Here is a 72,089-nt window from a genome sequence, read left to right as displayed (position 1 = left end):
ACAAGTAAACAGGTGATCATGAAAGGCTATTTCAAATGTGCTATGTCAGTTGACGTGTGCATATTTTGTGTATTGACACACTGTATGCAATGGCTATACTACAATTTCATTGAACTATGAATGATCATTATAACAAAATCACTTACTTGGTGGACAGCTGACCATTAGGTTCACTCGGCATGGGGCGTTTCTTCCAGTTGATCTTGTCACAATGGGGGAAAAAAACGACAACTGCCGGGTGTTTTAGGGCAGAGAAATCTTCCGTGGTAGTGACGCAAATATTTTGATTGTCTTCAAGCCTTGACATTGATGGCAATACCCGATCCCATTCATTACAACAAAGGCACTCGGTTTCTGTCGGCATGTTCCACAGTTACACCACCAGTCCGTGTTCGTTCTGATTCTCCCTTCGACATCAATCTGTTCGGCATCTTGTCTTACAGCTTCCAAAGTTTGTAACTCCTCGTCTGTGTATTCTGGCTCAAAACTATATGGTTCTGGATCTTGGTTTGATACACAGTAAAATTCCTCTGACAATTCCTCAAAGTCAGCCATGATCACGAGTCACGTTCGCTACTAGCTAGTTAGTCACGTTTGTTTTGTTTACGGAACCATCAACAGGGCGTCTCGTGTGCTGCGCTAATCACTCCGCCCAAGTAACGTTAGCTGTGCTCCTACGCCTAGTGAGAATATAGTTCCCAGTATTTATACGGTTAAAAATGGTCTCTGTCTCATATAGCCTTGTTATTTGTACACACTGTGACTATACAGATCACAACATGTAAATAGGAAAATGTTTGCATTATTTTGTCACTTATTGGGATTAGTATGCTACCATTATCCATTTACATCCAGTCTTTGTGCTAAGCTAGGCTAGCGGTGGGTGCGTCAAATAACACTTACAGAACGCACAGAAATGAAAAAGGTATGTATGGATTTATCTAACTCTGGGGGATACTGTGAATAAGCTAAAGTCCCAAAAAGTCGGAGTGTTCCTTTAACAGCAACAACAGCTGTAAAGATGAAGTTGACGATCGCCATGTCCTTAGTGAACGCGCCTATAGAGAGAAATGCACATCATGGATTACATAATCAGAGAGTAGCCTATTTCTTTTCATTTTAAATTGTTAAAAAGACATTTCAAGCTTTCTTAAGATATATTTCATGTCTGTGAGGCCTACGCTGAGTTTCGTTAAATTAGGATGAGATGCGCTCCAGTTCACGAGCAATGCAAGTGACCACGCGGGCGCCTCCATGATTAGGCCTATCGTCTGTTTTATTTTGCTGCTTATTTATTAAATCCAGGCAATTGGTTGATAAAAATTTTTTTTTTTAAATTAAGATAAAATTTATACAAAACGAAATTCACTTCAAAAAAGTCATTCTACAAAACCAAACTTAATTAAGTAGTCAAAATCATGTCTGACCCGCTCCATGTCTCTCAATATTTCGCATCCTACTTGTGCGGTTCACTTTTCATAAACAACATAAATTAAAAAATAACATTATAATATTTTAACAAATATTAAACTAAATGAGCTTTTTTAATGGCTACAACACGTATAGTAGACATAGACTCTCTATTTGTACAAATTGCTGCACATTCATTTTATTCTGAATTGTGCACACATAAGTTGAAAGGCATTTGTTTGTGCATGCATAGCAAAACATATCTGCAACATTTATCAAGTTCACTGATAATTATGCTCGCATTTATTAATTATTATCTTAATGAATAATGAAACAAGGACGAACCATATAAACTGCGTTGTTTGTTTAGAATGGAATGGATCGCAAATAGATCCGAATGAAGAAACGTACAAAACCATAGTAGAAAATGGGTCTCGAGTGTTCCTGCAGAGAGGGGGTTCTCGCTGCAGAATCAGATCAAGACGAAGCAGCGAAGTCGCCTTGCGGAGAACAAGGTTACGCGGCTTATGCGCATTGCAAGTTGTGGAGAGAAACTGGGAAGTTCGCTTGAGTAAAAACATAGGCTTCAGATATTTTATGTGGGGAAGGGGGATTGGTTTGTTAAACTATGAATGTGAAACCATAGTAAAAACAATTGGCGTTGATTGACGCCAATCGAACGTTCATGTTTCTTTTCCGTTTTTTTATTTGAAAGTTAGGCTAATAAACATGTTGCATTCGGCCTGATTATGTCATTTTTTTAAGTTACATAGCCTTCCTCCAGTTTTCCTCAACTTGACTAATTAAGAGGCGATATTTGACCGGCATATCTTCAAAATGTCCGGAAAACGAAACCTCTGCCGGTCACTTTGACCGGCACCATTTTTTTCTAGCGGAAACTCTAGGTCATACATGATATATTGCATAAATCAGATGAATGTATTAAAGCCTAGTATGACCCATGTAGGAGGTCGGCTTTAGGAATTATAAGGCTTATGTCCTTCATTCAAGCTGAAGGTTTATTTGCAGAAGCTCAACTGTGTTTCACTCTCATATAAACCAGGAATAAATTATACAGCAACACAGTAATACAGTTATACAGTAATACAGTACAGTCTCTTCTCAACTACTGCCATTCTCCTCCTGACAGCTTGAGAGTGAAGTAAGAAGATAATAGATGACAGACTCGTGCACATATTCATCATTTCTGTGATGTGAAGCTCAAGTAATATGTGATGATGATGTTGTGTATATGTGGCATTATGTGTTGAACTGAACTAACAGACGTGATCCACAGATCCAGCTGATACAGCATCAGAAACTGAAGTCAGTGTGACTGCTGGATCATTATACAGAGGTACGACACGTTCATTTATACTGACAGCTTTATAACATTAAACTATCAGTCAGTCTGTAAATGCTTCATCAATAACTGTTGATAGTTGAATACCCTTGACTTCAGTTCTCAGTTTCTCTTCTTCCTCTCATGTTTCCTGCAGTGATTGTGATTATTGTTGAGATGGCAGTGTTTGCTGCTCCTACTGTGATTCTTCTTCAGATCATCTGTGCAAGAAGAGCTGGTGAGTTTTGAGCCGCACACAATCTGATGATTCACACTCATCTGATCTGGAACAATCTGCAATCATGATAAAAACACATACGAGAGGTCAGTCAATGCTTTTATTTTGCAGGGAGGAAGGACTCGAAGCACCCAGAGGAAATAGAGATGCCGACAATATTAGAATAAAATACTGATGAGTTTAGAGCCAATCTGCAGCAATATTTACAATAGCAGAAACTTACAGAGGATTGTTCATTGTTTTATTTTCTTCTTCTCAGAAAACAGAGAAAAAACTCTGAGCACTTATAGTGACATAATTAAGTTTAGATTAAAATGTTGTTGTTTTTTTACATATAAAAAGACAGATTTATTTTCATTTATATGGATTTTATGGATATATTTGCCTACAATGTTGAAAGTCATTTTCTTGCCCTTCATATGTAAACTGTTTTAAATATAATATTAATACAGTAATGGACAGACTCAGACTGTATAATCTCTCTCTGTTCTGTGTCGCATACGCGCGGGCGTGTTTTGCTGGATTTTCTTCACATTGTAGCACAATAAACTTAAATTACTCCGTCATTTATGGTCATACAGAAAAAAGAAATATAAAAAAAGAATCTGTGATATTTCTACTTTTGTATGTGTCCACTTACAATCAAATCAAACATTGTGCTTTTGAAAAATAAAGAAAATAAACAGGGTGTGCGTTCTGCCTCTCCGTCTCTGTGAACTTTTTTTCTTGAGCACGTCTATAAACTGAAACCAAACTCAGCGAATACTTGTCACACATTTATGAGCCATATACCTTTATAAACATTTAAGTGTGTACTTTTAAATCATCGGATTCAAACTGAAAACAAATATTCTCTGTTCAAGTAATTTGTATAAAACCAACAAGATGTCCAGCTTCTCAAACGCTTGCTCATTATTTTTAATGTGACCACGCCCACGCGCGCAAAAGAGATTGACATGCAAATCTCCACGCCTCACACGAACGCGCTCGTTACCTCAAACACATCACAAACTTCACCAAAGTCTCTGCTTTTCGTCGAGTTTGAAAGACGTGCCGTGAGCTTACATTGGCTTTACCTCAGAAGAAGAAGAACGCGATTTGAAGACAAGAAAGATGTAAGGTAAGAAATTCTTAATTATTAGTTCATGTTATTGTTGCATAAACTTCACATTGCAGTTGAACTGTTGCTAGATGTAAGGTGAATATTATAATATTTAGACTCGTGTTTACTGTTAAATACTGTTTGTGGTTATCTGCTCAAACGTAGGTATAATATGGTAACCATAATGTTTCATATTTTGGAGTGCGCTGTGCGTTTGAATTTTTCCTATTATATCATCATAACGAATGGAAACATTTGAAGTAACATATGATAATAATTTTTTTTTTTTTCTAGTAGTTGTTGTCTCAAAACTACAAACTTTTACATGCATGCTGCTGATATATTATTGTAGCAGAGTTTGTGCTGAATACAGTGTAATCAGACTTTAGCCATGAAAATGTCACAAGTAACAGAAATAAATGTCAGAGCATGTCAGAACACCTCCAGGCCCAGAAAACACCTCAGACCCCAGAGGGTTAATAACCCCATTGAGACAATGGTCCAGAAGTTCAGGGAGGCGAAAGTTAAATCAGTGGTGCTTGAGAAATACATCCCAGATCTATCTTCCAGAACATCTGTAGTGTTGAAAAAGGAGGCTGGATCTGATCTTTGTTCCTCAGAGTAAACAGCACATTTTTTTCAGGTTTTTTGATGGCCAATGCCTATACCGATATCTTCGAGTGCAGGGTGGGCGATGGCCGATATAAAGCCGATATTTTTATATATATATATACAGTGAGGAGAATAAGTATTTGAACACCCTGCTATTTTGCAAGTTCTCCCACTTAGAAATCATGGAGGGGTCTGAAATTGTCATCGTATGTGCATGTCCACTGTGAGAGACATAATCCAAAAAAAAAAATCCAGAAATCACAATGTATGATTTTTTTAACTATTTATTTGTATGATACAGCTGCAAATAAGTATTTGAACACCTGAGAAAATCAATGTTAATATTTGGTACAGTAGCCTTTGTTTGCAATTACAGAGGTCAAACGTTTCCTGTAGTTTTTCACCAGGTTTGCACACACTGCAGGAGGGATTTTGGCCCACTCCTCCACACAGATCTTCTCTAGATCAGTCAGGTTTCTGGGCTGTCGCTGAGAAACACGGAGTTTGAGCTCCCTCCAAAGATTCTCTATTGGGTTTAGGTCTGGAGACTGGCTAGGCCACGCCAGAACCTTGATATGCTTCTTACAGAGCCACTCCTTGGTTATCCTGGCTGTGTGCTTCGGGTCATTGTCATGTTGGAAGACCCAGCCTCGACCCATCTTCAGTGCTCTAACTGAGGGAAGGAGGTTGTTCCCCAAAATCTCGCAATACATGGCCCCGGTCATCCTCTCCTTAATACAGTGCAGTCGCCCTGTCCCATGTGCAGAAAAACACCCCCAAAGCATGACGCTACCACCCCCATGCTTCACAGTAGGGATGGTGTTCTTGGGATGGTACTCATCATTCTTCTTCCTCCAAACACGTTTAGTGGAATTATGACCAAAAAGTTATATTTTGGTCTCATCTGACCACATGACTTTCTCCCATGACTCCTCTGGATCATCCAAATGGTCATTGGCAAACTTAAGACGGGCCTTGACATGTGCTGGTTTAAGCAGGGGAACCTTCCGTGCCATGCATGATTTCAAACCATGACGTCTTCGTGTATTACCAACAGTAACCTTGGAAATGGTGGTCCCAGCTCTTTTCAGGTCATTGACCAGCTCCTCCCGTGTAGTTCTGGGCTGATTTCTCACCTTTCTTAGGATCATTGAGACCCCACGAGGTGAGATCTTGCATGGAGCCCCAGTCCGAGGGAGATTGACAGTCATGTTTAGCTTCTTCCATTTTCTAATGATTGCTCCAACAGTGGACCTTTTTTCACCAAGCTGCTTGGCAATTTCCCCGTAGCCCTTTCCAGCCTTGTGAAGGAGTACAATTTTGTCTCTAGTGTCTTTGGACAGCTCTTTGGTCTTGGCCATGTTAGTAGTTGGATTCTTACTGATTGTATGGGGTGGACAGGTGTCTTTATGCAGCTAACGACCTCAAACAGGTGCATCTAATTTAGGATAATAAATGGAGTGGAGGTGGACATTTTAAAGGCAGACTAACAGGTCTTTGAGGGTCAGAATTATAGCTGATAGACAGGTGTTCAAATACTTATTTGCAGCTGTATCATACAAATAAATAGTTAAAAAATCATATATTGTGATTTCTGGATTTTTTTTTTTAGATTATGTCTCTCACAGTGGACATGCACCTACGATGACAATTTCAGACCCCTCCATGATTTCCAAGTGGGAGAACTTGCAAAATAGCAGGGTGTTCAAATACTTATTTTCCTCACTGTATATATACTTTATATTTAATTTAATCAATATTTAATAAATTAGAAAACAAATCTTTAAAACAAACGTGCTTATACTTTAGATGGCAACTTCTTGAATCTGCAATCCTATTACACTATTTTTCACAAATAAAGTAATTGTTTAAAAACATGAATATGTGAATAAAAAGGAAGTAAACGCTGTAACATTGCACTCAGTAATCTAGTAATTTCGTGTGCACTGGTAATCTTATTTTTTCAAATAAAGACAAGGTAACGCTAATTTTACATACAGCACACAGTGAAAACGATGTGAATATGACAGTGGGCAACTGGATATAGCACAGGCACAGCATATTTTAAAATGAAGGATTTAAAGTTTTTCGATCACGTCTCCTGGGAAGCTGATCTTCTGTTCGCATTCACTCACTTCACACGGACCGACCGTCACTCGCAGTAATACGTTTATCAGGCTACAAATGCACACTTCACAAGATATCACAGCTGTATTCATTTGTGAAATTAAATGTTTATTAGATATTCAGAGATTTGTTTAAATGATGTAGATGAACATTTGCTGAATGTTGACGGCAAACGAGAAAGTATTGTAGCCTGATTGTTTACCTTTTTTGTTACAAATAATATAAAAGCAAACGCTTTACTTTTTCGCATTCCATTTACTTTCTTTGTTTACCAGTTCTGTCTAACAAAGTAGGCTATTAGAAATGACTGACAGAGATCGGAAACTACTGAAGATGGAGAATGTGAGTGAGTGCTGTGTGATCAGGCGCTGCCGTTCTCTTCTCAGGCGCTGGTGTTCTCAGCGCCGCCCGTCAAAATAAAAGTCCCACTTTAAACACATCGGCCAATCAGAAAAACTTATCGGCCGATGGCGATATTTTAAAAATGCCAAATATCGGCCTATATATCGGCCTTGGCGATAGGGGATGGATGTGCGGGGGATGGATGTGGTTTGTTTATTAACAATAAAAACGATGAATACAATGACAGAAGGGTACAAAAGGTATAACATACAAGATATAAAAAGCTTTCCATTTAAATGAGTGATACTAGAAAAGTATTAAAACACACTCGGAACACACGGAAAATAAGTCAAAACTCTGTTGTGAAAATACACAACAGTAGACTTGCTAAAGAATCAGAATCAGAAATACTTTAAACATACAATATGTAATTTTCTTCGCCGCTAGGGGTCGCTAACCCCTTACAACAACAGGCGTAGTTTGATGACGCAACATTTGCTAAGAATTATGGATCTTGTCGTCAAAGTCAAGCCGACCGATCTAATAATGTTTATGGATGAGTAAATACATCGCTGGTTTTTATCATGACTGTGATATGAAGCAGGTCGGGATTGCTAAGAGACAGCTATTAGCTCCACACGCGACGCGAGTCCCGCGGATATAAAAGGAATATGGACATTTCATTCTACCGAACTACACGCAAGTGCAGAATTACAACTCACAGGTCAGTTTATTAGACAAATTAAACTTGTGAGGTAACGCAGCGCTGTTTCACTTGGTCTAACATTACACTAGCACACTAAACTGCATTTGAATGTGTTGAAATTTATTTGTTATTCTATGTGTTAGTTTGTCTGTATGAGACTAGCAGTAAGCTAGATCAACATTAGAATAACATACAGATCATATTCTAACATTTTATCATTGTTGAACTATATAACATTGATTAGTTTTATGTAAATGTGCTCACCTGTTTAATAAAGTACATGTAGGAGCGGTCGAAGTCTCGGATGTGGAGCTCTAGGCATCTCGAAAACACCGCGCTGATATTGATTCTCGTTTTAGTTCTCCTTTTTTATCCAAAGTCTGCTTGCCATGGTCCATAATGTTTGAACGAAACAACAACAGCGTGCAGATAGACATTACGAACTACACAGTGGTCCACGTCTGTCGCCTTGGTTACTATCAGAGGGCTCTGGTTACTATGGCAGTACGAGCGGAAACCAGGGAGAACACGGATATGACGCCAGTGACGGCGAACAAAATGGAAATAAAGAAACGTGATGTGTCTTCGAATTAAATTACAAATTTCTCCTGGTTTGAAAGTAGTTGGAAACAGTCGGGATAATGTAAGTACACAACTGAAAAATATATATAACATAGATATAGTGATTTTTGCTATTTTTAAAGCAAAAAAAATACATATTGTACCTTTAATAATCCCAGGGGGAAATTATTTTTGTTACAAACTCCAGATATACAAACAACATATATTAAAGGGATACTCCACTTTTTTTGGAAATATGCTCATTTTACAACTCCCCCAGAGTTAAACAGTTGAGTTTTACCGTTTTAGAATCCATTCAGCCGAACTCCGGGTCTGACGGTACCACTTTTAGCATAGCTTAGCACAGATCATTGATTCTGACGAGTCCAGTAGCATTTCTTTCAAAATGACCAAAGAGTTTCAATATTTTTCCTATTTAAAACTTGACTCTTCTGTAGTTAAACCGTGTACCAAGATCGACGGAAAATGAAAAGTTGCGATTTTCTAAGCCTATATGGCTAGGAACTACTCTCATTCCGGCGTAATAATCAAGGAACTGTGCGGCCGTACCATGGGTGCAGCAGGCGTAATGATATGACGCAGCGCCTGAAAATAGTCCCCAGCTCGGTAACTTCTTCCAACGTGACCGGGACTAAGTTTGTCTAACCTATTAGACCTATTTTCAGGCGCTGCGTCATATCATTACGCCTGCTGCACTTATGGTACAGCCGCACAGTTCCTTGATTATTACGCCGGAATGAGAGTAGTTCCTAGTCATATAGGCTTAGAAAATCGCAACTTTTCATTTTCCGTCGATCTTGGTACACGGTTTAACTACAGAAGAGTCAAGTTTTAAATAGGAAAAATTTTGAAACTCTTTGGTCATTTTGAAAGAAATGCTACTGGACTCGTCAGAATCAATGATCTATGCTAAGCTATGCTAAAAGTGGTACCGTCAGACCCGGAGATCGGCTGAATGGATTCTAAAACGGTAAAACTCAACTGTTTACCTCTGGGGGAGTTGTAAAATGAGCATATTTCCGATAAAAGTGGAGTATCCCTTTAAGAACAAACAAACAAAACAAGAAAAACAAAAAAAAATGATATATATATACACAGTATATATGGGTGATTCTTCAATTAGGGGAACTTTTAAGTCCCCAGGTTATACATTCATGTTAAAAATACTATATTATAAAATAAATAGTTTAGTTATTTCAAATAATATTTATTGCACCACCAAAAAAATGTATACACTAAAATCAGTATGATTTCCATTTTTAAAAATGTTTTCATCACTAATATTTGGCTACTCAGGCCTTGTCCCCAACCCAGACTTTAAAACTTTTCTGCTCTGAAAAAGTGATAAAATGTTATCAGTTCATTAAAAAATCACAATATATGTTTAAACAGTACCTTAAAAAGGCACTTGATGCATAATTCGGGTTCATATCTGTGCAATTTGTGAATATTTTTAACAATTTAGTCTTGTCCACAACAATACTGTCATTACCGCGACAGTCTATGATTACAACAAGGATATTTTTGAGGGTAAGACTTGTTTATGCCGTAACCATGGAAATGAAGACTAGCAGGGGAGCACATGTCAGCCATGAAAGAACAGTGATTTTTGATGTCTGAAAAAGTAAGTAATTTAATCATGAGTTCCTTCTGATCATGGAGTAGACTTATTCAGCGTCATTACCATAAATGCTGTAGCAGCAATATTTTGATAAATATATATATATATATATATATATATATATATATATATATATATATATATATTAACATGATTTATGTGTATTTAAAGTTCTTTTTGTACTAGCTGTTGAGTGATGTTAGCAAATCCAGAAGTCATTATTTAAGCCTTTAAATTTGCTTTATGTATCAATGCACTTTTCATTTATGTCATTACCAAAACACTATGTCATTACCAGAACAGTATGTCATTACCGCCACGTTGCTTAATTTACAGCAAACATGCCTTTAAAACTGTTTTATGTTCAATCTTGAGGTGCTACATGAAAAGCCTAATGAAATACTCATCCACTTATTCAAAGAAAAAACATCTAAAATTAATTTTCCAGAAATTAAACAAAAGTGTGCTTTGATGAACACAGAAAAACACATTTTGATGGTAAGAACAAGAAAATATATGTAATTTGCTGAATGGAAACATTTTGTTTTTTATACATATTGTTGAAGGTTAACAATGTTTGCAAGATAAATGAGTTTAAATGATCTCCTTGATACATTCTTTGCATTATGAGACTTTTTGATGTTGTGACGGGAATGACGTTTTGCAGTGCCAGTTGGCAAATAGATATAAAATACTCAAATTATATTTAAGCTCAGTCGTGGCCATTATTATATCTTAACATCAAAGCATGTAAACATTATCTTGACATAATTCTAACAAAATTCAACCAAATTTCATTAATCAAAATGTAAGATGGCAAAATATCCCCCAATTGAAGAATCACCCATATATAAATGCAACCAACAACAACAACCAACTGACCAATGAACATATGACCAACTACCTCTCATTTAAAATAACCAACAGTGCTCTTTCTGCCCTCCTTACAGGAGACAAACTGTTCAGCAATCTTTTCTCTGTTTACCCTGTCCAGCTTGTCTTTATGTACATGGCACACAGCAACACTGTTGAGGCGGGTTTGGGTCATGGTGCTGCGTAGCCATGTGTTCAGCCTCCGGAGGCTGCTGAAACTCCTTTCTGACTCTGCTGATGACACAGGCACAACTAGGAGGAGTCGGGCAACTGTTTCCACTTGGTCAAAGAGACCACAGACCTCTGGGGTCATCCCTTGAAGAACAGCAACAATTTCAGTACTAGACTGGAAGCTGTACTTCATTCTGAACAATGCAAGCTGAACTAATTACCATTAGTCTAAAAGACGAAATATAATACCGAAATTCTCAACATGTCAAAAAAACATAAACAGAATATCTTCCCAAACACATATCAAGCTGATGTAAATAACCATAGCCATAAGTTCCCGCCTCCTCAGCACGAGCTGACCGATAAATCTAACACACCAAGAAGGGCGGGACTTAAGGCAGAACAGCCAATCATCAGCCGGTCACACTCAAAGCCGGTGTCATGTTTGAGAGGGAGGGGGAGAGGAGGCAGCCGCAGCGAGCGCAGACACAGAGCGGCCAGAGAAGCGGAGGAGCGACTGTAGTCAGGTGTTTGTGCAAAACTGCAGGAAAACTGCAGAAAAAGTGCGGGTGTTGAACCCTCTCACCGGGAAAAGTGTGTGTGTTCAAACACCCACATCCCCCATGGGTGCGACGCCCCTGCATGTGTAGAAACACTCCCTGAGACAGATTAATCTCTTCTTTAGAGACGCTCATGTAGTGTGTGCATATACTTTCTGTTTGACCAAACTGGAACTGATGCTAATAATTACTTTTAAAATACTTTAAAAACTGTTTCATAATTCAGGAGTCATGGATAGTGGATAACTTTTAAGTAACAAAACAATTTTATCATTAATAATGTAATGATTTTATTTCTAGAATTTAACGGCATGCAGGAAACTGCTAAAATAAGGAAGTGAAACTAACAGTAATGCTCTCGTGTGCAAAAGAATATCCTTGTGTTCAGAGTAGATGTGTGTTGAGCCAGTGCGGTTCACAATATGCACTTCTCAGACATGTTTCACACACATGTAAAGACACTTAACTGTGGTATAGTGTCAATAAATATCAACTCTAGCATGATTTACACACTCAGATTGTCAGGAGTGTGACAGCGCCAACATGTGTATTACATGGTTCATGATACTTTAACATCTACACATGTAGCGCCCTCTCCCTTAGATTTAAGCGGGAGGGGTCCTGGGTTAGTTTATTATTAGATCTCTCTAAGTAGCCTCTGAATATTATTAACTTTATTTCAATAAACCCTTATCTCAATATTGGTGTGCTTATGAACAGACTAAAATAACCACAAAGTCTTGTAAAGCCCCTTTCACACAGAGATTCCGGAAAATACACGGATAAAGTGACCCGGGATTTGACCCGGGTTCATTTGATTTTGGTTCATTCACACTGCCAGTGATTTTCCGGAATCAGAGAGCGCGTTCACACACAACCCGTGTATGTCCCGGAAAGACACGTGACATCGATGTGACTTGTAATGTCTCAGCAGCGTCTTCAGTTTGCTTATGAGCTGCGATTTCTCTCTCGAGAAACCACGCTTGTGCATTTATTTCTCTGATTCGATCATAAAATTGCGCATTTCGTACCGTTTCACAGCTGGCGAACGATCCCGCGCTTCAGCGTCATCACTACGACACGGCATTATTACGGCTTTTGTTCACACAGCGCGCGTCCCGGGACTGAACACGGCAATGTTACTAGGTCCCCAACCCGGCATCGATCCCGGCATTAAACCCGGGTCGTGTTTGCGTTCACACAGAAGGCGTTCCGGCAATTTGCCGGCAATTTCCCGGGTTCAATGCGCTGTGTGAAAGGGGCTTAAGTGAAATAGAAACTTGAAGTACATTTAAAAATAATATAGTAAAATTCAAAAAGCAATTGGAAATAAAATAAAAGTCAAGACCACAGACACATACACTGTCAAGAGTTCAGGTGAGAAAACAGACAAAACTTTCAGAGATTAATTTTGACTCTGGCTTCATACATACTGTCATTGTGAAATTGTTTTTTTACTGTTTTTTTTACTGTTCACTGTTATCTTAAATTATACGTTTATCTCTGTAAAGCTGCTTTGAAACAATCTACATTGTTAAAAGCGCTATATAAATGAGGATGACTTGACTTGAAATAGTTCTGATCTAAGCCATTCAATTCCTTATTTGGCAAAATTCCATTGCCAGATGATGAGAATGTTTATAATAAATAGATTTCTCTTTACAGCGAGGTGTCTGTGTGCTCTAAGTGTGACATTACATGATTTCCGTAGTGTTTTCACAGCTGTGATCTCACTGTTGAGGTCTGGAAACATGTTACTGCTGAGTGTGAGAACTCACGCCTGACCACAATAGAGCCGTGATCATCTCTGAACCCAGTTGATGAATTTAAAGACTGCCCTTCTGCTGGTTCTGGCATCGGTCCAGAGAGTTGGCGATCTGTCTGATCTGCTCTTTCAGTGGACGCATCGTGCCTCAAGTTTGGGCCTAATCTCCAGTCATCCTACCACCTGCCCTCTAGACCCCATCACCTCACACCTTCTACAAGCCGTCTCTCCCACACTTCTACCAGCACTCACACACATCATCAACTCATCCCTCCATACTGGCATTTCCCCTACAGCATTCAAGCAGGCTCGGGTAACTCCACTGCTTAAAAACCCACATTAAACACATCACTCAGAGAGAGTTACAGACCTGTCTCTCTCCTACCATTCATAGTGAAAACACTTGAACGAGTTGCTTTCAACCAAGTGTCATCTTTCCTGTCTCAGAATAACCAGCTGGATGTCAACCAATCTGGCTTCAAGAAAGGGCATTCAACCGAGACGGCATTACTATCAGTCACAGAAGCCCTGCAGATCACCAAAGCTGCTTCCAAATCATCAGTTCTCCTGGATCTGTCTTCTGCTTTCGACACTGTGAATCATCAGATCCTTCTGTCCACCCTCTCATCCCTGAGTATCACAGGTAATCCTCTCCACTGGTTTGAGTCCTATCTCACAGGTAGATCCCTTCAGGGTCGCATGGAGAGGCGAGGTATCCAGAGCACATCAACTGACCACAGGGGTTCCCCAGGGTTCAGTCCTTGGACCCAGAGCCGTCGCAATGGGGTAGGCAAGGTAGGCAGCTGCCTAGGGCCCCCAGCTGAAGGGGGCCCCCGATGACCGCACGGTCGTTTAGGTTGTGTATCTGCCCTCGTCAAACAGTATCAACCATTGTAAACAAACCACCACAGTGAGACAGCGCTATCACTTTCCAGTACTGCTCCGTGAGAGGGGCCCCCCAAACTAGAGGGATTCCCCCATGTAACGACAAATACTATGAGTGCCCTAATCACTGTAATGTTGAAGTGACATCCACCGTCGCGCACCCCCCATCAGGTCCCACACTCAGCGCTACGCGGGCATTTCAATTAAAAAATGTCATCATGAAGCGCTCATACCCTTCAGGATTTTCCAAAAGACAGAGAAAGAAAGAAGAAGAGGAAAAACGCCAAAGAGACAGTGGCAAGTAAACCATTATTATCTCCAAATACAACTGTCTGACGTATTTTCACATCTCTGCGAATAAAGGCAAAAGCTAGAGAAGTGTTGTCACGGCTGTCTGCCCGCGGTCACAGTAAAAACTTTGTCAATTCCAAACAAAATGAGCTGGTCCTATGACTCCCATGCAGTTAGGTCCAAACAAAATAATCCATCAAGTCCGGTTACATTTTAGGTGTACGCAGGCTATCAATTTCCGTTGGTGGTGTTTCTATTCCATCTGGAGAAAAATGCCCCTTTCCTTCGCGTATTATTGTGGCTGCGGTGTGTCGCGTGACGCGTCGCCATGGAAACATTAAAGGGAACGTTCGCGAAAAAACTCACTCGGGGGCTGGGGGTGTCAGTTAGAATATTTTAAACTTACGCGTGAAAGGGTTAAAGAAAAGATGGAAAATAAATATTTGTGTGTGCTGTAAAGTGGTTAGAAAAAAATTAAATCGGAATCGGCTAAAATCGGTATCGGCAGGTCAAACTCAATGAAAAATCGGAAATCGGAATCGGCCTAGAAAATTGTAATCGGTGCATCTCTACTAAAGATGGTAGAAAACTATATATAATTTTTTTTATTTACTTCTCAACTATACATTTATGCTGTGGTTTTGTGGAAGTTTTTTACCTATTTACTGCACAATTACATAACTAGGCCATAAATTGGCTCATGAAAAATGATTTTTTAAAGAAAAAATCACTTAAATGATGATCTTAATTAAATCTAAATAGTTTTTGGACATTGCTCTATGTGTTAGGGATAGAATACTGCCATCTAAAGGTTAGTCGAAAAAACGTATTTCTTATAGGTAAGGAATTAAAGTGCAGTGGCCAAATGTATCCAATAGAGGGCCATAGAGAACCATTCATTCACTCATTCAACTTCTCCTCACAACTTTGATAAATATATATTTTGTGAATATTTATTTAAACATTTTGAAATACATAAAAAAAACTGTATTTTTGTCAGAGTTAGAATTTGTTGTTGTTTTCTGATATATTTTGAATTATCTGCTTTTGCAAATTATTATACATACATTTGCAGAACCATTACAAGTCACCACTATGACATGACTGTGGTGTGTGTGTGTGTGTGTGTGTGTGTGTGTGTGTGTGTGTGTGTGTGTGTGTGTGTGTGGGAACAAGCTTGTTGCATATGTGACATTTTTCAGATTTATGCCAGTTTAGTTGATTTTATTTGCCAATTTCTATAAAAATGCTCTCTGTTGCAGTGACATACATGTCTGTGTTTGTGTGTGTGTGTGTATGAGATAGAAAGTTCGTTCCACTTTGGGTTTATGCTCTAGGACCAGACCTTGATTTAAATGTAAATTTTTTATAGATTTATGCCAGTTTTGTTTATTTTATTTGCCAATTTCTGTAAAAATGCTCTCTGTTGCAAACACATACGTTTATGTGTTTGTGTGTGTGTTTGTGTGTGTGTATGAGATAGAAAGTTCGTTCTAATTTTTATTTATGCTCTAGGACCAGACCTTGGTTTATATGTAGAAATTTTCAGATTTATAATGGATTTTATTTTATTTTTTTGACAAACAAAATTAAAAAAAGTCATTTTTTTCATTTTCCCATTCATTTTCAATGTGGGGTCATTTTGACCCCAAACACCTTAAAAGGTAAATTTTTGTTTACACACCTTTAGAACAACCAAATCAAGCCCAGTTTTTTTTTTTTTTTGGTGCATGTTTAGATAGGTTATTTAGGAAAATTCCCAGAGTTTCATGCCCCTGAGATGAAGGTAACACTTTTAAAAAATGAAAGAAAAGTCCAGTGGGGTCATTTTGACCCCAAACATTGATTAAAGGTTAATATGTGGGAGAGCGTTGCTGTAGAGAGTGATGATATTGTATTGCAATATGAAGCACTTCAAAGTCAATACCAAATCAAAACTAGATAGCACATTATTTGTAATTGAAAAGGTTTAATGACAAAATATGGTTATGGTTACACTTAAAATAGTTACAAAATAGATGATGATAACTTATACCATTAATTGTACCCAGCATATATGAAATATGTTACCTGAGAGAGAGAGAGAGAGAGAGAGAGAGAGAGAGAGAGAGAGTGTGTGTAGAGAGAGAGAGAGAGAGAGTGTGTGTAGAGAGAGAGAGAGAGAGTGTGTGTGTTTATAGAGAGAGAGAGAGAGAGAGAGAGGAAAGAGGTGGTAAAGAGAGAGATGGAGAGAGAGAGAGAGAGAGAGTGTGTAGAGAGAGAGTGAGAGAGTTTGTAGAGAGTAAGAGGAGGTAAAGAGAGAGAGAGAGAGAGAGAGTGTAGAGAGAGAGAGAGTGTGTGTGTAGAGAGAGAGTTTATAGAGAGTAAGAGGAGGTAAAGAGAGAGAGAGAGATGGAGAGAGAGAGAGTGTGTGTGTGTAGAGAGAGAGTGAGAGAGAGTTTGTAGAGAGTAAGAGGAGGTAAAGCGAGAGAGAGAGAGAGAGAGAGAGAGAGAGAGAGACCCAAGAAAGGGACCCAGAGAAGAAGAGAGTCAGAGCAACAGTTACAATCTTGTTTTATCCTTTCCAGACCATGTGACTTTAACCCAAATGAGAGACGTTCAAACTGGCCAATCAGATAATCACATCTCCCCCCACCGCACTAAAGGTGTGACAGTTCATCGACCCCGAAGTACACACATCTTGGCCTACAGGCCTTGTTCACTATCAGCCCCTCTGTGCCTTTAGTTCTACCAGAAAGACGTATGTATTAACAGCCCAGCAAGCATAAATTTACAAAGTTCTTTGGCGTAGGCCCCGTCCTTAGCGCGCAATGCGAAGGTAGCGGAAGCTGCATATCCTGCCTGAAGACGAAGGCGACCCCCTGGAGGTAAAGGAAGGGGCCATCCTGGTGGTGTTGAGGAGGATGGAGGTAATAGGCAGCATCAGCATCTGCAAACTCAGACAAATGTAAGTACCAATCTTTTATACTGCGAGTGTTAGCACATGATTGGTTAGAAGTGAGGTAATACATGATGCGCTGATTGAGTCTTCCTGGCAGAACTTACATTAAAACTTTCATGAACTACAAATGGTCCTTATGGTAGAAAGAAGGGGTGGAAAACAGTACCACTAAAACCTAACCCAAACCACTCAAAACCAGGACCAGACCCCTCCAAAACCACTAAAACCTAACCCAAACCACCCAAAACCAGGACCAGACCCCTCCAAAACCACTAAAACATAACCCAAACCACTCAAACCACTCAAAACCAGGACCAGACCCCTCCAAAACCACTAAAACCTAACCCAAACCACTCAAAACCAGGACCAGATCCCTTATGGATGCGTGACCCTTTTTTGACCTTTTGACCTCTGTCAGCTTATGACATTTCTGAACGAGGCATGCAGAAGCTGCTCTCTTCAGCGAAGCTCTTCGCATCGCTGATCTCTGAGGAAGCCGCCGTCGAATCAAGCGACCAGCAAGCCGAGGATTTCAGCCTGAGGACGCCGGCCGCTCGCCGCCTTCAGCCTTCCCTGCCTGCTACGCTATCCGGCATACATATCCTTTACTTGCTCTGTGTTGTGTGTTTTGTGTGTCCGCCGCGACACACTTGCATCTAAAAGAGCGCGAGGCGTTGTTGCAAATGCCTCGCTCATCCTGTGGCTCGTGCAGAGCCGCGCTCAGCGACGGAGACCGCCACGTGGTGTGCGCTCTCTGCCTGGGCTTCGACCACGCAGCCCGCGCTCTCTCCGAGGGCGGCTGCGAACAGTGTGAGGAGTTACCGATGTCGACCCTACGGGCTCGACTCGCTAAATTTGAAGAACCTCCACCTTCTCCGGCCACTTCTTCCGGGCCACGTAAAAAGAAACGTCGCTCTCAAAGGCCGCCGGAACTGGACGCTACAGCTGAATGCTCGCCGGAACCTCTCCCGCGAGCCTCGCTCTCTCCTTCCCCCCCACCCTTCACCGACGCGCAGCGGCCGGCCTCTGCCCGCACTGCCGTCGTTCTGGGGGATGATGCAGATGATGTCGCTGACAGCTGCTCTCTGCTCGCGTCTGACAGCGAGGAGTGGTCGGGCTCTCACCGCTCCGCCCCCTCGACTTTGGAGTCTACCAGAACCCGCGCTAGTGTCGACGCGGAGCTTCTCCGCCTCCTCACTCAAGCGGTCGAGAGAATGGGACTGGATTGGTCCCCACCCAAGGAGCCGGAGCCCAATCGCCTTGACGGATGCTTTCTACCTAGCCGCCGCCCTGCGCCTGCCTCTAGGTCAGCACCCTTCCTGCCTGAGCTCCACGCTGAGCTCTCTAAATCCTGGAACGCTCCGTTCTCCACCAGACTCCGCTCGCCAGTCTCCTCGGCTCTCTCCCAGGTGGACGGGGCCGCCGAGAACGGCTATAACGGTATCCCCGCCGTTGAGGAAGCTGTGGCAACGCACCTTTGCCCGCCGTCTGCTAGATGGCGCTCAAAGTCTGCCCTGCCGTCTAAAGCCTGCAGGACCACCTCAGCTCTCGCCGGCCGCGCTTTCGCCGCCTCCGGCCAGGCTGCTTCCGCCCTGCACTCAATGGCCATTCTTCAGATCCTTCAAGCCGACCTCCTCCGTGAACTGGACGAGAAGGGCTCGGGTCAGTCTGCCTTAACTGATCTGCGCAGCGCTACGGATCTTGCGCTCCGCGCTACCAAGACCGCCGCTCAAGCCATCGGCAGATCCATGGCCGCGCTCACCGTCATCGACAGACATCTATGGTTGACGCTCGCGGACATGAGTGAGTCAGAGCGTGCTGTATTTCTTAACGCACCACTCTCGCCCACCGGCCTCTTTGGCCCTGCGGTCAGCGGAATTGTGGATCGTTTCTCCGAAGTACAGAAGGCGTCGCAGGCCATGAACCTTTTCCTGCCCCGCCGTTCGAGCCCAGCCACAGGCCGCCCTCAAACTCAGCCTCCTGTGCGCAGCTCTAATCAGCGCTCTTCCCGGCCTCCCAGCGCTTCGCAGCGTCGCCAGGGCAGTCGCCCTAGGTCGCGCTCGACCAGCCGTCACAGACCGCCGCCCCCCCGGGGCCCGCGGCCCAAGATTGCGTTGAAGCCCGAGCCTGCGAAGTCCTCCTAGCATCCGCAAGGAGGAAAAGATGGTTGAGTCCCACTACGACCGGACCGCCATCAAAACGCACAGCTCTGTCAGTCCCCTACGTCCAGGCTACTGCAGCAGCTCACACCGCAGCCAACGAGCCAGTAATAGCACTCGCTCGCCTGCACACAAACGCCGTTTTTACGGCGACCCAGATAAATCTCAAAAAGAGTATAAGTGCTTTAAGTGTAGAAAATGTGCCCACACCCATGTGCTCACTGCCTCACACAAGTACAGTCCCTATGGTAACGCGCTCAGAGCGCTCTCTCATAAAGCGGCCTCACACCGCTCGAGTACTAAATGTAGTAAATGTGCCCACACTCCCGTGCTCACACCTACTCGCTGCTCGCTCTGTCACTCAGTTACCTCAAGTTGCTACGGCTCAAGCCGCAGGGACATTAAGTGTAGAAAAAGTGCCCACTCCCGTGTGCTCACTGCCTCACACAGACGAGGTTCCCATGGCAACGCGTCCAGAGCGCTATCTCTTAAAGCGGAAACATTCCGCTCGAGCATCAAGTGTAGAAAATGTGCCCACAGCTTTGTGCTCACACCTGCCCACTGCCCGCTCTGCCAGACAGGTTGCAAACCTCATAAAACTCCCAAACACTGGCCGTGTCATAAGTGCATATCCCGCGCCAGCTCACGAGCACGCGCACCCACTTTCAGACACCATAATCCCCACGCCGCTCTCGCGTCTGGGATATCTGACAGCAGTTCACGCTCCATCATCCGAGATCGAGCTACTAAAATCTGCACAGTCGGCCAGCCCTGTTCTTCTGCCCTCGTGTCCGAGCATCGGCGGCGCGCGCGCCGCCCCATCCTCTCTGATACAGGTTCCCCATCCCGCGCAACGCGGCGATCTGAACCCAGAGACCATTCGACCCCTAGCCATGCATGCAAAAGTATGGGAGGCTATTCGGGGCGCGTCAAAATGGGTGCTCAACATCATAAGACACGGCTATTCGCTCCAATTTGCTCGTCGCCCTCCGCGCTTTATAGCGCAGACGGAAACGAAAGTGAGTTTGGAAACAGCGCATCTGCTTCAAGCAGAAATAGCGAAGCTGCTGCGAAAAGGGGCCATAGAACAGGTTCATCCTTCCTTGAGCGAGTCAGGCTTTTACAGCCGTTACTTCCTCGTTCCCAAGAAGGACGGAACACTAAGACCTATTTTAGATCTGAGACATCTGAACAAGGCTCTCATGAAACGGCCGTTCAAGATGATTACAACCAGACAGATCCTTGCGCAGATCCGCCCAGGAGACTGGTTTATCTCTCTCGATCTGAAAGACGCGTATTTCCAGATCCAGATATCTCCCCGTCACAGGCCATTCTTGAGATTCGCCTTCGACGGTCGAGCTTATCAATACACAGTCCTGCCGTTCGGCCTGTCTTTAGCACCCCGTACAATTACGAAATGCATGGACACGGCTCTCGCTCCCCTGAGGAGTCAGGGAATGCGAATTCTGAACTATCTGGACGACTGGCTCGTTATAGCGCAGTCAGAGACAGAACTTGTGTCTCACAGAACAGCGCTTCTCAGCCATCTGGAAAGCCTGGGTCTAGCGGTCAATTGGACCAAGAGCTCGCTCTCGCCCCGTCAGTCAATTTCCTTTCTCGGAATAGAACTGGACTCAGTGGCGATGACAGCCAGATTGTCGGAGCAGCGCGCGCGCCGCATCCAGCGCCTCGCTGCATCCTTCAAAGAAGGCAATCGGGTTCCCCTGAAAGCATTTCAGCGCGTCCTGGGGCATATGGCCTCAGCTGCAACAGTGCTTCAGCTGGGTTTACTGCGCATGCGCCCGCTTCAACGCTGGCTGAGAGCGCACGTATCCCATCGAGCCTGGGCGACCGGCGGCTCGCTAATCAGAGTGACTCAGGTCTGTGTCTCAGCCCTGCAGCCCTGGCTAGCAGCCGAATGGTATCACACTGGAGTGACTATGGGAGTGATTTCACACCGGAAAGTTGTCTCTACAGACGCGTCCAACCTAGGTTGGGGAGCGCTCTTCGAAGGCAGACCGGTCTATGGCCGCTGGTCAGACCAGGAGAATCTCCTACACATAAACTGTCTAGAGATGCTCGCGGTCGAGAAAGCGCTCATGCACTTCCTCCCATTCCTCCATGGTCACCATGTTCTAGTCCGCACGGACAACACATCAGTAGTGGCCTATGTGAACCGCCAGGGCGGTGTCAGATCAAAGAAGCTCTGCGCCCTGACGGAACGCCTCCTCGTATGGGCTCAGCACTCTCTGCGCTCTCTGAGAGCAGCGCATGTGCCTGGCCATCTGAACGAGGGCCCCGACAGACTGTCCAGGGACAACGTTCCCCCTGGGGAGTGGTCTCTACACCCCCAAACAGTCCAGTCGCTGTGGCACCGCTTTGGCAGAGCGAAAGTCGACCTCTTTGCGTCAAAAGACAACGCACACTGCCCAGTATTCTTTTCAAAGAGCGAGGACGCGCTGGCCCAGACATGGCCCAGCGGCCCGCTATATGCGTTTCCACCGGTCTCTCTGCTGCCTCAGGTCATCGAGAGAGTCAGGAAAGCGCGCCACACAGTGCTCCTCATAGCCCCGTTCTGGGAGAACCAAGCTTGGTTCCCGGAACTCATACAATTGGCAGACTCAGCCCCTTGGCCGATTCCGGTGCGGAGAGACCTTCTCTCTCAAGCCCGCGGCTCGATTTGGCATCCCCACCCAGAGCACTGGTCTCTGCATGCGTGGAGCCTCAACAATTACATGCTGATCTACCAGAAGGGGTGATGAACACGATCATACAATCTAGAGCCCCCTCCACGAGGCGGCTCTACACGTCTAAATGGTCGGTGTTTAACAAATGGTGCACTACCAGAGGGCTCAATCCACAGACATGTGGGGTCTCGCAAGTATTGTGCTTCCTTCAAGAGCTACTGGACGCGGGCAGGTCCCCCTCCACGCTCAAAGTCTATGTCGCGGCCATTTCAGCGCTCTCTGTCTCAGAGCCGGGCCGCGCATTAGGAAGGAACGAGTTTGTCATCCGCTTCCTTAGAGGAGCGAGGAGGATGAACCCCCCGCGACCCCCTTCGGTTCCTATGTGGGATCTTTCACTGGTCTTAGACGCACTGAAAGCACATCCCTTTGAACCCTTAGAGACTGTGGATATGAAACACCTTACGCTCAAAACCGTTTTTCTGATAGCACTGTCTTCAGTAAAACGTGTGGGAGACCTTCACGCGTTATCCACTAACGCTGCGTGCCTCGAGTTCAGACCCAATGACTCTAAAGTTATTCTCAGACCGAGGCATGGGTATGTCCCCAAAATTTTGGGCACTCCCTTCAGAGCGCAGGTCATTTCTCTTTCAGCCCTGCCGAATGCTGGCTGCGAGGCAGATAGTAATCTCCTCTGCCCAGTTAGGGCGCTGAGAAGCTATATTTCACGCTCCACCGCCTTCAGGCGTTCAGAGCAGCTCTTTGTTTCGTTCGGTGGGCGCACCAAGGGTCTCGCCGCCTCGAAACACACCCTATCCAGATGGATAGTTGACGCTATCGCAGCTGCTTACGCATCTAAAAACCTGCAGTGCCCTTTGGGCATTCGGGCGCACTCCACCAGAGGCATGGCCTCATCGTGGGCGTGGTCCAGTGGGATTCCTATTCATGACATTTGTGCAGCGGCAGGCTGGGCCTCCCCTTCCACATTTGTTAGGTTTTACAACCTGGAAGTTCCCGCTTTGCAGGCCAAAGTGTTATCAGTCTAAGTCTCGCGTAGCCAGCCCACTGTCTGTGTGCGGGCTATGTTGCTGATTTAGCTCTACTGGTTGAGCTGCACTATGTGGAAGTATCAGTTGGACCGGCTGTGCCGCTCCCTGTCCCATATTATGTGCTTGTGTACTGTGGTATCTCGGCCGCCCAGCTCCGCTTCGCGTTCCCTGGGCTCCCCATGGGATTCATTCAGGATGCTGGGCGCGCGCACGGCGTTGACAAGGGTGTTCCCGCAGTGTAAGCTAGCTTACGCAATACGAGAGAACCTCTCGTAAGAGAACGTACTCGGTTACTAACGTAACCTCTGTTCTCTCTAGAGAGGGAACGAGTATTGCGTAACCCGCCGTGCTCTCGCCACGAGCTCATTTCGCTTCATGCGACAGAAACCAGCGAAGCAGCCTCTGTTCCTTGCTTATATACGCTAAGCCACACCCCTAATGACGGGCTGTGACGCATTAAGCGCGCCAAGCGCGCTCATTGGACGTGACGTCACGCGCAAGGCTCAGCCATAGGCTGCTGCAGTTGCCGCAGAGCAGCCAATGGGCACGCGATTCGCCTGCCCTAGGTCTGCAGGCTGCCGCACTGCGTTGACAAGATTTAAAAAATTAAGGATAATTTTTGGCTTCAGTATCTCGAGAAAGGAGACTTTCCCGCAGCGTAAGCTAGCTTACGCAATACTCGTTCCCTCTCTAGAGAGAACAGAGGTTACGTTAGTAACCGAGTACGTTTTTCTTGATTGAATAAAGTTGAATATTTTCTGCAATCCTCTTTTTAGTAAAAAACTGACAACACGTTTTGGATATAGAGAATCTAAATCCCCATTCCACTGACCATTTCTCTGCAATCTCAATTGCTTCTTGAACTTTTTGCACTATATATTTAACATTTCTTCCCCTCTTCCACAATGCTCCATCATCTGCATATAATGCTGTTTTAATTCCTGGATGAATTCCTTCATATATATCATTGATCAATAATACAGGACTGTGGTGTTCACCATCTGAGATAATGTATCGCCTACCTTGACTTGAGTCGATCGTCCAAATAAGAAACTTAAAACCCAATTATAAAATCTTCCTTCAATTCCAATTCTTTGCAACTTTAATAGCAATCCTTCTCTCCACATCATATCGTATGCTTTTTCGATGTCAAAGTATACTGCCACTAACACCTCTTTCATTGCTAGAGCCTTTTTTACATTAGTTTCTAATCTTATTAGTGTGTCTAAGGTGGATCTACCTGGTCGAAAACCATACTGATCCGAGCTGTTAATCCTTTGCTTTCTAACACGTAATAAAGTCGATTGACGATCTGAATGTGAAAATGTCGTCATCAGAAGAATATGATATGGAAAGTTTCTGTTGTGCTCTAAAAGTACTACAAATATCGTTACAATGTTTACATGGTACAATAACTGGTAGGTTACTGTTTTTATTATTGCTTGACACAAATTTTCAGTAACTTTATTGTGATTTGAATCTGATTTGAATTCAATATCGGTTAATTTCGATAAATATTAGGGACAAATACATGTTAATTATTCTCAAGAAAAATAAAAAATATCTCACCTAATGCTGTTAATATAATGCCCTGTCAGCTTTTATTATTATTAAAGGTTAAAAATAACAACTCAAATTAAATATAATAGGGTTTTATTATAATGTTATAATATTTTAACGATATATGTAAAAAATGTTTAAAACAATTAAAAAAATAAAATAATATAGTGCACATATTTAGCAAAATACTCTATATAGCTAATTTGTCTAGCCAACTAGCGTGCTATGGTCATTAATGTTCCTGAGGTAAATGTAGCGTCACATGTAGGTTATAGTGTTCTCCAGCTGTTATTGAGCTCTTCCGCGGGTGAAAAACACTGACTGATCGATATTATGTATGAGGGATATACATTTCGGTAAGTTGTACTGTATCTTTCAACACACCTATTGTTCATTCGTGTTTATTTGCTATTAAAGGGATACTTCACCTCTGGAAAGATGAATGTGTATTTAAAATAGGTCATTTATGTAGAAGAAATGTGAAGAAATTTTTGAATTTGGAGCTTTCTAGACTGAGAAAAGCCAGAAAATTTATATTTGGCTTATGTGGATGAAAGACAACAACTCCCAGAATGCACTTGCTTCGCTGCCCTAGGAGGCCACGCCTACCGGTAAGAGAGCGCAGAGTTGAAAACAAGGTTAAGCTACCAGTGAGTCTCCGTGAGTCTGCCTGGGATTTCGGGATCGCCCAAAATGTCGGGGATTCGGCTTTTGCGTTCTACAGTCGCCATTCATTATGTTTACTGTGGTGAGCAGGACGAGGCTGACGGCCGCGGGAGAATGGCGCGAGGCCGGCGGTGTCATTACTGAGATGCGCCGGGTCTCGTATCTCTCACGGAGGAGCAGGAATTTTCTTAGCAATGTTAAAACGCACATCAACCGATCACTTGTTTAGCGTTCATATAAACACTACATTCAGATTCACCGATTGGAATGAATTCAGTTAGATTGAAACAAGAGGTGAGCATGTAAACAATGAATGGCGACTGCAGAAAGCAAAAGCCGATTCCCGGACATTTTGAACGATCTCTCGCCCGCCGGACAAGTCCGGGAAAAGGAGGATGGTAACCCCTACTACTCAGCTTTCTCCAACTACTCAGCTTTCTCCTACTATTCAGCTTTCTCCACAGAACAAGAGCCTGCTAGCTTAGCTTCCAAAGAAAGACGGCTGACTGTGTGTACATTCTGTGAGTGAGATCCCACCCTCTATGGCCGGGTTGAAAATATGCGGAACAACGCCATCTACTGGCTGTAGTCTTTAGCCTCTGGCCAGAAAATCCTCCGATGACGCAAAATGACGATTTTTTCGTCATCGGAGGATTTTTTTCCAGACAAAAAATACATAAATCTCTCCTCTCAGGGGGATATGAGGGTGGAAAGCAGGGTAATTCGAAAATACTACAGGTTTTCTACTAATACAAAGCTTAATGCTAAATCCTGAAGTAACCCTTTAACTCAGTGGTTCCCAATTCCAGTCCTCGTGACCCACTGCTCTGCACATTTTGTATGTCTCCCTTATTTAACACACCTGAACCAGATCATCAGCTCATTAGGAGAGACTCCATGAACTGAACTGAGTGTGTCAGATAAGAGAGACCTACAAAATGTGCAGAGCAGTGGGTCACGAGGACTGGAATTGGGAACCACTGCTTTAACTAGTAGTGAAGAGTAAGAGATGATTGGTTCAGGCGATACAGCGATCTGTCACGTCATATTTACAAGCACCAAAACCGTATTTATTGTTGAATTTCGTGATAAAATTTACAGAATCTGAGAGTGTGTTTCATATCAATAGTAACCTTGTCTGTCGGTGTCAGTCCTCTTTGCTTCATGATTTTCCTCTGCGTGAGAAACTGGATGTGTGTCGTGAGAGCGAGTGAAAAGTGTCGATTGCCTGATTCTCAGCATTGGCAGCCCTGCATGAAGTCAAATTAATTTCCATAACACACCACTGAGGATTTGTTCTGCATGATATCAGCATTGACCAGCAGGTGTCGCTGTGTGCATTCCAAACCTGGAGAAATCAACCACTTTTACACACATCAGGCTGGAAAGCTTTAAAGCTTCATGAAGCTTCATCTCACCATCACTACCTTCAGGTTCACTCAGCTCAACAGTTATACGCTATATTAGCAATAATGATTATTTTGGGAGACATGGATGAGCTTTGATTGGTGGTTCCCATCATGCACTGCAACATTAGGCTTTATGTTTATTTGATGGTTGGTTGGTCAGATGAGAGGAAGTGAATAACCACAGGAGGAGCTGATGATGTTTAAAGGAGGAGCTGTAACTATATATAATGAAGAGGAAGACTGACAGAAACAGAAAATGGCTGATAAGTGTGATCTGTGTCTGCTGGGACTGATCATTCTCTCTTCACTTCTCACAGGTAAAGAAATCTGTATTTTCTCTAAAGACATTTAGTGGAATTAGTCTGGAAAGAGTTCATTTGAACATGCTCAGATTATTCTTGCACACATTCACGTTGTGATCTCAGAGTTGTGTATTGATACACACAGATCATACTGTATTATTCCTGATACTGGACATAGTGTCACTCAAACATCTGATGATGAAGAATTATCTTCATATTAAGAGTGTGTCAGTGATTTGAACAGCTCTCTGATAAAGACTAATAGTTTATTCTGGAGAGTGTGTTGTTTGCTTTAAGTCAGGAAAATACTATGATTTAAAACTTCTGCTTTTTATGCTGGTGTGTTTTATGTTTCATTTATTAATACACTAAAAAATTCACCCGTATATTTACAGTAAAATACTGGCAGCTGTGGTTCCAGCCATTTACTGTAATTCTACTATTTCAATAGTTTCAAATTGTACTTGCAGCAATGGTTACAGCAATAATTCTACAATACATAAAAAACATAATACATAATTAACATTTCTAGTATATGTAGTATATAATGTATATCGACATATCAAACTATTTTTCACAAGATGTAGAGAAAATAAATAAAGAAGAACTAGATTATGGTACATCATTTTCTATTTATTAAAACACAAGCAAAAAATGGCCATTTACAAATTGGCTGAAACTGACCCAAACTGAATCTCAGCAATACAAACAGTAAGTTAAAAAGTAAAATAGCACTTGCTTTAACAAACACAAATCCTTTAACTCTCTGGTGTTCTCCGGTCACTTTTGACCGCAAAGATAACAAGTGACTCCCAGAGGGTTAAAGAATTTGTCCAAAAATGTAATTCTCATGATTCTTTTACCCTGATACAATCCCAGATGTGCACAACTGCCTTTCTTCAGCAGAACACAAACATTTTTAGAAAGAAATTAAAAATCTTTAGATGCATACCATGAAACTGAAAGACAATCATTTGGAAAGTCCAAAAGTAATGCATGAACCTGATCAATTAATATCTTATGTAGCAACACAATAGGTGTAAACAAAACAAATAAAGATTTAACAAAAAAGCTCTTCCTGTCTGCACTAAATTCATTGCGTAGCTGTGCAACGCAAGTATGTTGGCATGTTAAAGTGTGTAGAAAACAATGCTTTGATTGCAAACAGAAGAATGAACTTCACATGAAAATTCTGATATTTCAAACGGTATCAGAGCCCTGGTCAGAAGCACTAGTTTAAAGTAGAGAATATTTTACTTGTTGATTTGTTTCTTACATTAATCACAAAGCTGGAACCCATTTTCTTGCATTGTATGCATCCATGTAGGAAGCTTGAATTTCCTACAGATTAAATATATGCATTTCTGTTCTGATGAAGAAAGTCATATACACCTTGGATGGCATCTGGGAAAATAAATAATGAGAATCTTTATTTTTGAAATGATGCTGCATTATATTGTTTAAAAATTATGATAAAAGTTTTAAGAGGATAAATCAATGTCTAAGAGAAAAGTGTAAATTGCCCAGCCCAATGAGAGGAACTAGTGAGTGAATTAACCTTAAGAGACCAACAAAAAAAAACAAACAAAGCCAACACGTTACACCCACTTTGGATAGATCTGGCAAGACGTCTGTCGAAACTGGTCAACACACCCAGGTCTGAGAAAAAAAAAAAAATGTTAGTGATTATATATAGCATATGGCAAACGATACTTATAAATAGCATTGCACACACTTTTAAATTAAACATAAAATTAACTGTTTAGTAGATGAACACAATTAGAAACTTAAATTTTGTAAATGTGTAAATTGCAGGTTACATTTTTCACGAAGATAATGTAATGTGCTTATTAGGGGTGTCCCCGACTAAGGATTTTCATAGTCGAATCAGAATCATCAAGTCTTGCCTATAGTCGACTAATAGTCGAATCATGTGTACGGGGCTGGGGGCGGGGCTTTAACATTTCAAAGCCACGATGTACAGAAAATCACACAAAGATATAGAAGAAAATGTATAAAAACATTTTGGATCAATAAAACTAAGAAATAACATAAATAACTTCAGAAAGGCCACACTGCAGACAGGATTTACATTCACATGCAAATCAAATTAAATCAGCTAAATTAGCTGTGCAAGCAGGCTCTAAGTAGGCTACATGCATCGAAAAAATAAACAATTAATTTACTAAATTAAATTAGAACAGAATGTACCTTTCTAATAAATAAAAATACAAAACGAAATAAATCAGAATCAAGTCACAAGATGAGCAAATGTGTGCAAAATGCCTAAAGTGCAGGGGAACATATATTCAAAACACAAGCCACAAATAGTTAGATTAGATAACCCTGACAGATTAATAAATAAAATAAAAATAAAGAAATTATTAAAATAACGATAGTAGCCAGAATTTTCAACTTTGTCTTTTTAACTGCAGAAACAACAATAAATGCTAAACTGGAGAGGCAGTCTTTTTAGCTAAAAATGTTCACACTCACAGCATCCAAAGATCAAATTAGAACCGTCTGAAAAGTTTTGAAATCACTTGTACCCTATCTGATCGAGAGAACAAATCCAGTCTTTCACTCTGTCTGTGTCCGTTGGAGTCTTTTCAAATTGTGCATGCGGATAAAATACATTATAAAACGTGAAAAGCGTTTACGGCTTAATCTCCTAAAATAGTTAGATTAAAATATGAAAATGCTTTACTATAGGAGGAACGCATTGCGTTCTTATTCTGGGTTCATCTGCTTATCTACACATAGTATGGTTTCTTAATAAAGTGTGTACTGTGTACATGCATTAACGTTAAAGTGCCTTTTAAGCGTTTTAAAAGTTTTTTTCACGTTAAGCATTTTAGAATGTCCCGTGGAAAACGTCTCGGGTTACGTATGTAACCCTTGTTCCCTGAGAAAGGGAACGAGACACTGCGTCTGTGACGACACTAGGGGAACGCCCTTCAGCGTAGCGCGTCTGAATTTATGAATGAAACCGAATCCAATCCTATTGGCGTTGCGTGATGACGTAGCGTGTGACGGCATAAGCGGATGTATACAAAAGCACGCCGGCACACAGAAATGTCAGCTTTTGCTATGAAGCAAGTGCTCCAGGCGGGGTGAGGTGTGGCGAACCGACGCAGTGTCTCGTTCCCTTTCTCAGGGAACAAGGGTTACATACGTAACCCGAGACGTTCCCTTTCGAGGGAACTCGAACTGCGTCGGTGACGACACTAGGGGAACGAGATACCCACTATACCGCAACGAACCCCGCTCATCCTAGTGTGAAGCTGTCTTCAGGCACAACTTAGGACGAAAGCACTCGTGCACCGGGTGTAGAGGGAAGGTCCAGACTGTAAAACCTCATGAATGTGTGCGGAGTGGCCCAGCCAGCCGCCTCACATATGTCATGGATAGAAACCCCTGAAAGGAGGGCTCTAGAGGACGCCATGCCTCTGGTGGAGTGAGCTCTCACGGCCATAGGTGAAGGCAATTTGCGCACCTGATAGGCCAGGGAAATAGTCTGAACGATCCAGTTACTGATGGTCTGTTTAGAGGCGGGAAGCCCCTTCTTGGGCGACCCAAAACACACCAGCAACTGGTCTGACTTCCGCCATGAGGAGGACCTCTGAATATAACACTGCAGTGCTCTGACAGGGCAGAGCAGATGAAGTCTCTCCTCACCCGCCGTCACGTGAGGTGGAGGATAAAAAGCCTGCAGAACCACAGGCCGTGCCACATTAGATGGCACCTTGGGCAAATAGCCGGGCCTGGGATGTAAGATGGCCTTAATGTTGCCTGGAGCAAACTCCAAGCACCCATAGGAAATAGAGAGCGCCTGGAGATCTCCTACCCTCCTCAGAGAAGTAATGGCCAACAAAAAGGCCACCTTAAATGAAAGGTTCTTGGCCTCAGCCGACTCCAATGGTTCGAAGGGAGCCTCGGCCAGCCCCTCGAGAACCACTGCCAGGTCCCAAGAGGGAACTCTGGTGCGAGTCGCAGGTCTCATCCTCCAAGCCCCACGTAGGAAGCGTACGACCAGGTGATGCCTCCCCAGCGGGCCATCACTCAGAGGAGCGTGGAAAGCCGCAATGGCAGCCACATAAACCTTGAGTGTGGACGGGGTAAGCCCGGCAGAAAAGCGGTCTTGGAGAAACTCCAGTACTGAAGCCACTGGGCAGTTAACTGGGTCCAAAACACGCTCTCTGCACCAAATGGAAAATACATTCCACTTAAGGCCGTACAACTTCCTCGTGGAGGGAGCTCTGGAAGATAATAAGGTCTCGACCACTCCAGCTGACAGGCCGGCTTCTAGGTACTGTGCCCCCTCAGGGGCCAAACCCACAGTTTCCACAGCTCGGGTCGAGGGTGGAGAACTGAACCCTCCGCCTGAGACAGCAAGTCCCTCCTCAGAGGGATCTGCCATGGCGGGCCTGCCAGGAGTGAAATGATGTCCGAGAACCATACTCGGGCCGGCCACAACGGGGCTACTAATAGCAGGCTGACCCCGTCTCGACGGACCCTTTCCAGAACTCCTGGGAGCAGAGCGATCGGGGGAAAGGCATACAGACGTAGCCTCGGCCACGTCTGTACCATAGCATCCAACCCCAGCGGGGCTGGATGTGTGAGGGAGAACCACAGTGGACAGTGAGTCGTCTCTCGAGACGCAAACAGGTCCACATCCACTGGGCCAAACCTCTCGCATATCAACCCCACCGTCTCGGGGTGGAGTCTCCATTCCCCGGGCCTCAGCCCCTGCCTCGACAGTATGTCTGCTCCCTGGTTCTGGTCCCCCGGGACATACATCGCCCTGAGAGACGACAGTCTCCGCTGGGACCACAGGAGGATCTGATGCGCCAGTCTGCACAGAGGGCGCGACCTCAGACCCCCCTGGCGGTTTAAATAGGACACCACTGACATATTGTCGGTTCTCACGAGAACGTGGCGACCTTGGAGGTCTGGCAGAAAACTCCTCAGAGCTCGGAACACCGCCAACATTTCTAGGCAATTTATGTGCCATGAGGAATGATGGTCCTGCCAGAGACCTCTCGTAAAGCGGCCGTCCATGACCGCGCCCCAGCCCGTGAGGGAGGCGTCTGTCGAAATCGTAATTCGGCGACATAACGCTCCCAGCTTGGGACCTTGGGACAGAAACCAAGGATTCTTCCATATTGATAGGGAACGAAGGCATCTGCGCGTAACCCTTATCATGCGGAATGGATTTCCCCTCGGGGAAAACCCCTTGGCTTTCAACCACCACTGCAGGGCCCTCATGTGCAGCAGGCCAGAGGGTATCACGCTGGACGCTGCTGCCATGAGACCCAACACTCTCTGGAAGTGTTTTACTGTGATGGTGTGGCCTAGCTTCACCCTGTTTAGTGTGGTCAATATGGACTCGATACGTGCAGGAGACATTTGTGCCTGCATCGTTGTCGAGTCCCATACCACCCCCAAGAACGTAGTCCGTTGGGCGGGTGTCAACACGCTCTTTTTCGTGTTGAGCCTCAACCCCAAGCGCTGAATATGGCCAAGGACAACATCTCGATGCCGAACTGCCAACTCTCGAGACTGGGCCAGGATTAGCCAGTCGTCGATGTAATTCAGCACACGGACGCCCTGGAGCCTCAGCGGGGCCAGAGCTGCATCCATACACTTGGTGAATGTGCGAGGGGAGAGTGCTAGGCCGAATGGAAGAACCCGATATTGGTACGCTTCGCCCCCGAAAGCGAACCTCAGGAACCTCCTGTGACATGGAAGGATGGATATATGGAAGTATGCGTCCTTTAGATCTATCGTGACAAACCAATCCTCGGATTGGATTTGACTCACGATGATGGGAATAGTTAGCATCTTGAACTTGAATCTCCTCAGAGACCGGTTCAAGTGCCTTAGATCTAGAATTGGACGCAACCCTCCATCCTTCTTGGGAACTATGAAGTACCGGCTGTAGAACCCGGACTCCCTGACTGGTGGGGGAACATGCTCTATGGCCCCTTTTGCCAGCAGCGAGTGAACTTCCTGTTCCAACACCAGACCCTGCTCTGGGTGCACTGAAGTCCAGACCACCCCGTTGAATTTTGGTGGGCGGACCTGGAACTGCAGTCTGTACCCAATTTCTACAGTGCGCAGGACCCATGGAGAAATATTCGCGAGGTTTTGCCATGCCTCTGCAAAATTCACCAAGGGAACCAGCCCCTCGGGGCTGGTGTCCAGTGTTTTGTGCAAGTCCTTGACGGCACCCTGAAGCGGAGGACCGGCAGGGAAAGACCGACAACGACTCACGGTGTGCGAACCCAAACGCTGACTGGCTGCAAGCCCTTGGGGCAGACAGACCAGCGTGTGCTCGCTGGAAGCTAGCGTGTCCCGAAGCGTCAGAGACGGCGGGATACTGACGCCAGCTTCCTGAGGGCCCAACGAGAGAGGGGACCTCAATCGCTCTCTCTCGCGGGGGGCGGCCCTCCGAGGTCTCATAGGAGTTAGGACCTCTTTCCCTTAGCCTTCCTGGACTGAAGGACGGTCCTCAGATCCGTCCTCTCAGGGGGCTGCGGGTACGAGCGACGTCTAGAGTCCCAAGCTTTTTTAGGGGGAGCTCTAGAGGCGACACTCGCTTTCTGTGCCTGGCGATAAGAGGAACTGGCAGACGGCTGTGGCTGTTCTCTAGCAGCCGCCCTCCTGGACCTTGAACGGCGAGGGAGATATTGTTTAAAAGCTTCGCCCTGCTTCTTAACCTCCTGAAACCTGTCAACCACGGCGTTGACAGCTTCTCCAAACAGACCCGAGGTTGAAACAGGCGCATCCAGGAGGAAGGCCCTGTCCTTCTCCTTAATGCCAGACAGGTTGAGCCACAGATGTCTCTCCGTGGTTACCAAGGCTGACATGGAGCGACTGATGGCACGGGCCGTCTCCTTGGTAACCCGGAGGGACAAATCTGTGGCTCTGCGAAGCTCCGCAACATCCTCAGCCGAGGGACCCTCGCCTTGGTCCATATCCCTCAACAGGTCGGCCTGGTACGCCTGCAAAATGGCCATTGTGTGCAGGCTCGCACCAGCCCGACCTGCCGCCATATATGCTCTGCCCACCAAAGCTGATGTGGTGCGGCAAGGCTTAGAAGGCAGCGCCGGTGTCTTCAGGGATGACGCAAGGTCGGGTGAAAGGTAGCTAGCTAGTGCTTCCTCAACCCGAGGCATCATCCCGTATCCCTTATCCCTAACCCCCACGATATCACTGTAATTTAAAATCGGGGGGTTAGACAGGTGTGCAGAGAAAGGCCTGTTCCAGGATTTACACAACTCATTGTGTAAATCCGGGAAGAAAGGGAGAGACCGGCGTGAAGGTTGCGTGCGGGGCTGTAGGAAGCGCTCATCAAGTTTGCTCTTAGGACGCGCTTCCTGCCGCTCTTGTGGCCAGGAAATATCAAGCTTGGCCACAGCCCGCGTTAAAACCTCCACTAACTCACCATAGCTGGGTGCAGGCTGAACAGTATCATGTCTTTCATTTGGATCCCCCCCCCCAACATTAAGCACATCTAATTCCTCAGAATCAGAGAGGTGTAAAACTGGGTCATCATCGCGAGCGGGAGAAGCCGCGGGGCGGGCTCCCGAGCGGGGAATAGGGGAACCTGAGCTCTCCGACGAAGAGTGGGAAAGTGCCTCGGCAGTCCCACTGTCGTCTAAAAGATCTCTCTGCGATCCCCACGATGCACGGCGCCGCATTGCCTCGGCAGATGCGGGACCTGAACCGCGGGGAGAACGCATTTGGCCATCCTCAGTAAACAAAGCCAACCGAGAACGCAGCACTCTCACTGACATAGACTCACAGTGAGCGCAAGCAGCCCCCTCGAGAGCTGCTTGAGCGTGCTGCCTTCCCAGACAAGACACACACATTTCGTGTGTATCCCCAGGCGTGAGAAAACGTGGGCATGGGAACACACATTTTGAAAACTGTTCACTTGCCATGATGAGACGAAATATAGGAAAATACAGAGATTCGCTAGTTCAAACACACACAAGCGCTTGCTGAATAGCAAAAAAGCTGACATTTCTGTGTGCCGGCGTGCTTTTGTATACATCCGCTTATGCCGTCACACGCTACGTCATCACGCAACGCCAATAGGATTGGATTCGGTTTCATTCATAAATTCAGATGCGCTACGCTGAAGGGCGTTCCCCTAGTGTCGTCACCGACGCAGTTCGAGTTCCCTCGAAAGGGAACCAGCTTGTTAATGTTGGCTTATTAAACAAAGATAAGAACCGCCCACCATTGTTTTGTATGTTTTATACCAAAATGCTGAATATAATATGAAAAGTTGGTACTTTTTACAGTGGTTTTAAGCACTCCCCCTCTCTTCCACTAGGCAGGGCGTGACTTCATATGAGGGACTCCAAGCCTAGAGTTACCGTTAGTCTAACGGCAAGTAGGCTAGCAGTTATATTGGAGACCTAGCTAGCAAAATTGGTTAACTATTGTGTTTGTGCGGGATGTACGAATACATCAAAAACAGGGCAGAGGCTCCACAAGTTTCCCCAAGAAAAAACAGCTGATTCGTGCCTGGGTGAGGTTTGTGGCTACGAAGCGGGCAGATTTTACTGCTGCCTCTGTGACAAAGTCAGCCGTCATATGCGGCGAACACTGCTTTAGACTATGACCCTGGAGACATGAGTCGGTTCAGTATGGGTTTTAAACGCCAGGTACGACTTATTTCCGATGCAATTCCTTCATGTCATTCCCATTCCTGCTCCTCTGCCTGTCCTGTCCTGTTTATATGTTTTTTTAGATTCAGAAGTGATGAATGAAATAACTCAATTGTAAACGTACTCATGTGTGCTGGCTTCAAGAGGACCGTGATCCTGCCTGAAATGAGAGTAAGCTATTCGCAAAACAAACCGGTTCAGGCAGCATGCGTCAAAACCAGGATGCTGCGTGAGGCACGTCAGATCTGCCGGTCGCGGGTCGAGCTGCTCCACTAAACTCCAAAACGCGTTCACCTCACGGCAGTTCATCACCCAGTTACTGTAAAAAACATGCTACCTTTGAAGAAACCCCAATAAATGTTATTTTAACGCATTTTAAGACAGAAATGTTTAAAAAATATATACATATTGAGCTCTTTTTACGAGAGCACCACGGCACATGCATGGCCTTGCCATAACTGAGTAATTTCCTCTTGACCGCTTACACCATCAATATGCGTTGGCAAAGATGTTTTCAATTATGCATTCTTTTGACTTCTTTCCAGAAATCATTTGAATTATTTTTTTGCAGTTTCCTTGCAAGTGATTCAGACCTCATTGTGTTTTCATTCTTCTTTATGAAACGTAGGGCATATTTAAAATGTGCATTTACCCGTTTCTTATATTCAAATAAGGGACCATGTTAATGTCTATACTCAGCCCACGCTTTAAAAGCCCTTCTAGCCTCCGCATGAAACTCTTCCACATATTCATTTACACCTGGCTTGGCTTTGTTCATCTTGGTCTTGTACAGAGGCCTGCTTGATCACCCACAATAAAAAAGCAGGTGGAAGCCTGATCTTGAATAATTGACACAGGCCAACCTGTTGAGATATTCATCTTCATTCTGGGAACTCTCATGGGGTGTATAGATGTTCAGGATGATGAATTTTTTTCCACCATAACTAAACTCAATTCCTATAGCCCAGTCAACATCCAGTCTGATCAAACTTGTTGTGCCACGGTACGTCAACGCCGCCAGGTATTCTGCCATGAACTAATCCAGTGCTTAAGTCAGTGGCAGAGTCACTCGCCCCATAGAAGTCTTTATCACTTTACCACCACCAATGTGCAGCATCCGCCTGGATGATGCGATGGCAGCCATATTGGGCCAGAATGCCCACCACACACAAGCTTACTGGTGGAGAGGAGACAGTGATGAAGCCAATCAGTATATGGGGATGATTAGAAGGCCATGATGGACAGGGGCCAAGGGGCAAATTTGGCCAGGATGCCGGGGTTACACCCCTACTCTTATTCGAAGGACATCCTGGGATTTTTTGTGACCACAGAGAGTCAGGACCTCGGTTTAATGTCTCATCCGAAGGACGGTGCTCTTTGACAGTATAGTGTCCCCGTCACTACACTGGGACGTTAGGATCCACATAGACCACAGGGTGAGCGCCCCCTGCTGGCCTCACCAACACCTCTTCCAGCAGCAACCTGGTTTTCCCAGGAGTCTCCCATCCAGGTACTGACCAGACTCAGCCCTGCTCAGCTTCAGTGGGAGACCAGTCTTGGGCTACAGCAGGGTTCGGAACTGGCCAAAACTGGCCCGCCAGCAATATTTTCTGGCCCGCCGGATTATTTTGGAAGTCCGTTTTTTTTTTTTTATCAGCCTATTTTTATTTTACAATAACGGTTTACAAATAGGCCCCGTGTATCATTCGTTCAATCGTTTTTTCAAATTGAAACCAAAAATAAAAAAATGAAAAACAACTTGTTTTTCCAGTAGCCTATTTATTTCCTGAACTAAAATGAAACTTGAGGAAAGCCCTAGCCGCACGGCGATTTCACCGCCGCATACTGTGCAAAACGCCCATAAGGAATCATGCGGTGGCAGCGGCGCGGGATTAAATTTTAAAGTATAAAGACGGTAGCGGTCGGAACTCTGGTGTACCTATACTTTGGACAGAGCGGACGGTCTGACTGACAATAGCCCACTCCCGACATCTTTTGACAGCGTATCCGCACTTGATTCTGACCACCTGTACACCTAGCTCTGAGGAGCTGTTTGGTACTGAAACCATTGTCAGTCAACAACTTTCTTTTTTTGCAAGGATGTTTGAAATAGTTTGGCAGAAAATAGCCTACTTCATTTGTCAGTAGGGCAATATGGTTTTCGTTTATGTTGCTTAGAAATTTGAGTGATAGGCTTTGTCCTATTTAATATATGTTATTTATATTTCATTAATTTTTTCTGTGACATTTTTTTCTCTGCTGACAGTACAATGTTAAAATAATATTTATATTGTGTTGACACGAACACAATTTTTGTATAGCATTTATAATTATTATAGGCTACTTAATCTCTCTCTTTCCGTTTGAGACATTTGAATGTGAGATTATGGAAATGAGATCTAAATTTTGCAGACCCGTCAGGTCGGGAAATAAAGCGGGTGAACACCGAGTGTATTTTAAGCGGTTGCTGAATAGAACCTTGTGGCTTGTGGGAGTGGGACGAAAAAAAACAGTCCCGCGCAGACCTCCTTAAACCTTAGGTGTGTAGGCCTATGTGTGTGTCCCGAATAAATAATAATAATAAAAAAAGGAATAAAGTTCAAAAGCGAATGAGGCATGATTGCCATTCACACCTTTATTAAAATGGCTGTAATCTGTTTTTAATTAGTTCGATTTACTATTTAGTAGTTAAATAGAGTATTTAATTTGTATCCATAGGCCTACTCCGTGTAGCTGGCCCGCCATCTACTGGCTAAAAAAAATATTTGCCCGCGGCCAAAGTTACTTGCCGACCTATGGGCTACAGGGTGATATGGCTGCTGGCCCAGCAGCATGTCTCCAATAGTTTATCCACCACAGAGCGGCGTGATTTATTTCGGTTTATCGGCTGCTGTTCTCATGTCGAGCTACCCAAGTTCTCGCTCACACTGGCCTGAGCTTCCAGGGCCATTGCTGCGAAATCCGACAGGTGGAAGTTCATCCAGGTAGTGTGATACAAACCTGGGAATGTTTTCACCGCACTCATTAAGCACCTTCAGACAGTCCTTAATGTTGTTAATGTCCTTCTGAGAGCCTTTATGTTTGATGCAGCGTATCGTAGTCGTACACATTTCAAACAACGGTCGTATTAATAAAAATCAAAGATTTTGTACAAGGGCTAGCAGCAGCTCTAGCATGTACCGCCACACCCGTCGCCATCTTTCTATATTGTTTATAAAATTATATATATATATACAGGGGCGTCGGACTGGGGGGATAAAGGGTACCGAGTACCCAGGGCCCGAGGCAGGGGGGGGGCCCTTAGAAGTCAGTTTTCTATACATACATATACTGTACATGCACTAACATTTGCATAGCATTTATGTACAAATAAAAAAGTTCCTGTGCAAAACTAAACTTGTAGTTAAGCACTGGTTTGGTATAAAAAAAGTCATTTTCATGCTGTGCAGGGCCCCACCACCCCTCTCGAATCAATGTAAATGGTACGACCCGCAGGTCAGGTGCTTCTGCTACGGACCCGCGGTGAATCAGTTGATGAGACAGGAGCTGGAGTGATCCGTGATAGGAACTAGGAAGACAGGGGAAGAGTCATGTCTTTCCTTAAGAAAGGAAAATAAGGGGCTCAAAAACGTAAAGAAAAGAAGATTAAAGAGAGAAAGGCAAATGAGGGCAAGCAGTTGCTCACTCAGTTTTTTGAAAAGAAAGGTGAGCTCCAAATGCATCATTGAGCATTGACGTGGTTTTAACATAAATATCTAGGCTACTCCAGGTTGAATAGCATACATTTATGTTCGTACTCTGTTTGAATAATATACCAATACTTTATAGTATCACACCCTACATACAGGGATGCAAACAGCGCGCTTTTCGGCACCTCACGCTTTTTTCACGTCAGTTTGGGTGACAAAGTCATCTGAAGCCATTCCATAGCTTAATGTGAGGTTCAGACGTCTATTTACATCATTAAAGTTTACGGAAACTCGTTTTCCCTCCTCTGCGGCTGTCAATCATTCTCCATTCAGTAGCAGCTAACGTTATTAAAACAGCGCGCGCGCCTCTGCCGGTTACAGCAGGATGCACGGTAAAACTCTCTCTAATATGATATATTAACATTATAATGATTGATCTGTAGAGAAAGGCTGTGGATTTGCATAAAATGACTTTATTTTGTTGGAGTTTGTTGCTGTTTTTAAACGACTCGCTACCCGTGTGCCTGTTAGATCACAAACAGCACAAGGACTATGAATCGCCAAACGCACAATAACTGGAATTTAAAACTGTGAAGAAACAAATGATCAATAAACTGTTGGACAGATATACACTAGGATTTGTGCGCTCGACATGTCTTCGCTTTGTGCCGTGAACTTTTAAATGCGCACTTGTGCAGCGCTGCACACTGTGACTCCATGTCGCTTTGAGCACATCATTCTGCACCCGCGATGCGCATACGCGCTCTGTTTTGAAGCGTTTCATATTATCATGGTTTTGCGCACTGAAAGATTATTAAAAGCCTATATTTTTTTATACCTAGCCTGCTCAATACTTTTAAAATAAGCATAATTTAATTGTGTATTATTTCTGTTTAGTGTAGCGTATAGGCTATATAAATACACTTCTAAATTCTTGACATTAATATATAAATATAAAATTGAGAAATGTATGATTGCCTGATTGAATTTTATAAGAGTACTAATAGCAATTTGTTTTTATTAACGTGTAGATTTGATAAAATTACTGTGCAGATTTTTTCAAGAATTACTTTTTGCTGCTGATTTATACACTCAATAAGTTTAATAAAAATACATAATAATACATTTATGTAATATTTAAAGGTGTTAACCGTAATCTTACACTGCAAAAATCAGAAGTTTACATAAAAACACTGTATATTTCCCTCCATTGTCAAAATCTAACACCCGCAAAAACACAGATCGTTAGCGCCTATTTTACCGCATTGCTATGCAAATTAGCTCGCGCACGGTCTTACATTAAGTACTGGATTGTTCTCAGTTCAATGCACATCTTAATGATTGAAAATGACTTATTTTAAAAACGTAATTCAAAGACTGAATGTCTAGTTTGGCGGTTAGTGTACCCTGTGATTCTATAGTCTGCATTTATTTTAAACAGACAAATAATCATCAATTAACTTGTACTTTTGACAATAAAACAAAAATATATTAATCAGAATGTGGCTTATTTTGTTTACATTTTAAGTGTTTTTATGATAAAAATGCAATACCCCACCCATTGATATCACTATGTTATTTGGTACGGGGGCCCAGCAAGATGGTTTGTACCCAGGGCCCAAAATTTGGTGCTACGCCCCTGTATATATATATATATATATATATATATATATATACATGTACACACACACATAGACTATATATATATATATACAGTGCTATGCATAAGTGAATACACCCATGCTAAAGTTGACTAAAAAGAGGAATAAAAAATCATATTTTGGAAATTGAACGTAATGCCTTAATTTAAAAAATTAGGAAAAATCCAACCTTTAAGGACACCAATTTTCTTTGTGAATGAATAATGTATCGTAAATAAATAAATGTTCTTCCTTAAAATACATGGTGCATAAGTTAGTACACCCTTATGTTAAATTCCCATAGAGGCAGGCAGATTTTTATTTTTAAGTATTTTTAAAAAAAAAAAATTAGGATACTATGCATCCTGATAAAGTTCCCTTGGCCTTTGGAATTAAAATAGCCCCACATCATCACATAGCCTTCACCATACCTAGAGATTGGCATGGTTTTATTTCAGTTAGCCTAAAAGCTAGTTTGATTTGCATTGAGAGATGATCTTATGGAAAGTACCCCATGCCAATCTCTAGGTAACTCATTATTAACTCATCTTTATCTTTAGGTCATGTTCCAAGAACATTTAAACAGGCAGTTATAAAACCTCTCATTAAGAAACCACAATTAGATCATAATAATCTAGCAAATTATAGACCCATTTCAAATCTACCTTTTATGTCTAAAATATTAGAAAAAGTTGTGTCCGCTCAACTGGGCTCTTTCTTGCAAGAAAATGATATCTATGAAAAGTTTCAGTCAGGATTCAGGCCGCATCATAGCACTGAAACTGCGCTCGTTAAAATCACAAATGATTTACTCTTAGCTTCTGACCAAGGCTGCATCTCAATACTAGTTTTACTTGATCTTACTTGATGCTGCATTCGATACTATAGATCACACAATACTCTTAGATCGACTACAAAATTATACTGGTGTTCAAGGACATTGAACTGACATTGTGTTAATGACCAAGACCAGCATGGTGTACCCAAATCAAAAACCATGGCTTGATGGGAATGTATACTGTTCTCATTACTGAAAGTGAGGAATGCTGCCTACAGGTCAGGGGACAGGCTGGCTTACAGTAATGCTCGAAGAGATCTTAAGAAGGGCATCAAAGCAGCAAAACACAGGTATCAACAACGCATCGAGGGCCATTTTAAAGATAACAACTCCCGCAGTATGTGGACAGGCATTAAAGCTCTAACGGACTATAAGAACAACCCCTCCTTGTCCGGCCATGATGCCACGCTTCCTGACACCCTGAACCAGTTCTTTGCGCGCTTTGACGGTCACTCCAACAGCATGGAAATCCAGACAGCATCATCACCCATAGAGGAGCCGGTACCTGTCTTCGAATGCCAACAAGTGAGATCCACGCTACGGAGGACAAATGTCAATAAAGCAGCAGGACCAGACAAAGTTCCAGGTCGCACGCTGAAGTCATGTGCTGACCAACTGGCGGGGGTGTTCACCAGCATCTTCAATCTGTCTCTGCAGCAGGCTGTTGTCCCAACATGCCTAAAATCAACTACCATTATTCCCGTGCCCAAAAAACGGTCAGTAAAATGTCTGAATGACTATCGCCCAGTCGCTCTGACACCAATTATCATAAAGTGCTTTGAGAGATTGGTTCTTTCACACATCAAAGCCAACATCCCTGCTGACCTGGACAGCCTACAGTTTGCTTACTGTAAGAACAGATCTACAGAGGATGCAAACTCAATCGCACTTCACACCAGCCTTACTCATTTTGAGCATCCCAATACATATGTTAGGATGCTATTTGTAGACTTCAGCTCGGCGTTTAATACCATCGTGCCATACAAACTTGTAAATAAGCTGAACAACCTGGGACTAAACACCACACTCTGCTCATGGATTTTGGATTTCCTCACTAACAGACCACAGAATGTCAGGGTGGGCAATCATACATCATCTGTTATCACCATTAACACAGGAGCACCGCAGGGATGCGTTCTTAGTCCAGCTCTCTTCACCCTATTCACACACGACTGCAAACCCATCCACTCCTCTTCTAACACCATAGTGAAGTTTGCTGATGATACCACTATAGTGGGAAGGATATCAGAAAACAATGAGTCTCACTACAGAGAGGATGTTCAACACCTAATCAAATGGTGTGTGATCAACGGATTGGTTCTGAACACTGCCAAAACAAAGGAGATCGTTGTAGACTACAGGAGAGTCAAGAGAACAACATCACCCCCCCTCTACATAAATGGTGAGGAAGTTGAGAGGGTGAATGACATCAAATTCCTGGGTCTTCACATAACAAAAGATCTCACATGGACCATTAACACATCTCACTTAGTGAAGAAAGCGCAGCAGAGACTTTTTTTCCTAAGAAAACTTAAAAAAACAAAAGTACCAACCCAGCTCTTAGTAAATTTTTACAGGAGCACAATAGAGAGTATCCTCTGTTATTGCATCTCAGTGTGGTACTCCAGCTGCACTGCAGAAAAACGCCGAGCTTTGACCCGGACCGCCAAAACTGCTCAGAGGATCATAGGAATCAAACTCCCGAACCTTGATATGATCTATGATAGTAGCCTACAAAAGCGAGCTATCAACATTATCAAGGATTCAACTCACCCAGGACATAGTTTTTTTGTACCCCTCCCATCAGGGAAAAGATATAGAACACTCAGAACTCATACAAACAGACTTAAGAACAGCTTTTTCCCCAGAGCTGTAGCCTGTGCCACCCCTCCAACACATAAATAGTTAATCCTTCCTCTCTTTTCCCTTTCTTATGTTTGTTGCTTTATGGGATATTCATGTCTGTACTCAACCACTACTACACTGTAAATATTGATACATTTCTATCCTTAAATTTATCTTGTTTATTTATTATACTAAGTGCCTTTTTAATTATTTATTTTTTATACTTTATATTTTATATTTTATTACATTTATTATGTTAATGTAGCTGCTTTCTTGTTTCATGGCTGCTGACCTCTGTGTGCTACCAAACAAATTTCGTTGTATAACTACAATGACAATAAAGTTTCTTCTTCCAAGGACAAGCATTAAGCTGGTTTAGATCATACTTAGATCATACTTGACCGCTACCATTTTGTCTATTTAAATGGAGAAGAATCGATCATAACTCCAGTAAACTATGGAGTGCCGCAGGGATCTGTGTTGGGCCCTCTGTTATTCTCAATATATATGATGCCACTTGGAAATATTATAAGGAAACATGGAATTAGTTTCCATTGTTATGCTGATGACACTCAAATCTATATTTCATCACGGCCAGATGAAAACGCTAAATTATCCAAATTGACAGAGTGTGTTAAAGATATAAAAGATTGGATGACGCGTAATTTTCTTTTATTAAATCCAGACAAGACAGAGGTAATACTTATCGGTTCAAAAAAACGCTCACAGAACCTCTCACAATACAACTTTGACATCGTAGGATGTCCTGTTACTTTATCCTCTACAGTAAAAGACCTGGGTGTTATACTCGATTGTAACCTGTCTTTTGAAAATCATATTTCGTATGTTACAAAAACAGCCTTTTTCCACCTTAGAAACATTGCTAAGCTACGTAATATGCTATCAGTTTCTGATGCAGAAAAGTTATGCATTCATGACCTCGAGACTAGATTACTGTAATGCTTTATTAGCCGGTTGTCCTGCATCCTCTATAAACAAGCTACAGTTAGTCCAAAATGCCGCTGCTAGAGTTCTTACTAGATCAAGAAAATATGATCATATAACACCGATTTTATCATCACTACATTGGCTACCTATAAAGTTCCGTATTAATTATAAGGTATTGCTACTGACTTATAAAGCCCTAAACGGCTTAGCTCCAGTCTATTTAACGGATCTTCTATCGCCCTATAATCCATCGTGCTCTTTAAGATCAATAAATTTGAGGCTTTTGGTCATACCTAGGATATCCAGATCCACCAAAGGAGGGAGAGCATTTTCACATTTGGCTCCGAAACTCTGGAATAGCCTTCCTGATACTGTTCGTTGCTCAGACTCGCTCTCCCAGGTTAAAACTAGATTAAAGACGCATCTTTTCAGACAGGCATTCATATAATATTGTTAATCTCACAGTTTCAAACTACAATCCGGCCTCTAGTTCATAAATGCCAGAGGAGAACTGGCCCCCGACTGAGCCTGGGTTCTCCCAAGGTTTTTATTTTTTTTTCTCCATTAGGTCACTTGATGGAGTTTTAGGACAACATTAGGTCACTTGATGGAGTTTTTTCGGTTCCTTGCCACTGTTGCCTTTGGCTTGCTCAGTTGGGGATATTTTGGGGATATTTCATTTTATTCTATCAATCAATAAATTCCACTAGAAACAAACTTTGTTGTATTATTTTATTTTATTTTAATACTGTGAAGCTGCTTTAATACAATCTGTATTGTGAAAAGCGCTATACAAATATACTTGATTTGATTTGATTTGATATTGATCATTGATAAGCTTGTAGAGTATTGTGAGAGATCCAGTAAGTGAGTGTACCTGCATTTACAGTAGATATAGCATCTTCCTTCAGGTCAGTCCTATATTCATAATAATAAATCTGTTTGAATGTCCGCTGCGATATCTTGTCCTTTTAATCGTTAAGGGGTTTTCCCGTGACACTAGTCATTTATCAGTTGTGTCTTGCTTCTCTGTGTTCACAAGTTTGAATCCTAAAAGTCATCTCTACTGACTTACTCACTCATAAAGACAGTCTTTGCCACCATCTAATGGTTAAATAATGTATGTAACTTCTGCTGCTGTTTATGGTCAGGGACTATTTTACCAGCGGAAGGAAGGCTTTTAGTGATTTTACTTCATGAAAGTTGCATAGATACATATTCTTCGGCTTTGATATTTGCATTCTGTGTTAATCATTTTATAAAAGCAATAAGGCACTTGAGGCAGCACTGGCAACACTGGCCAGCGCAAGGTGACACCGGATGTGCCAATGCGTATAGTGACCTGCCATTGGCTTATGTGCGTCAGATGTCATGTCACTACTGTCGTGTGGCAACGACATAAGGATGACATTACCTCGAAAACATGATGAAATTTTGATTTTCCTCATCTAAACATATCAGTGGGCAGTAGCATAAATTATTTGTCAAGGAGATAACAGATTCTGAAATGCTGCAATGAATGATCCACACAACAAAATGGAAATGCAGAATGCGTATGCTTATTGTTGACAATAGGGAATGGCCTTAAATGAGAAATGATTCAGTGATTATTTTGCATAGATGTTACAATCAAATGCTAATGCAATGCTTCTGTGTCCAGAGGCATAATGAGCCATTTATTATGAGCATCAAAGATTAGTTTCAGCAACTTGTTGATGAATCAATGAATCAGTGTTTCAATGTTTTTGGACCACTCAGTTCATTTAAAGGACAAGTTCGGTATTTTATTTTTTTTTTGCTTGTTGATCATATTATTCCTTCTAGTGTGATGGAATGTTTAAAGTCACTTATGTCTACAACGGTCATTACTGTAAAAAAGTGATATACATGTTGAGAATGTATGTTTTGAGCTTTTGTTATGCATTCTCTTATGCTTCATTCTGAGTAAATACACCAACAAAGAAGCCATCACTGCAATGCTCTCTTTTATTTCATTTTTCGACATACCACAACATTAAAAGCTGCGTCGACCAGGACAGTTGTTCGGCTACCGGACAATGTGGTACTTCTGCAGAAGTTGCGTGTTAAACGTGATGACATATGCGGCTGCTGCAAGAACTCAACCCACCAGGGACAGAACAAGGACACGTCGTAGATTCGTTTGGCGTACCTACCTATCACTCCATGGGACCGAACTTTGCTCCATGGCATGTTGATGGGTACGATTTGTTTCTACCGGTACTTCCAGACAGTATCGCTTGATTCCGGTTCTGGCTTGATTGACAGGTATCTCGTCCATTCAGTGATAAGTACGTCATTCTCAAAATATACCTACCTTTTCCGTTTTTTCTGAATTGTCGTTGTGTTTTCTGAATTGTTATTTTGTTTTCTGAATTGTCGTTGTGTTTTCTGAATTGTTATTTTGTTTTCTGAATTGTTATTTTGTTTTTGTAATTGTGATTTGTTTTGCACCTCTCGGCCACCGTAGATATGCAATATCATTGCAGCACCAAAGAAGAGTTAGTATTAGGCAATTATTTCACAAACTTCATTATATGCACTTCGAAATATTAGAGGTTCGGACCTCCGAGACCTCAGTGGTGAGTATGGCCCTGTGTGTCAGTGATTTGAACAGCTCTCTGATAAAGACTAATAGTTTATTCTGGAGAGTGTGTTGTTTGCTTTAAGTGAGAATAAAACTTCTGCTTTTTATGTTTATGTTTTCATTTATTATATCATAATGATCACTGAGATATACTGTGTTTCAGGAACCAGTGGACTGGATCATGTGTTCATCAGTTCTGGTGAAAATGTCTCTCTATCCTGTAATTATACTCTTTCTGACTGCAAATCACTATGGATCTACAATGGCAATGTGAAAGGTTCAAAAGGATTTATACTTAATAATGAAGAGATAAGGAATAAAGACACAGAGAGACATGAGAGACTGAGTCTGGAGTCTGACTGCTCTCTGAACATCAAGAACGTCACAGGAGAAGATTATGGATTTTACAGCTGCAGACAAAATGTGAATTACAGAGGACAAGGACTTGATGCAACTGTTGATGCAGTTAATGCAGATTTTTATCTGTATGTTCTTCATGGTAAGTTTATGATTATGTGGTCAATTTAAAAAGGGCAGATTCTCCCTTTAAACTCAGATGATGATTGAAGAGTCTTTGATTTGTGTCTTGTGTTCAGTTTCAGTGTCTCCATCATCTTCATCATCACAGACTGAGATCAGTCCAGGCCGCTCTGTGACTCTCTCCTGTCAGTTGTATTCTGCATTCTACTGTTCTTATATGGGAGTTGAATTTAAGCTGTTGTGGGTGAATCAGGCTGGTGTTGATCTGAAGACAGACTCCAGATATCAGATATTATCATCATCAGCTCAAGGTCGCTGTATCCTCACTCTGACTACAACACTCCTGAATGAAGATGACAACAGAGAGTGGAGATGTCAGCTTACTCGCAGAGATCAACTCGAGACCTCAGTCAGATACACTGTCAAGTATTCAGGTGAGAAAACACTCTTTTCTGACAGATTTGTGAAAACTTCCACAGATTGGCTCTACTCTTTCTGATGGCTTCGTACGTTTTGGAGTTGTAAAATATTAGTGGTCAAAGTCATAAACTGCATAACAATCCTTATAATTCCCAATGGTGGCCTCCTACATGGGTCATACATGATATATTGCATAAATCAGACGAGTGTATTAAAGCCTAGTATGACCCATGTAGGAGGTCGGCTTTAGGAATTATAAGGCTTATGTCCTTCATTCAAGCTGAAGGTTTATTTGCAGAAGCTCAACTGTGTTTCACTCTCATATAAACCAGGAATAAATTATACAGTAACACAGTACAGTCTCTTCTCAACTACTGCCACTGTAAACTGTGATGATGAACACAAACTGCAGGTCATGATCGATATGAACATATGATGTTAATGTCCTACAGTTGATGCATCTGAACATTCATCTTCTGCAGCTCCAGTCGCTTCACCAACACTGATTCCAGTCAGAAGCTCAAACTCTGAGAAGAAATCAAGCCGAACTACAGCAGCAGCTCCTACACAAGGTTCATGATCACATGATCACTGTATAAATAGATTTATTTTTGGTGAATGTCATTCTCCTCCTGACAGCTTGAGAGTGAAGTAAGAAGATAATAGATGACAGACTCATGCACATATTCATCATTTCTGTGATGTGAAGCTCCAGTATTATGTGATGATGATGTTGTGTATATGTGGCATTATGTGTTGAACTGAACTAACAGACGTGATCCACAGATCCAGCTGATACAGCATCAGAAACTGGAGTCAGTGTGACTGCTGGATCATTATACAGAGGTACGACACGTTCATTTATACTGACAGTTTTATAACATTAAACTATCAATCAGCAGGGATGGACTGAGGCTAAAAAACAGCCCTGGACTTTCTCCCAAATAGGCCCATCATCCGGCCATTTGTCCCTAGCCGTACGCGACAGACACTAGTCAGGATGTTCTGATACTATGCCACAATACTGTAGCCTATCAGACAAGGTATTCACAGTAAGTAACATCTCAAACCCAATGATGATAATTGGGGTTGTGTTATTAAAGCGGCGCTATGCAGTTTTGGCGCTTTTTGCTCGCGGGTTTCTCTTTAGAGCTCCCCCTACAGCTTCGGAATAGATATTTGACAACACTGTCGTCAAAACTCGTTGGCGACTCTCCCCCCTCCCATCTCCTCCCGCTGGTCATGTGCATTTGTTTTCAAAGAACCCGGCAAACGCACCGAGCCATGTCCACTGAGGTGTGTATGATACACAGAAGGCTAGCATATAAATGTTTAGATAGTGTATGTGTGCAGTGCCGTAAAGCAATTCGTGACATCGTGAGACCTGATATCACGCGATACTTCCTGATGCTGAGGCCCGCCGCCCCAAAGTTGCAAGGGTGGTTTTTCGGCTCACAGGCGCTCGGGGGGTGCGAGAAGACCACCATTCAACCTGAAAACAGTAATATAACTATTCCCATGACTCCGAAGCTGTTTAGTTGAGGTAAATTAAGCTAAAAAAAATGCATAGTTCACCTTTAATGAAGCCTCAGCCTTCAAATAAAAACAAAAAATGTACAATGCCATTACATCTGCATTGAAAATAAAAATACAAATAATGAAATGTCACTGGCTACAGAAACCCCAAATTACACAAACTTGTAATTATAAAATTTATAGTTACTATAGACTATAACTTACTATTCAAATATAATGTGAGCTAATTTAAAAGTGCAGTAGGTAAGCCTTATAAAACTAATGTAACGTAAACAAATTAGCTCAAATGATATACAGGGAATTTTAATAATTAATCAGGAATATGATTAATATATATATTGCATATTACAGTTACATTAAAATTATTGAAGCTGAAAAATACATAAATTGAACATATCAATATTTCATTCTTAAGATCAATTATCCTGATATCTTTTACTGAAAATTAATGTAATTATCGAACAGTTGCTTGTCCCGCAAACGACCGTAAGATTAACTTATCAACTTCTCATAAAAGTTATCACTTCTTATAATTCCAGGAAGATCAGTTTTCTGGCCCTGAAAACTATTCTCCTGTCCTTATAAATTTAGGTTGCTAAAACCGTGATCAAATTGTAAAGCTTGTAGCTAGGATCAAAACATTTCAGGGACCCGTAATGTGAGAAATATAGACAGAATCAAAACTAGGATATAATGGATTTTTAATCATTGAACTAATAATACATACTACAGTTATACACGGAATATATGTAGCCTATATACAGAAACATTAAGACAACACTATACAAAACACATTACAAGAAGATGAATAACGCATTACGATAGGATGAGAGAGTGAGGATGAGCGAGGGAAAGTGAAAGCAAAATGAACAATCAGAGTGAGAGAGAGAGAGAGATCGGACAGAGAGAGAGAGAGAATTGAAGAAGAGCCTGGCAACTTATTACAAACAAATAACCCTTTTGAGAGACACCTAGATTCAGCTTTAAAATATGTCAGATACTTGCAGTTTGAGGCACTCTTTTGTGGAGCTGAGAAAAAGAAATATGTGTGTCCCTTTTAGAGCGGAGCTGCGTGTCCTGGTTTCTTCCGGAGTTGTGTAGCGGGAAGAATTGAAGGTTCACTTGAACGTAACGTTACCGAGAATGATTCAGGCTAAGTTTATTCAGCTCGTGAATGAACAGAGGCGAATAGGAAAACGAAACTAGACTACAGAAAACATACAAAGAAATAAAAGAGAAGAGAAGCAGGCCGAAGCCGGTCCGGACTTGGGTTTCCAAATTTTTCCGAAGGAGGGAGAAGATAGAGAGAAACTGAAGGTTCGGACTTTTATCAGTGTCCCGTGTACGCCTCCTTTTGCGTGGAGGACGAATCATCTTAGAGCATTTCGAGCGGAAGGTTTTCCTTTGTCCTGTTAGACACGTCCACTCGAATGAGTCATGAGTGAGATCGAATTTGAGAAGATTTGCTCAAGACATATGAAATGTGTCAAATGATACAAATTACTGCAATTGGTTATCGAAATTCAACTCCATCAGGTCAAAAGGATCACACAGGTATCGAAAATACAATATAGATGTTGTAGCAATGCAAAGATACATTATTATGCATTATTAGTATAGGCATTTGCAGTTCGATTAATGTTACAATAGGACATATATATGCTTTCCTATGGTTTCCCAGGTGAAAAGGAAATATATTTAAATTGTGCTTATTTTTATATATTTAATGTATATATTTAGTGTACAGTATTAAGTATGTATTTAAGTTCAATTTTAAGGTAATAGTAATATATTTTAATTAGAGGTGGGCATAGATTATTTTTTTTAATCTAGATTAATCTAAATTTAAATGGCTCATTTGAATTCTGCCGAAGGCATTCAGAATATGTGTGCTACCCAAATAATGACTATAAAAGTAAGTCTTTGAGAACGGGTTTCTCAAACCAGGTGGCGCATTAGACCAGGGGCTCATCTCCTGTTTCCACAATGCATTACAAACTGCTTCAGAAAGCTGTTCTACTCATAGACTGTAAAAGGTTACTACGGTACTGTACTGTTACCGTCCGTAGGCAACATTAGGTAGGCCTATGTTATTATCAACTATTATAGGCTATCAATTAGGGATGGGCGATATGGCCTTAAATCCATATTGTGATATACATTGCAGCCTCTTGCGCTAACGATATATATTAGGCTATAATAAAACCATTTCAGAACAGGTTACACAGACCCTGCTAAACCACTGCTAAATGTATTTTTTATTTATTTTTTAAAGGGTGTATGTAGTTTTGAGAACATATATTGTGCAAAACTGTAAGTATACAACATAATTTTGCAGATAAATAAAATTTAAGTACACTAGCTGCAGAGACTTAAGTAGGTCTAATGTTTATTATGGCTTGGAGCTTATGAAACCCCGAATTTAAAATTAGAAAATTGTCTAACCGATGTATTTAAAGTTTAAAAGAAACACAACAACGATTCTTAAAATCGGGCGCAGACAGAGATTATGTGCTACACCACTAAAATAGGCTATATTGTGAATAATACGCGCGCGCTGGTATTCAGTGATATGTTTTGTTTTGAATTTGAGGTGGTAGAACGGATTAGTCGTGTGTTAACTTATCGAACTGTTACCCCACACACTCTCTCTATAGTTTGCTGCTGCTCTTCGGACAGCTTAAATCCGAACCAAGTCCAAATAATGGATGTTGCACCGATTTTTTTCACCAGCTTTCACTTTCAGCCGTGTTTACTTAAGATGAAGACGAATATGATGCGTTGCAGCCGAGTACCTCACGGCCGCGGGTAGATTGCGTCATCATAGCTTGTATAGTATAGAGTCAGCTTCCAACCCAACTTGGAGAATAGATTAACAGCAATATTTTTTTTTATCGCCCGATAAGAGTCTCGCGTTAACGCAGCTAATGTTTCTCACTAGATCTCGCAGCGATGTTATTACTTAAGTGGCGATTTCAAAAAGCATTTGAAATTCAAATGCTTTCTTTACTGGTCTGGTCTCTTAGCGCTGTGTGGTGTTGCTTGATGAGGCTCGCGCATAGGGCTCGCGAGTCCCGCTTCACAGGTCAAAACTGTTAAACGGTCCACACAAACACAATATGAGTAGCTCAGTTTCGTTCCTGCATTTGCCAGTTGATGTTGTGGTCGTGCCAGCCTCTATGAGCGCGCTTGCCAACCGCGACACGCATTCATTTGAAATAACTATTTTGGTCGGCAGAAAAAATGGTCCAACGAACCGTTCGGTACGTAGTGCGTACCGAAAACCGAACCGAAAGCCTCGTACTGAACGGTTCGATACGAATACGCGTATCGTTACACCCCTATGATATATTTAATACATTTAATTGTAAGTCTTTTTCGCCTGGTAAAAATGGAATTCTTTAGTCCATATTTTAACAGTAGACATTCAATATAAAATGTTAATGTAATTCAGAAAAGGAGTTAATAAAATATCTCTTGAACAACTGTGAAGTCTACATGGTATGTCACTGTATCACAGCAAAAAAGGGCAATTTAACTGTTTAACTGAAAAAGTATACCCAGCCAACAAGAATAATAATTATAATGTACAACAAATGCTAATCTTTATTTTTAGCATTAATGCTTTAGTCAGCCCCCTTTGACTTTGAGAGCAAAAAAAAGTGATGTACTGAAACACATACACTTCACCTCTGTTAAAAAGATTTAAGGAAATTAGAAGTTGTGTAAAATATTGTAAGCCAGGACAAATGACTTGCAGCTTTCCCAAAAATCAATTAAATAAACAGGTTTTTACATGAATGAGCACAAATTAGACACCTGAAATGGATATTTTGCTAACATTTTCCTAACAAGACTGACCGAATCGCCTTTCAATAAGCCTGATTCAAAAATCTCAGAAAAACCTCAAACAGAGGTGATATGAGATTAAACCATACTTACTACTCTACTCTTTGCTTGTCACTGCACTCAGATTTTAGTTTTTCTTCTATAGCAGCTGGTCTGAAAAACAACAAATATTAATATTTAAAAAAAGAGAGAGATTTACATACATATTTATATATCAGTCAGGCATGGCGCGTTTACATTTGTTCACATTAAAGCATATTAAAAACACCACATAGACATATAACAACATTAAAAGCTTGGTTTTCACCACAAGGGGACCTTAATTTGAAAGAATTTCAATTGTAAATGATGACAGTCTCTTTAAGTAGCCTCTGTATCTGGATAACTGATCGGATTTCTGTTTCCTGCATACATTTAAATTAGGTCTGAAGCAGGACACCAGATTAAAGAGAAAAGATGATACAAATTAAACATCTTAACTCTATTAATAATAGAGTATCATCTATCATTATAATAAATCTATCATCTTTAGCCTAATCTATAATAAGATTTTGTAAACGATCTTTGAAAAGTTTGCAAAAAAACTGACCAGCCAATTATGGAAGTGTGTACTTGATTGGAAATTGACTGCGAATAAAGAAGCGCGTTTACACTTGCTTTTTAAATGTGTAAGTGGACAACGTCCGGATACAGGTCGCATGTTAATGTCAAAAAGTGTAAACGCAGCCATAGAATGTTATCAAAAAGGCAATAAGGTTGTCAAGCTTGAACAAATATAAACACCAATCACACACTTCCATAATTGGCTGGTCAGTTTTTTAAAAACTTTTCAAAGATCATTTACAAAATAACAATAAAGCCAAAATGTTCAGGTAATCAGAAATAAATACACAGCTTCATTTTGCAAATACAAATAAAATGAATGTCATGTTGTACATGTTATAACTAATTCTGTTTTTTGCAGATGCATTGGACAATGTTTTGTAGTTGTTTTAAGACAGAGACAAATCTCTCCACATAGATTTTAAACACATTTATCAAAGACTTTAGACTTTGACTATATACCCAGTGCTGAAGTTGCTAGAAATCAGTATCAGCATCATGTTACAGCGGTTAATGTCAGTATTACACGTACACGTCATATTAGCAAATGCATGAGACCTATCCAACTAGGAAAAACCAGTGAGCTATTTATTTATGCAAACAGCAACTAAAACTTACCAGTAACTTCTGATAGCAGTATTAATCTCTTAGAGTCTGATTCGACTTCGACTTGAAAAGCTTGGCTCTGATTGGTCAAATTGAATGTAGCTGAACTGAAAAAGACGTGCTGTTACACCGAGTCAAAAATACGACTGGCAAAGACAACGTAAATGTAATACAAACCTAGAATCACAAAATAATGAGGTTCCAAATGTCACATGTCTTGCAAACTTGAAGATGGGGGAAAAAATAAAAACAACACTAACAGTTACGTGTTCTATTAACGTTAGATAAATAAAAAAATCTAAATGCTGTCATGATCACTCAACCTTAAACAGTTGCAAAACATTTAAGAAAGTTAATCGCAAAAAAACATCACCTAATCCATATGAATCGCGTGGTTTCCTCCAAGTCCTCTAAAGAAACACAATCGCTCCAGTTTAAATTTAGACTTCTAAATCTAATCACATTCAAGGAACATACGCACAGCAAGAACCAATCACAGCCGTTCAACGGCTCTGGAACCAATCAGGATTAGTCACGTGTGTTATTGTGACGAGACTGAAGCCGAGGCAGAATCCATATGCAGTCGTTTATTAAAATCCACAGCAAACAAGACAAAATTGGCAGGCAGTTAGCAGAAACTTAAGGCAGGCAGAGGTAATACACAATGTGGCAGTCCAATCCAAACAGCAGAGCAAAAGGGATAATCCAAGAGGCAAAAACAGAACAAAGCTGGCAAAGGTCATACACGATATAAGCAAAACAATGACAAGAGAACGCTCAGTAAGGCAGGTAGACTGGCAATACTTCGCAATGGCCTGTTAGCCAGGCCATGCTTAAATGTCTCTCAAACAGGAAGTAACCAGTGAAGCAGAGGGAGTGGCACACAGTCAGTACTCGGGAGAGGGCTCCATCTGCTGGCGTGACGTTACAGAATCCCCCACCCTAGGAGCGAGTCCTGGCGCTCGACGAGGACGTCCCCGTGGTCGTGGTGCTGGACGATCTGGTCTGGCTCGATGAAAGTCTCTGATAAGTGATGGATCCAAGATGTCATGGGCGACTACCCACGACCTCTCTTCCGGTCCGTACCCCTCCCAGTCCACCAAATATTGGAGCTGACCCCCTCTCCTTCTTGAGTCCAACAACTCCTTTACCGCATAAGCAGGGGATCCATCAATGTATAGCGGTGGAGGTGGCTCCTGGTTCTCAATGTTGGGGTCAGCACCCGCGTGGACCGGTTTAACCCTCTGGGGTCTGAGGGGTTTTTGGGGTCCTTGAGATGTTCTGACATGCCCTGACATTTGTGCTTTTTTCAGTTGCTTATAAACATATTAATGGCAAAGGTGTAAATTCACTCTATTTAGAACAAACAGGGCTACCATAATATGTGAACAACTTGCATGTACATGTTTGTATTTTTGATAGAATAATGTTTATGCATGTTTTTTTTAAAAACAAAAAACTAAAGTTTCTGAAATAAGGCCATAAAACACATTCTAAATATATGTAAATAAGACTTTTGACTAATGGATGTCGTTGCCTAGAATTTTTTCTTCAAAATTATGTGAAAATCATCCTGCCTAATCATTCACATAACACAATACATTGATTTAAATCTTGTAAAACACTTTTTGTTTGGAAAGGCCATATGCGGGTGGGCGTGATTCACACCTGCGGAGTCAATGGGGCCCGCATAATGAGGCTGCATACGTAATGAGCCTTTCATTCAGGTGTGTGACTGAGCCACAAGAATGCAAGGACAATATATAACTGGTTTGTTGTTTTTTCCACAAATTTTGCTTGCAAATTGTACAATATCCAAGGTAAACATTTCTAGTAATTGTGCAGTTAATTGTTCTCATACTGTATTTTCAGATTTGGAATATATTCTCTTCCCAAATGTGTCACTAATAAAGCATAATAAAATTATTTAAAGAGAAGGCTTATAATGACCTTTTAAGATTTTGTTTACATCTATCCTTATATATATATATTTTTTTTAAGGTTATTCTTTCTTTGTATTCGGGATTCATATTAAAACAGTATTTTTGCCAGCTGTAGTAGCTCCACAACAGCACGCATCTTTGCGTTCATTCATTCCGATTAGAACAAAGCAAACAGAACTGACCTAATTCCTCAGCGGGATCCGTTTGCTCCTCGAAATGATACTTCCAGAACTTCTGAGGTAAATTTTTGCAGGATTATTATCAAGATAGTATTATTCCTCACAGCATCGTAAAGTACATAAGTCTGAAAGTGAACTCGCGGTGTGTGTTATCCAGCTGATGGGCGTTTCACAGGGTTGTTTGGATCGGCTCACATTTGCGTTTTGAATAGTGCGCGCTCTCTGTGGGCGGAGCACATTAAAACTTAATTAGCTGAGATGAGAACGACTGACATCTCTCTCTTTGCATACATATTACATAAACTGTGAATATTTGTTTTTTATAAAAATTACTTCGTTTAAAAGAAGAGAATTCAAGCTTCATGCCTGTATGTCTGTATGCCTGTTTGACTGAGTATTCGCTGAGTTATGGTTCATTTTCGGACGCGTTTCAGAATGGACTACACTGACAGAGAGGAGGCAGAACTCGCTTCGTGTTTATTTTTCTTTATTTGGCAAAAAGCACAACACTTTGTTTTTATTGTGAGTATACACAAAAATAATACACATTTAACAGAATCGATTGATGTATGAAACCTGTTTGTAAAATCAAAGTCAAAAGAGTATTTCGGGTCTCAATTCAACTGATTTGGAAAAAAGCGAGCAGATCACGCCGGCGTGATTGTTGACCTCAGAGGGTTAAGGAGGGAAACATGCAAGGAGGGGGAGACACGATAATTAACGGGAATCTCCAACTGGTATGTGACCTCATTTATCTGTCTTATTATTTTAAATGGGCCTACATACCTTGGGCTTAGTTTCTTGCTTGGTAGCCGCAACTTGAGGTCCCGTGTGGAGAGCCAGACCCTTTGTCCAGGTTGGTAGGGAGGATGTGGGATGTGGTCGTCTATTGGCCTGGATCTCCTGGTTCCTGACAGCCCTTTGTAGACGTACATGAGCAGTGTCCCACACCCTCTCGTTACGACGAATCCAGTCATCGACTGCAGGTACTATAGATGGTTCTCCTGACCATGGGAACATAGGGGGTTGGTATCCAAGCACGCATTGAAATGGGGTAATACCAGTGGATGAATGTCTTAAAGAGTTCTGCGCATACTCTGCCCATGGTAGAAACTCTGCCCAGCGATGCTGTTCAAGACCACAGTACGACCGTAGATACCTGCCAATCTCTTGATTCAACCTTTCCACTTGACCGTTGGACTGAGGATGATATCCTGAGGTTAAGCTGACATTGATGTCCAGCTGTCTGCAGAAGGCTTTCCATACTTGTGAGGTGAATTGTGTTCCTCTATCTGAAACAATATCTTCGGGTATGCCATACACTCTGAAAACATGTTGGAACAGTGCTTGAGCAGTTTCCATGGCAGTGGAGAGGCCCTTCATAGGGATTAGGCGGCAGGATTTTGAGAAGCGGTCAATGATGACTAGGACTGTTGTGAATTCAGTTGATGGAGGTAGATCGGTGACAAAGTCAATTGAAAGGTGTGACCAAGGTTTTTGAGGAATGGGCAAAGGCTGCAACAAACCAGAGGGTAATTGTTTGGGTGTTTTGGACTGAGCACAGATCGAGCAGGACTTGACATAGTTAGTCACATCTTTAATCATTGATGGCCACCAGAATGAATTTTGTGTGAGATAAAGAGTTCTTGAGATACCTGGATGACCTGAGCAGAGTGATGTATGGACCCATTGCATGACTCTTGTACGAAGATTTACAGGAACATAGTGCTTGTTGGGGGGACAACCTTGTTGAGTTGGTTCATTCTGTTGTTCTCTTTGAATTTCCTCCATCAAATCCCATGTAACAGGTTCTGGTGTGGATTCTGCTTGGGGATGATCATGTCGCCTGGACAGGGCATCAGCCTTGCTGTTTTTACTGCCAGGTCTGTAAGTCACTGTAAATTGGAATCTTGTGAAGAAAAGTGACCAGCGTGCTTGTCGAGGATTTAGTCTCTTGGCACTCTTGACATACTCAAGATTCTTATGGTCTGTTATAATCTGGAATGGATGAGTGGAACCCTCTAGCCAGTGTCTCCATGCTTCTATTGCGGCTTTCATAGATAGAAGTTCCTTGTTGCCGACATCATAGTTGCGTTCTGCGTCAGTGAGTTTTCTCGAAAAATATGCACAAGGATAGAGCTTGCCTGGCTGTCCATGGCGTTGAGAGAGCACTGCACCAATTCCATTGTCTGAAGCGTCAACTTCTACTACAAACGGCAGGTTGGGATCTGGATGTTTGAGGATGGGTGCTGTCGTGAAACTGTTCTTGAGTTTAGTGAAGGCTTGCGTGGCATTTTCAGTCCATTTTAATTTTAAAGGTTTACCTTTCAGCAGGGAAGTCAGTGGAGCAGCTGTAATGCTATAATTACTGATAAATCGTCGATAGAAGTTGGCAAATCCTAAAAAGCGCTGAAGTTCCTTGACTGTGGTTTGTTGGGGCCATTCAGTGACTGCTGTAATCTTCGAATTGTCCATTTCTACACCTTGATGGCTGATGTTATATCCCAGGAATGAGGTTCGCTTGACATGGAATTCACACTTCTCAGCTTTTACATAAAGTTGATTCTCTAGTAGCCTGGACAGCACAGTCTTGACATGGTCCTTATGTTCACTTTCAGACTTGGAGTAAATGAGAATATCGTCAATGTATGCAACAACGTACTTGTTCAGGATGTCTCTGAAGATCTCATTGATGAAAGACTGGAAGACTGCTGGTGCATTGGCTAGCCCATATGGCATGACCTGGTATTCATAGTGCCCCCTAGTGGTCAGAAATGCTGTTTTCCACTCATCCCCTTCTTTGATTCTGATGAGGTTGTAGGCGCTCCTGAGGTCTAACTTGGTGTAAATTGTTGCCTCTCTGAGCTGTTCTAGGGCAGAAGGTACTAATGGTAATGGATACCTGAATTTAACAGTGACATTGTTCAAACCTCTGTAGTCAATGCAAGGCCGAAGTCCTCCATCATTCTTTTCCACGAAGAAGAAACCTGCAGCCGCTGGAGAAGTAGATGTACGAATGAAACCGGAACTGAGAGCTTCTTCAATGTATTCCTCCATGGCCTGAGTTTCTGGGAGTGATAGGGGATAGACCTTACTTTTGGGAGGCATCGCATTGGGCAGGAGGTCAATGGCACAATCCCAGGAACGATGAGGTGGAAGAAGGGTCGCATTAGTCTTGCTGAAGACTTCTTGAAATTCTTGATAGCATGATGGAATGGTGACTGATGTAGAATCAGGACTTTCAATACTCGTGGTTAAACACGGCTTGGTAACTAGGGTGCTTAAACAGAGTGTATTGCAGAATTGTGACCATTGCGCAACCTCACCATGATGCCTAGAGATGACTGAGTCGTGAACCGATAGCCATGGGTATCCTAGGATGATTTCATGGCTTGGGGAATCAATCACGTAGAATGAGATGGTTTCCAGATGAAATAGTCCTACTTGAAGTTGCAAGGGTAGAGTTTGTTGTTTGATGCCATCTCCAATGGGCTTGTTGTTAACAGCATTAACTTTAAGTGGGGGGTCACAGGGTTGCGTGGGGATGTTGAATTTCTTGATGATGTCTTGATGGATTAAATTCAACGCAGATCCGGAGTCAATCAACGCTGTGGAATCGATAGAGTCATTTTCAGTGGTAATCTTGACACTGATAGTGAGGAATTTAGTGGTAAAGAGAGAAAAATGATCAACACTCACCCGGCTAGTAATGTTGGTTGTCTTCCGGGCTTTTAGTGGACATACAGCATTAATGTGGCCTGCCTCTCCACAGTAAAAACACAAATTGTGTTTCAGCCATCGTGAGTTCTCCTCCATAGAGAGTTTGGTAACTCCTAGCTGCATTGGTTCAGGGCTGAAAGGAGCAGTAGGCAGGACTGGATTGATTATTTGGGAAGTTTGATTTGTCGAGGTGATTCTCTGTGATGGTGACTTGGATTTAGCAGGGTTATTGCGCATGAGGTTATCAATCTTGATTGCGAGTGTCACATACTCTGAGAAGGATTGGTTGTCTCCCTTGCACGCGAGTTCTGCTTGTAACTCAACATTTAAACTTCGTTGAAACACGGCTTTGAGTGCAACATCATTCCAACCACTCTGAGCAGCGATCGTTCTGAACTCAATGGCGTAATCAGCGGCTGATCGGCGGCCTTGATTCATTTGTAAAAGTTGTGTTGAAACATCCATGCCTCCCGCCGGGTATTCAAACACATCTCTAATTTGTTGAACATAATTGTTCAATAATTTTTAAATCAATTGAATGAAATATGCATATGATCTTTGAATCATACTGTCAGCCTCCCAGACCGCTGCAGCCCAATCAATTGCTTTACCAGTTAACAGAGACATTAGAAAAGCACATCTCTTCTCATCAGATTCAAAATCATCCTTTTGGTGTCTGAAATAAATTTCTACTTGGCGGAGAAATCCCTTGCATTGCTCTGCTGAACCATCAAATTTATTGGGCAACGCAAAGCTTACCTTCTTAGGCATAGGAGGTGGTAATGAATGGAGATACTGCGTGAGGCATTCATTGGTAGCCTGTAGTTTGCCCAGCTGGTCTCGGTATCCCTTGAGGACGTCACTTTGTTAAGCAAATGCTGTCTGTAGATTAGCAACTTTTGCTGGAGTCATCGGAGGCGAAGTATTATGTGACGAGGCTGAAGCCGAGGCAGAATCCATATGCAGTCGTTTATTAAAATCCACAGCAAACAAGACAAAATTGGCAGGCAGTTAGCAGAAACTTAAGGCAGGCAGAGGTAATACAAAAATCAAATCAAATCAAGTATATTTGTATAGCGCTTTTCACAATACAGATTGTATCAAAGCAGCTTCACAGTATTAAAATAAAATAATACAACAAAGTTTGTTTCTAGTGGAATTTATTGATTGATAGAATAAAATTAAATATCCCCAAAATATCCCCAACTGAGCAAGCCAAAGGCAACAGTGGCAAGGAACCGAAAAACTCCATCAAGTGACCTAATGGTGTCCTAAAACTCCATCAGGTGACCTAATGGAGAAAAAAAAAAACCTTGGGAGAACCCAGGCTCAGTCGGGGGCCAGTTCTCCTCTGGCATTTATGAACTAGAGGCCGGATTGTAGTTTGAAACTGTGAGATTAACAATATTATATGAATGCCTGGCTGAAAAGATGCGTCTTTAATCTAGTTTTAAACTGGGAGAGTGAGTCCGAGTAACGAACAGTATCAGGAAGGCTATTCCAGAGTTTTGGAGCCAAATGCGAAAATGCTCTCCCTCCTTTGGTTGATCTGGATATCCTAGGTATGACCAAAAGCCTCGAATTTATTGATCTTAAAGAGCGTGATGGATTATAGGGTGATAGAAGATCCGTTAAATAGACTGGAGCTAAGCCGTTTAGGGCTTTATAAGTCAATAGCAATACCTTATAATTAATACGGAACTTTATAGGTAGCCAATGTAGTGATGATAAAATCGGTGTTATATGATCATATTTTCTTGATCTAGTAAGAACTCTAGCGGCTGCATTTTGGACTAACTGTAGCTTGTTTATTGAGGATGCAGGACAACCGGCTAATAAAGCATTACAGTAATCTAGTCTCGAGGTCATGAATGCATGAACTAACTTTTCTGCATCAGAAACTGATAGCATATTACGTAGCTTAGCAATGTTTCTAAGGTGGAAAAAGGCTGTTTTTGTAACATACGAAATATGATTTTCAAAAGACAGGTTACAATCTAGTATAACACCCAGGTCTTTTACTGTAGAGGATAAAGTAACAGGACATCCTACGATGTAGGATGAAGTTGTATTGTGAGAGGTTCTGTGGGCGGTTTTTTGAACCGATAAGTATTACCTCTGTCTTGTCTGGATTTAATAAAAGAAAATTACACGTCATCCAATCTTTTATATCTTTAACACACTCTGTCAATTTGGATAATTTAGCGTTTTCATCCGGCCATGATGAAATATATATTTGAGTGTCATCAGCATAACAATGGAAACTAATTCCATGTTTCCTTATAATATTTCCAAGTGGCAGCACAATGTGGCAGTCCAATCCAAACAGCAGAGCAAAAGGGATAATCCAAGAGGCAAAAACAGAACAAAGCTGGCAAAGGTCATACACGATATAAGCAAAACAATGACAAGAGAACGCTCAGTAAGGCAGGTAGACTGGCAATACTTTGCAATGGCCTGTTAGCCAGGTCATGCTTAAATGCCTCTCAAACAGGAAGTAACCAGTGAAGCAGAGGGAGTGGCACACAGTCAGTACTCGGGAGAGGGCTCCCTCTGCTGGCGTGACGTTACAGTTATTCGTATTTTTCAAATTTAAACAAGAAGCCTACAACATATTTTTGGACAACATTTAAACATCTTTGGAAAATGTATCTATATGCAATTAAAATAATATGATGTTCATATCCTTGTGGGAATTTCAGTAGTAAAAACTTATCATGTAATGGACAACAGCCTAGCCCTTTACAAGTATAGCCTACAAACAAGTAAGAGTGAACAACATTAATTTTAAGTGCTTATATTGCAATGCTTAATAAACTTGACAAATGTTTATAATACATTAGAAGTTGGTACTTTATGCAAAAAAAAAAAAAAATCTAAATTATTAAAATGATAAATACATAAATATTACAAATATATTGCACTTGGCCTAAGTGTTTAAAGTACTTTAAACACAATAAAAGCTTAATCATTTTGCTATGTTCTTACACAAGTTACACATGAAATGTACTTTAAGAGCAACATAAGTATGTTTTCTTTAAATACACTAAAACTTCACACAAATATATTGTGTTTAGCATATTTCTTAAAAGTATAATTAAGCATATATTTATAACCAATGTACTTCTAGTGCATTTGTTAGAAATATATTAAAAGTATGCTTGTGTTTAGCATATTTTGTAAAAGTATAATTAAGCATACATTTATTACCAATGTACTTTTTGTGCACTTTTTAGACATATATTAAAAGTATGCTTGTGTTTAGCATATTTCTTAAAAGTATAAATAAGCATATATTTATTACCAATGTACTTCTAGTGCATTTGTTAAAAATATATTGAAATTATGCTGGTATTTAGCATATTTCTTAAAAGTATTATTAAGCATATATTTATTACCAATGTACTTCTAGTATACTTTTTAGAAATATATTAAAATGCAATTCAATCTATTTTAATGCACTTCAAATAAGCATGTTGGTAATACAAATGTATTATAAACATACTATTTGTATTTCAAGTATATTTTAATACATTTAATACTACGTCTTTTTCACCTGGGTTATAAACACATCTTAACACAAAAGAGATATATTTAGTACATTTAAGAGTGACTTTATGGGTAAAAAGTCATTTTCTGTAGTAGGTTTCTGCATGTGTGTGAAGTGACTTTATGGTCGGCATCTGTTGCAACCCGTGGTACGCGTACCACGTGAGGGGTTGGGGGTTTAATTTGAAAATGGCAATCTCAGAGACAAAAGTAGTTTTGTATGCAGATGAACTTATCGGCCTGAGGAGTCGTAAAAATTGACGAGGGAAGCAGTTAGTCCTAGACACTGAATGAAGCCAGTCTTTGTAATTTGCCTTCAGTTCACAAAGAATAAAAGTTAGACACAGTAGGGAGTTGTTCTTGAAAATCAGGATTCGCCTAATTCAGACCATCTGGCCGGATGCCAAGTGTTGCTACACTAACTTTGTCATATTTGTTGAAACTGACCCCGTGTTCAAGTAGAACTACATGAAGCAGGTAATTAAAAAAAAAATCTGTCTCCTCAGCTAAAAGTAGCCCCCTTCCCTGTTTGTTAGTACGCTTAGAGTGGTAGCAATGCATACCTGATGTTTCCGTTCATAATTAAAAACCAGTCTTCATTCTAGCAGAAAAAGTGAGCTCACTAACCTCTCATATACATCGAAGTGAAATCGCGGTCAACCCGCAATTAATTTCTAATGCGTTTAATGTTTCAAATTACCATAACAGAAATTATTAAACTTGTTAAGTTTTACAGGACTAAATGGCACGATAATTATCATAATCATGATGCACACCCATGTTGATAGCTGACTATGCAATTCGCTAAGATAGGGATACAGGCAGCCTATAATAATGTGTCCTGCTACTGGCACTTACCAGGACCTCTTGCTGATGCTGTCTGTCCCTCATCATGACCAGGCTGTGGATGCTCAGGCTCAGCTTCTTCTTGCTGGTCCTCTACACTCTGGCTAAGTGAAACAGTGATGCTGGCTGTTGCACTGCAACCGTACATTTTACTGCATCAGTTTCGAGAGACTTTTTTTTTTTGAGAGCCCTCTTTTCTTTTAATTTTTCCCATCCACCTTTCTCCTTACGTTTTCTGCTAGCCATTCTGCCGGCGATTTGACACGATTTTGATGCAACTGCGCGGCCGGGGACCAAACACAAACTGGCTAGTAGGCCTACTCTTCAATTTTTTTTATTTTTTTTTTACACGTTGCATATAAGAGATCATATTAGTGCCCCTGCTGTTGGCTGTTCATATTGCTTTATTAGACTTTTTTTTTTGTGCCGACGGCCCTTGGTTGGACAGCCGTTCTGGACTTTTCCCGAACGCACAGATTGTCAGTCCGTCCCTGTCAGTCAGTCTGTAAATGCTTCATCAATAACTGTTGATAGTTGAATACCCTTGACTTCAGTCATGTACAGTTTCTCTTCTTCCTCTCATGTTTCCTGCAGTGATTGTGAGTATTGTTGGGATCGCCGTTTTGCTGCTCCTACTGTGATTCTTCTTCAGATCATCTGTGCAAGAAGAGCTGGTGAGTTTTGAGCCGCACACAATCTGATGATTCACACTCATCTGATCTGGAACAATCTGCAATCATGATAAAAACACATACGAGAGGTCAGTCAATGCTTTTATTTTGCAGGGAGGAAGGACTCGAAGCACCCAGAGGAAATAGAGATGCCGACAATATTAGAATAAAATACTGATGAGTTTAGAGCCAATCTGCAGCAATATTTACAATAGCAAAAACTTACAGAGGATTGTTCATTGTTTTATTTTCTTCTTCTCAGAAAACAGAAAAAACTCTGATATAATCAAGTTTAATCAAGTTTACATTAAAATGTGTTTTTAAATATAAAAAGCCAGATTTATTTTCATTTATAGTGATTTTATGGATATATTTTCCTACAGTGTTGAAAGTCATTCTCTTGCGCTTCATATGTAAACTGCTTTAAATATAATATTAATACAGTAATGGACAGACTCAGACTGTATAATCTCTCTCTGTTCTGTGTGATGGAGCTGATTTGAGGATTCTTGGATCTTGTCTGTTCATTCCTGGTTTTAGCATCTTTTTTCATTTTGAATGATTGCTATAATTTTCTTAATAAACCTCTGCAGTTGTGTTTAATAAGTCTCCTTTCCTGAGATGTTTGTTAGGAATATGTTAATTCCCCTTCATGAGCTGGTAATGTATCTGTAAGTCCACTGAAGCGAGTTGTAGTTGAGAAGCCGCTTCAATAACCAAGAGCTAGATATTGGGTCTTAAACACCTCACGACACCCTGAAGGACCCACTGAGAGGTCAGACTTGAAGCACTGTTCCTGAGATGCTCTTCTTGGTGGTTAACTGTAAGCAGCAGACAGATCCAGCAAGAGGAGAACTGCTAAAATAAAGAAGTGAAACTAACATGTTTAACATATTTAATGCTAAGAATAGCCTGTAAGGGTGGATTTCCTGCAGGGGTTCAGTCTGCAAGACTGCCGAATGACTAAAGAAACATTGTCAGCAAGATGGTAGAAAACTGCACATTTCTTGTCTATTCCACCCACTGCCACTAATACCAACGACGGAAATAAGCGCAGTTACAATAGCTTAATATGTGGGAGAGCGTTGCTGTAGAGAGTGATGATATTGTATTGCAATATGAAGCACTTCAAAGTCAATACCAAATCAAAACTAGTTAGCACATTATTTGTAATTGAAAAGGTTTAATGACAAAATATGGTTATGGTTACACTTAAAATAGTTACAAAATAGATGATGATAACTTATACCATTAATTGTACCCAGCATATATGTAAAATGTTACCAGAGAGAGAGAGAGAGAGAGAGAGAGAGAGAGAGAGAGAGAGGAGAAGGGACCAAGAGCAAAAGAGAGCAAGAGCACAAAAAGAGACAGAGCAACAGTTACAATCTTCTTTTATCCTTTCCTGACCATGTAACTTTGTAATCCCACACTCGATCGGCCCAAAAACAGGCATCCGACCAGCGGGGAAACTGCGCGTTACTGTCTAAAACTTTAAATCAAATACATTTATAAATATTTCTCCTATGTATTCTCTAGTTATTTCATCTGACTCCATAAGTGAAAAGGTTTTAATGATATCCATGCAACATTAAATGTATGCAAATGTTTGACTATTCTTTTTAACTCTTTAATGAAAACAATGTTAGAGTCCATTAGGATAAAATCAAGTGTTTACAATTTATTATGTCAGGTAAATATATCATGCCACTTTCATAATCAGTTCAAAGATATTCAATACAAAACATCAAATTCTCTGGAATAAAGAGAAGAGATGCGAACCCTGACATTAGGAAATACATGATGCTGAGAGTCAGGCTGATCTGAGGTACTGAATCGTGCTGATCCTTGAGTTGCATTTCATTATATAGACAGAACCTCTTTCACATGGAAACATCTGCTAACAATGGTAATTTACATTCAGAGGTTACACCTTTTGGGGTGTGAGACCAATTGTCTACAGACCACCTTCTTTTGTGTGCCAGTTATCTCTAAACTCTTAAAAACCTTATTACCTTTTGTTTTACTTACCGTATTTTCCGGACTATAAGTCACACTTTTTTTCATAGTTTGGCTGTTCCTGCAACTTATAGTCAGGTGCGACTTATATCAAAATGAATTCATACTGACTGACATGAACCAAGAGAAAACATTACCATCTACAGCCGCGAGAGTACAGATGCTGCTCCTTTAGCCTACCCCTGAAAAAATGAACTGAAAAACTGTTACCTGAAACATGAACCTAAAGACTTGTTTTCGGTGCTGATGCGGTGGTGACGCGTTCATGTAACGTGAGGGTGGCGCTGCCAATAAAACACCTAAAAGCTGTCACAAAGAACCGGCAAAAGTAATGATTATGAATATGTCAAATATAGCAAGGAGACATTTCAATTGTCTATTAATAAACAAGTGTTTTCTGTGTCAAAGATGAAGTTGACGATGCTGACTCGCGATCTTCACAGTAGTGAACTCGCCAGAGAGAAATTCACATTTCATACGGATTACATAAGCAGAGAGCAGTCTGTTTTCTTTCGTTTTGAATTGAATTGTTCTGTTTGAAAGTAGACATTTCGAACCTTCTATAGATATATGTTTCAGGTCTGTGAGGCTCCCTTATACGCTGAGTTTTGGTTCATTTATGAGAGGAGCTCCAGTTCACGCGCCGGCGCCTCCGTGTCGTGATTATCTATTGTCTTCTATATTTACTTCTTATTCACGAGTTCACACGTACATGAAATCAGATGTAGTATTTTAAGTGTATTTGGCATGCTGTCTGGGGGAGGGCTCCGAGCTCGGAATTTGGCCCGAAAATACTCCCCCTTTTTACTGGGATAGAAACCAGCCGAGAGTGAGGTGATGGGGTGATGGAGGGATGCTGTGAAACTTGACATGAGACAGAGGTGAGGAAAGGCTTTATTTATACTGGCTTCCTCTTGTGCTGATTGGTTGATTACCTGAACGTGCTCCTCACGAACTTTGTTACATAAAACTTCATTTTATTAAATCCAGGCAATTGGTTGATGAAACATTGATTAAAATTAAGATACAATTAATACAAAACGAAATTCACTTTAAAGACAGGCTTTGTGCTTTCTGTTTGAGGTCTCTGTGAAAGTTTCAAAGCAGTCTTTTAGTGCCACTTTCAGCCGGTTTCGTATTAGTATTTGTATTTTGCTAATAAAAACTTTATTTAGCAAGTATTAGTAATATTCGTCATGGATTTTACTCAGCACGTTCACTCCATGCGCTCGTGTGGTGATTAGCATGAGCGACGAGCCGGATCACATTCATCGAAGAGAAGGTGAACCAGATAGCGCTCCAGGTGACCGGAAAACCCAGAGTTCCTCTGGCAACAAAGGACAATCAGAACAGATAGCGCTCCAGGTGACCGGAAAAGCCTGGAGTTCCTCTGTTGTATCGCGGGAGAGTAAGACAGCCGCTCGTGTGAGCCAAAGCCATGACATTATCGTATCGCGGGACATGTCGCATTCTGAAAAACATTTGGCCTGCAACGGCCATGGCGAAGGCATTTCAACATGACGGAGACGATTTCGAAAACAATAGCTGCCAAACTCGATCCCCTAGCTGAGATTGTACATGCTCACTCCCAGGAATTGGAGAACTGTAAAACGCGGCTAGATGAGGCCGAGCGAAGAATCGTTGTGGCTGAGGAATTAGCGGATAGCATGCAGGCCAGTGTTTCAACTCTGGAAAACCAAATTGTGTCGCTTACCTTACTTGCTGATGATCTGGAGAACAGAGGACAGCGCAAACATATACGTATTGTTGGCTTACCAGAAGGGGCAGAGGGCTCTGATGCGGTGACTTTCCTTCAAAAATGGATTCCGGAGTTTCTTCAGTTGCAGACCGAGGGAGGCTATGTCAAGATCGAAAGGGCTCATAGCACCCTAACACCCAGGCCAGGAGTCAAGGAGAGACCACGACCGCTGGTGGTGCGTATGCATCATTTCAGAGACAGACAGAGGATTCTCCGGAATTTATTGCGGAGACTGTTCATCTTGATCGAGCCGTGGTTGATGTCAGTTCACCCTCGGATAGACCTGTGGTGGGTGAAGGAATCTTTCGGTGCGGTGCGTGACGCCGAAGCATTGACATGAATGCGTTTCTTTCTCCTTTTTTCTGTTTTGCATCTGGTATATTTTCTTTCTTTTGCTGGACGGTGCAGACAATGTGATTACGCAAGTTTACCTCTTGAGTGGTTTTTTTGTTTTTGTGATTGAAAGATTTTTATTCCGTGCTGTTTGGAAAGTGTTGTTTTTTTCCCCTTTATGAGTAGGGAAAGCGCGTCTTCCTTTCTTTTTTCTTTTTTTTCTTTTTTTTTATGAGTTCTATTAAAGGGATAGTTCACCCAAAAATTAAAATTCTGTCATCATTTATTCACCCTCAAGGTGTTTCAAACCTGTATGAATTTCTTTTTTCTGCTGAACACAAAAGAAGATATTTTGAAAAATGTCTGTAACCAAACAGTTGATGGACCCCATTGACTTCCATATTTTTTTTTTTCATAGTATTTTATTTTTCTTCCTTTACAACGAGTAGTGGGGGGGGGGGGGTAGCGATCGTTGTTAACAGAAATCTACCCCTTAAGATTATAAATAGCACTAAGGATAAATTAGGCTGTTACGTTATTGTTAGAGGGCTACTGTATGGAGAGGAGATAACTTTTTTTAAATATATACTGCCCACCAAACTTTTCTCCTGAGCTGATCACAAAGGCTTTTTCAGATTTGCTAGATACTGCTTCTGGTACTGTAATTGTAGGGAGAGATTTTAATTGTTTGTTGAATCCTTTACTGGATAGACTACCTCCAAAAAATTGCCCTCCATCCAATCAATCCAAAACATTATCTGCTTTATGCGAGGAATTAGTTTTTTCTGATGTTTGGCGTATACTTAACCCTTTGCAAACAGATTTTACCTTTTACTCTCCTCCCCATAAATGTTATTCAAGGATTGACTATTTTTTTGTCCCAAGTGTAATTCTGCAATATATCTCCCGTTGTTTCATAAGCAATACTGTGGTTTCCGATCATGCCATGGTTATATTAGTTATATCTTATTCCAGTACTAAAAAACGGAAGCAAGTAAAGAAACAGGAACGCTTAGAACAAGAACTCAAAAGAGCAACCGAAGATCATGTGAATGATGCGTTTCCTGCCAATCTGGAGAAGCTGGGTGTAATACGCGCTTCTTTGGATTCTTTGTTATTGCAACAGGCCAACACTAAAACACTGTTTTCAAAGCAAAGACTGTATGAGCATGGCAATAAGCCTAACAAGTATCTATCTTATTTACTAAAGGAGAAATCTGGCCCACAGTTTATCACCTCTATTATGGATTCTTCTGGAAAGCAATCATTTGATTGTGGTGTTATAAATGATATGTTTAAACAGTTTTATTATGACTTATATCAAACTGAATATTTCCCTCAACAATATAACGCTATGGAATATTTCTTTGATCACTTAACACTCCCTAGTATATCTGATGATCAGAGAATGGTTTTGAATGCCCCCATTTCAAGGGATGAAGCCTTAATGGCTTTACATAGTTTACAGTCTGGCAAATCCCCAGGTCCGGACAGTCTGGTGTGTGAAGTATATAAAGAATTCGAGCTCATTTATGACAAACAGGCTTCCTCAATCACTTAGAGAGGCCAACATTTCCCTTATTTAAAAAAAGGAAAAGATCCGGATATCTGTGGGTCATATAGTCCGATCTCCATGCTAAACGTAGATTTAAAGTTACTCTCCAAAATCCTTGCACTTCGGCTGGAGAAAATACTTCCTTCTATCATTGATGAAGACCAAACGGGTTTCATTAGGGGTAGAAGTTTGAGTAATAATATTAAACGGCTTCTAAATGTTATCGAGCTCTCTCAAAAATGTAACGGTGACACCCTTATTTTATCCTTAGACATGGAGAAGGCCTTCGACCGTGTGGAGTGGCCTTATTTATTTTATAGTTTTCAAAGGTTTGGCCTCGGTGATCATTTTATAAGATGGGTGCGTTTACTATAT

General features: G+C 41.7%; 2 protein-coding genes across 2 annotated transcripts in view; both read left to right on the top strand.

Annotated features, from left to right (window-relative positions):
- The window catches only part of LOC311089639 (uncharacterized protein), a 7,349-nt gene extending 3,690 nt beyond the window's left edge, over nt 1-3,659 (top strand). Inside the window, exons 4-5 of the mRNA XM_084124510.1 lie at nt 2,708-2,767; nt 2,910-3,659. Coding sequence (XP_083980636.1) covers nt 2,708-2,767; nt 2,910-3,001 — 152 coding nt within the window. The 3' untranslated portion in view covers nt 3,002-3,659. The remainder of the gene's footprint in view (nt 1-2,707; nt 2,768-2,909) is intronic.
- A 23,665-nt stretch (nt 3,660-27,324) lies between these two features.
- LOC311089632 (uncharacterized protein) lies at nt 27,325-66,649 on the top strand. The gene is made up of 7 exons (XM_084124495.1): nt 27,325-27,412; nt 47,810-48,145; nt 48,243-48,560; nt 49,029-49,118; nt 49,333-49,392; nt 65,972-66,051; nt 66,163-66,649. The coding sequence occupies exons 1-6, from the start codon at nt 27,352-27,354 to the stop codon at nt 66,016-66,018; spliced, it is 912 nt and encodes a 303-aa protein (XP_083980621.1). The 5' UTR covers nt 27,325-27,351; the 3' UTR covers nt 66,019-66,051; nt 66,163-66,649.
- Nucleotides 66,650-72,089: the final 5,440 nt, after the last annotated feature.

This window comes from Abramis brama, assembly GCF_963993115.1.
Source record: "Abramis brama genome assembly, chromosome: 1".
Lineage (NCBI taxonomy): Eukaryota > Metazoa > Chordata > Actinopteri > Cypriniformes > Leuciscidae > Abramis > Abramis brama.
Note: the sequence above shows the minus strand (reverse complement) of the source record. Positions and strands in the feature narration are given on the sequence as shown.

What these genes read in the sequence shown, in the direction of transcription:
- LOC311089632 (XM_084124495.1), top strand. Translation starts at nt 27,352, where the DNA reads ATGGCTGATAAGTGTGATCTGTGTCTGCTGGGACTGATCATTCTCTCT. An exon ending in TCTCTCTTCACTTCTCACAG is followed by an intron (nt 27,413 to 47,809) that starts GTAAAGAAATCT and finishes ACTGTGTTTCAG; the next exon opens with GAACCAGTGGACTGGATCAT. An exon ending in ATACACTGTCAAGTATTCAG is followed by an intron (nt 48,561 to 49,028) that starts GTGAGAAAACAC and finishes CATCTTCTGCAG; the next exon opens with CTCCAGTCGCTTCACCAACA.